This window comes from Coregonus clupeaformis, chromosome 18 (genome assembly GCF_020615455.1).
Source record: "Coregonus clupeaformis isolate EN_2021a chromosome 18, ASM2061545v1, whole genome shotgun sequence".
Lineage (NCBI taxonomy): Eukaryota > Metazoa > Chordata > Actinopteri > Salmoniformes > Salmonidae > Coregonus > Coregonus clupeaformis.
This window is the reverse complement of record NC_059209.1, coordinates 44,919,331-44,991,419: the sequence shown is the minus strand read 5'-3', so window position 1 is coordinate 44,991,419 and position 72,089 is coordinate 44,919,331. Positions and strand designations below refer to the sequence as shown.

At 42.7% G+C, this 72,089-nt stretch overlaps 2 protein-coding genes across 4 annotated transcripts; one reads left to right on the top strand and one right to left on the bottom strand.

Moving 5' to 3' along the window:
- Positions 1 to 28,624: 28,624 nt before the first annotated feature.
- On the bottom strand, positions 28,625 to 38,516 carry ido1 (indoleamine 2,3-dioxygenase 1). Its single transcript, XM_041836185.1, has 10 exons — positions 38,345 to 38,516; positions 37,241 to 37,336; positions 36,698 to 36,817; positions 32,471 to 32,589; positions 30,469 to 30,483; positions 30,160 to 30,259; positions 29,877 to 29,994; positions 29,733 to 29,784; positions 29,446 to 29,594; positions 28,625 to 29,138 (listed from the first exon to the last, which is right to left on the bottom strand). Exons 1-10 carry the CDS (start codon positions 38,435 to 38,437, stop codon positions 28,675 to 28,677), a joined length of 1,326 nt encoding a protein of 441 aa, XP_041692119.1. The 5' UTR covers positions 38,438 to 38,516; the 3' UTR covers positions 28,625 to 28,674.
- A 21,343-nt stretch (positions 38,517 to 59,859) lies between these two features.
- On the top strand, positions 59,860 to 69,477 carry LOC121587346 (rho-related BTB domain-containing protein 2-like). Of its 3 annotated transcripts, none has more exons than XM_041904247.2 (10): positions 59,860 to 60,128; positions 64,811 to 65,012; positions 65,348 to 65,451; positions 65,563 to 65,748; positions 65,935 to 66,878; positions 67,070 to 67,188; positions 67,394 to 67,544; positions 67,813 to 67,901; positions 68,081 to 68,186; positions 68,358 to 69,477. In XM_041904247.2, the coding sequence occupies exons 1-10, from the start codon at positions 60,064 to 60,066 to the stop codon at positions 68,561 to 68,563; spliced, it is 2,172 nt and encodes a 723-aa protein (XP_041760181.2). In that variant the 5' UTR covers positions 59,860 to 60,063; the 3' UTR covers positions 68,564 to 69,477. The 3 variants fall into 3 exon arrangements, with proteins under 3 accessions (XP_041760181.2, XP_045082958.1, XP_045082959.1); XM_045227023.1 differs by lacking the exon at positions 59,860 to 60,128 and adding an exon at positions 61,136 to 61,187; XM_045227024.1 differs by lacking the exon at positions 59,860 to 60,128 and adding an exon at positions 61,758 to 61,815.
- Positions 69,478 to 72,089: the final 2,612 nt, after the last annotated feature.

The window sequence follows — 72,089 nt, the reverse complement described above, 5'->3', positions numbered from 1 at the left end:
CTTATTGATGTCACTTGTTAAATCCACTTCAATACGTGTAGATGAAGGGGAGGAGACAGGTTAAAAAATGATTTTAAAGCCATGAGACAATTGAGACATGGATTGTGTATCTGTGCCATTCAGAGGGTGAATGAGCAAGACAAAAGATTGATGTGCCTTTAAACGGTGTATGGTAGTAGGTGCCAGGTGCACCGGTTTGAGTGTGTCAAGAACTGTAACACTGCTGGGTTTTTCATGCTTAACAGTTTCCCGTGTGTATCAAGAATGGTCCACCACCCAAACAACATCCAGCCAACTTGACACAACTGTGGGAATCATTGGAGTCAACATGGGCCAGCATCCCTGAGGAACGCTTTCGACACCTTGTAGAGTCCATGCCAAGACTTATTGAGGCTGTTCTGAAGGCAAAATGGAGTGCATCTCAATATTAGGAAGGTGTTCCTAATGTTTTGTACACTCAGTGTATATATAAAACACAGGAAAATCATGTTTTTGACTGCACTGGGTCTGTAAGTAAAGCCAAGCCTATGTCCAAGAAAAGCAGGAAATAGCCTGGAGTATAGAACTAACTATGCAAAAAAGCTTGTTCTTGGTAAAAATACAAAATAAAAGATTAAAGCCACTTAATTAGTTAGGAAATGTAATTTTACATAGAACTTCATTTCCTTTAATTTGGGGTTTTACTTTAGATTTTTCAGTGAAATGTGAATTATTTTAGAGGGCAGATTATATTGTGGTGCAGCGGTAGAGAATGGGTGTTTATAGCTGTATGTCTTTCATCACTAGCCCAGACAGTCAGATGAATGGTAGAGCTATTTCAGCTTGGCCTTCACTTTAGTGGTGGCCTCTGTGATTGCAGCTTTCATAAAGAAAAGTATAGAGAACATTTGGACTGGAGTCTGTTGATCCCATGAGAAGGCCACAGTCTTTCTGAAAGTGTGAATAACGCTCTTAAACCCTGTTGTCACTGTCAAAGCTTCATAAAATGAAGCAATGAAAAGTAAAGTTTGGATCAGAAATAAATGAAAACTATCCTTAATTGGTGCAATCTTTTTTGCACTCAAAACAATGAATGAATGATTTGTATTCATGTACTTTTTAAACATGCATTGTCAGATTTCTATTTAATTAAATGTTTTACATAAGAAAAACTGGAATATCTCAATTACATAATCTTAGCATTTAATACATTTAGCTACTGCATTATACTGGTTTGCTGCTGCTGGCACTAGCAGTGATAAAGGAGACACAATAGCTTGAAGGAAGTTTTAATTTAAAATGGCACAAATTTAAAACAGTGGTTTTATGTGGAAAAGGAGAGGTGTGCTTAAAGAAACAGACCCCTGCACTGGCCGGGACTTTATTTGGGGCAAATATCTTCCATTAAGAAAATCATGAGCTTGTAAACACCTCTGTTCTGGGAACTTGTTGTGTCTGGGATGATAACCAGTCTGTTTGGAGAGAAATATCACTCATTTTCTTTTAACTGACATACTTCTCCCATTGTGTCCCCAAAGGCTCTTGAACAGCTTCTACCCCAAAACCATAAGACTGCTGAACAGTTAATCAAATTGCTACGCGGACTATTTGCATTGACTCGCTTTTTTTTGCACTGACATTCCTGCACTGGCTCTTTGCACACTCACTGGACTCTCACACATGCTACATTGACACTCCAACACACACATAAACACACACACACACACACTCACACACTATATACGCTCACACACAAACACACACACACTATAAGCTCACACACACACAAAACACACACACACATACATATTGACACCACACACACTTACACTTAAAGCAAAGGTAATTTAACTAAATGACTATCGCCCCGGAGCACTCACTTCTGTCATCATGAAGTGCTTTGAGAGGCTAGTTAAGGATCATATCACCTCTACCTTACCTGACACCCTAGACCCACTTCAAATTTGCTTACCGCCCCAATAGATTCACAGATGATGCAATCGCCATTGCACTGCACACTGCCCTATCCCATCTGGACAAGAGGAATACCTATGTAAGAATGCTGTTCATTGACTATAGCTCAGCCTTCAGCACCATAGTACCCTCCAAGCTCATCATTAAGCTCAGGGCCCTGGGTCTGAACCACGCCCTGTGCAACTGGGTCCTGGACTTCCTGACGGGCCACCCCCAGGTGGTGAAGGTAGGAAACAACACCTCCACTTCGCTGATCCTCAACACAGGGGCCCCACAAGGGTGCGTGCTCAGCCCCCTCCTGTACTCCCTCTTCATCCACGACTGTGTGGCCACGCATGCCTCCAACTCAATCATCAAGTTTGCAGACGACACAACAGTAGTAGGCCTGATTACCAACAATGACGAGACAGCCTACAGGGAGGAGGTGAGGGTCCTGGCGGAGTGGTGCCAGGAAAATAACCTCTCCCTCAACGTCAACAAAATGAAGGAGCTGATCGTGGACTTCAGGAAACAGCAGAGGGAGAACGCCACTATACACATCGACGGGACCGCAGTGGAGAAGGTGAAAAGCCTCAAGTTCCTCGGTGTACACCACTGACAATCTGAAATGGTCCACCCACACAGACAATGTGGTGAAGAAGGCACAACAGTGCCTCTTCAACCTCAGGAGGCTGAATAAATTTGGCTTGGCCCCTAAGATCCTCACAAACTTTTACAGATGCACAATTGAGAGCATCCTGTCGGGCTGTATCACCGCCTGGTACGGCAACTGCACTGCCCGCAACTGCAGGGCTCTCCAGAGGGTGGTGCGGTCTGCCCAACGCATCACCGGGGGCACACTGCCTGCCCTCCAGGACACCTACAGCACCCAATGTCACAGGAAGGCCAAAAAGATCATCAAGGTCATCAACCAACCGAGTCACGGCCTGTTCACGCCGCTATCATCCAGCATCAAAGCTGGGACCGAGAGACTGAAAAACAGCTTCTACAGTGGGGGAAAAAAGTATTTAGTCAGCCACCAATTGTGCAAGTTCTCCCACTTAAAAAGATGAGAGAGGCCTGTAATTTTCATCATAGGTACACGTCAACTATGACAGACAAAATGAGAATTTTTTTCCCAGAAAATCACATTGTAGGATTTTTAATGAATTTATTTGCAAATTATGGTGGAAAATAAGTATTTGGTCAAAAACAAAAGTTTCTCAATACTTTGTTATATACCCTTTGTTGGCAATGACACAGGTCAAATGTTTTCTGTAAGTCTTCACAAGGTTTTCACACACTGTTGCTGGTATTTTGGCCCATTCCTCCATGCAGATCTCCTCTAGAGCAGTGATGTTTTGGGGCTGTCGCTGGGCAACACGGACTTTCAACTCCCTCCAAAGATTTTCTATGGGGTTGAGATCTGAAGACTGGCTAGGCCACTCCAGGACCTTGAAATGCTTCTTACGAAGCCACTCCTTCATTGCCCGGGCGGTGTGTTTGGGATCATTGTCATGCTGAAAGACCCAGCCACGTTTCATCTTCAATGCCCTTGCTGATGGAAGGAGGTTTTCACTCAAAATCTCACAATACATGGCCCCATTCATTCTTTCCTTTACACGGATCAGTCGTCCTGGTCCCTTTGCAGAAAAACAGCCCCAAAGCATGATGTTTCCACCCCCATGCTTCACAGTAGGTATGGTGTTCTTTGGATGCAACTCAGCATTCTTTGTCCTCCAAACACGACGAGTTGAGTTTTTACCAAAAGTTCTATTTTGGTTTCATCTGACCATATGACATTCTCCCAATCCTCTTCTGGATCATCCAAATGCACTCTAGCAAACTTCAGACGGGCCTGGACATGTACTGGCTTAAGCAGGGGGACACGTCTGACACTGCAGGATTTGAGTCCCTGGCGGCGTAGTGTGTTACTGATGGTAGGCTTTGTTACTTTGGTCCCAGCTCTCTGCAGGTCATTCACTAGGTCCCCCGTGTGGTTCTGGGATTTTTGCTCACCGTTCTTGTGATCATTTTGACCCCACGGGGTGAGATCTTGCGTGGAGCCCCAGATCGAGGGAGATTATCAGTGGTCTTGTATGTCTTCCATTTCCTAATAATTGCTCCCACAGTTGATTTCTTCAAACCAAGCTGCTTACCTATTGCAGATTCAGTCTTCCCAGCCTGGTGCAGGTCTACAATTTTGTTTCTGGTGTCCTTTGACAGCTCTTTGGTCTTGGCCATAGTGGAGTTTGGAGTGTGACTGTTTGAGGTTGTGGACAGGTGTCTTTTATACTGATAACAAGTTCCAACAGGTGCCATTAATACAGGTAACGAGTGGAGGACAGAGGAGCCTCTTAAAGAAGAAGTTACAGGTCTGTGAGAGCCAGAAATCTTGCTTGTTTGTAGGTGACCAAATACTTATTTTCCACCATCATTTGCAAATAAATTCATTAAAAATCCTACAATGTGATTTTCTGGAGAAAAAAAATCTCAATTTGTCTGTCATAGTTGACGTGTACCTATGATGAAAATTACAGGCCTCTCTCATCTTTTTAAGTGGGAGAACTTGCACAATTGGTGGCTGACTAAATACTTTTTTTCCCCACTGTATCTCAAGGCCATCCGACTGTTAAATAGCCATCACTAGCCGGCTACCACCGGGTTACTCAACCCTGCACCTTAGAGGCTGCTGCCCTATAAAAATAGACATGGAATCACTTTAATAATGGAACACTAGTCACTTTAATAATGTTTACATACTGCTTTACTCATTTCATATGTATTTACTGTATTCTATTTACAGTATTTTAGTCTACGCCACTACGACATTGCGCATCCTAATATTATATATTTCTTAATTCCATTCGTTTACTTTTAGATTTGTGTGTATTGTTGTGAATTGTTAGATACAACTGCACTGTTGGAGCTAGGAACACAAGCATTTCGCTACACCCACAATAACATCTGCTAAATATGTGTGTGACCAATCAAATTGTATTTTATTTTATTTTATTTTATTTGACATAGACACACTTTCACACTCTTCACATATGCTGCTGCTACTCTGTTTATTATCTATCCAGATTGCCTAGTCACTTTTACCCCACCTGCTTGTACACATTACCTCAATTACCTCAACGACCTTTTACCCCTGCACATTGACTCAGAACCAGAACTCCTTGTAGCCTCGTTATTGTTATTTTATTGTATTACTATTTCCTTTTCCCCCTTATTTGCCTATTTATTTATTATTTTTAACTCTGCATTGTTGGGAAAGGGCTCGTAAGTAAGCTAAAGTCTACACCTGTTGTATTTGGCGCATGTAACAAATGACATTTTATTTGATTTTGATTTAATTTGTGTTTGCTCAAGAACAGCTCCCAAGCCCCTACCTGTAAAAACCTACTACCCCTAGCCACAACCTTACCTCTACCCCTTTGCTAAACCCTAACCCCACATTCTGTTGTATTGTTACTCTTCTTGAAAAACTATACACTTGCCCTGAGCCCATTTCATTTAGCCTACCCAAGCAGGTACTAAGTTTGTAATTGGGGTTTGTAGTATGCTGGTGAGCACTTGGGTAGTGTTGGTCTTCAGGTGCATATGGGGCCCTTGTCTGGTAAGGATGACTCAATACAATGTCACTTGTCAGCTCTGCACTTTTATAGTGGATGTTTGCTAACTTTAAAGTGCCACCTGTGAGCACCCATACAGCTGCCATTGTGCCAATGAGTTGAGTCACACACTTTGACATACGGCTGGTTGCATTTACCAACATTAACTCTTATTTAACTATTTTCTGTGTTACTTTCATGTCTTCTCCCTTTCAAACTGAATTTAAAAAGCCTTGACTGGGGGTTTGCCTTTATTTGCAGACCACTATGCTCAATGTGATGTATTTTAATCAAAATGCCTTGAGTGAAGTTGTGTTACATTTTAGAGCTTGATTTTCTTGACTCTCTGCTATAATGTTTTACTGTATTTCAAAACGATGTTCTGATTTCTGTTTGGCGAGAAAGGTTGTCAAGTGTTTAGGTCTTTAATTTAAAACGAATCACAATGTGTTGTCCTAACTCTGTAATACTTTCATATTACAGAGTTTAAACAGAACATTATTTCTTCAGTTTACGGTATTCATTTCCTGTACCATGTTCCCTTTACAGGGTGCGAAAGTCTGGAATTAATTTTCTGTTCCCAATCAGAATGGTCCAATCCAAAGGTTATATAACTTCACCTTACTGGAAAGCGAAGTTTTTTTATGTATAAAATTGCCACATTATTATCTTTCAGCGAATGTCCTTGATTGTAAATATTAAGACCACAGTCATTTAATTATCTGTCTCAAACTGTATATGTCCTCTGGAAAATCTTAGGTTTGAGAAAGCTGGATTGTATTTTGTATAACATTACTCAGGTTGAATAATTAATCTACTCAGGTTAAATAATTGTTCTACTATGAAAATAAATACTTGAACTGAAAAACACATTTGAATTATTTAATACTGACATTTTTGTAATTAAAAAGATCAAATTTGCCTGGTTAACCTGAGTGCCTCACCCCTGATTGTAATAAGCAATGTGCAATGTGCGGCAATATCAAGATAGTTTTGAATATTAGCCTTGAACTCTGAACATTAGCTTTGCGTGTCTGAATGCATTAGGACTGGGAGTTATGTTTTCTGACTCATGACAATGTGTAGCCTCCTAGGCCTCCTTGCTTCTCGTTTTGTGAATCATTTACAGTAGAAACTGTATTGGGTACAGTCAATATTTAAATGGCTGTGCTAATAGCAAGAAACTACTCCTATGAACACCTGCCCTCTGGAGCACTCAGTCATCAACACTAATTATTCACAGCTTGCACAGGAAGCTACTGAACTTCCTGTTCACTTGACTTCATTTCCCCTCCTGTTGCTGCATTGTTTTCCCTTGTGTTTCTTCCTCCACATGCTTATTTTCTGTTCACACGCATATTTATTCTGTCTTATATGAGGCTGCTCTGCCCTCCTGATTGGAAATATTGATTGTGCAGCACAGTTTTAATGGCCAACCCCCTAATCTGTGTTAAATCGCTTTTCCCTTTCACACTTCACTAAATGGGTTCCCATGTGTTTGGAAAGCAGCTCAATCCTCACCTGCTCATATTTGGACCCATCAGAGGCTATTAGCATCCCAAAGGCTGTCTCTGTCTCCACTCTACCCAGGACATGCAGCTGCTTTCTGCGCTCCACTTGCTGGAAACACCATCTTCATGAAGATAACATTAGATTTAGCCCCTGTTTACTTAGTACTGAAAACAGGACTATTATATCTAGAACAGACAGGGTCCCTGGTGGCTCAGGGACAGTCTATAGATAGCATAGGAGGTTTAGGATTCCCTTAAGTAGATCATAGGGCAGTGGAGTGGTGTGAATATATGACTGTGGAGATACAATATAGGAGCCATATGTTGCGACTGCTGGCTTATCAGGTATATATGTAGCAGAAGTTCGATCATTGTGAAGTTTATCTGCGTAAAGATACTCACGGTAATGAATGATGAGTTGTGTTTGTTTGGCAGGAAATTGGGAGAAAAGTAATTACACATGCACTTTGACACAATGTCTCAGTAAAAGGTTTGGAGTGAGTAACCAATGTGTCAGAGGCTCGGAGAAAACAATAGCCTGGCTATCATCATCTGGCAAGTGTTCTGTATAGGAGAGCACATGTTCTGTATGATGACAACTGTTCTTACACACGTTAGAGGCTTTGGATTGAAACAGGAAAGGATAGGGGCTTACTGTACTTTATCTTGGCCAAACAGTGCTTCCGACAAAACTATGATGAGTAATTTGTAAATGGGAAAGATGCCAACCCTTCCCTGTGGTTCCTTTCATCACTTGTGACTCAACATCTCATTTGTTGCATTATGGTGGATGTGGGGGAAGGCTACATGGATGGGTGACTTCCTACGAGTCATGAGTGAGGATGTTTGGCAAGTGTAAGTGTGTTTAACAATACCTGTTCTCATTCAAATCTGCCAAACAAATCATTCTTAGATATTTGCAGCCACTCTACCACTGTGCAAAGCCTCACATAATTTACCCATTATATATTGTTTGTAGTACTTTCCTATCTGCTTTCTCTCAAACTTGGACTCAACTCAAGAATGTTGGTTCACCTCTAAGCTAAATTGGATTAATCCATGAGCTAAATATAGTAGACAACACAAACAGCAGCCTGAGATGTTTCCATTGTCTGTCGGTTTTCTAATGGAGTTCAGGGAACTTGAGCACATACAATGGTATTAATCTCTCTCTTTGTATTCCAAGGCCATGGAACTTCACTAAACTTCTGATATTTCTGAATGCTTCTTCTTATATTTCTGATAGTGAAGGGTTTCTGATAGAGAGGGGTCGATCAACTACAATAAGAACATGCATTTATTTAACACAGACCTGCAGATATCCTCAACAATGTATTCTCCTTTTTGGCAATCCTTACTCGCAAATCCCTTTCTAAGTAATACCCTCCATCAAATATGACTAGACACTGTTGTACCCAAATTAACAATATAATTTGTGGTCGCCGAGGAATTAAAAGCTACTTTTGTCATGTCTTTATTTTTTAATGAATTGAGGTAGTGTTCAGTGTTTTCTCTGTGGGGCAGTTCAGATCTACTTGATTCTAAGGATGCTATTAGCAGCATTAATAAAGGCCAGATTGTGGGAAAACTGGTTGTTAATGTGACCCGGCTGTGTCTCGCTGACAGACGTTTCCACCAGCGGTGAAGGACAGGGGCAGCTCCATTTTTCTTTCCGAAGGAAAAATGGCATCAGCTCTCACAGTGCTGCAGACTCTTTACCTGCACTATTTTTAATAGCCTCACTGTCTTGATATCAATGACAACTACATTCACAGGCTCCCAGAATGAACATGAGGCTTTGGATTTTCATTGGCTCTGCAGCATGTGACTCAGCAAATATGCATTAGTCGTCTGGCATAATGCACAAAGTCCATGTGTTGTGTGTCCACCTCTACTTTTACAGTAGTTCTCTGCACCCATAGAGTTTTTCCATGCTGCCTTTGATGGTTCCTGTCAGTGTAGGTGTGATATTTCCAAAACATCTCAGAAGTTGCAGGTATTAGCCTAATAAGATTTCCAGTTTGAAATGTAGATTAATGTGGGTTTCTGCTGTATATTTTCATTCTGTCGCTAATCCCAATTGGCACATCAAACAGAGAAGCCTGTGAGGGGAGCATCCTCTGAGGCTCCACAGTGGCCACTCTAACTCGTGCTGCATCTAGTTAGACAATTTCCACCTAAATTACATTTCAACCCTCTAATTAACATCCAGCTCTTTAGTTTAAAGCCCAAGACACAACAGGAATGCCTTCCTTGGAACATGCCAGCCTCCAACCCTCTCTAATGAAACAATCTTGTCTGCCGTGAGACCGTCTACTTCAAACTGCTACCGAGCTACTGCGTGACGGGCAATTTCTCCCGGGCCTGCTTGGTGCCAGAGCAGCGGGTGAGGAGTGGGAAAAGTGCAGCCTGGGCAGTGTGGGCACACAGCCGTAGCATCCTGCCCATTAGGATAAAAAGGCCTTGCCCCTCACCCCTGTGCCATGAAAAGCAACTCTCCCTCCAACCACTTTGCTAATGATTACTGTTTTATCCCTTTCGTCCATAGAACTCTCAAGAATCTTTATTTGAACCATATTTCAGCAGCACAGAATCCAGTGAGAGACGTATTATTTTATTCAATTTTATTAAATCCATTTGTGTCCCAGTGATTTTGAATGGCACCCTGCATGCTACATAGAAACGTAGCATGAGGCCTGAGTCTCTATCTAAGAGGGCATTTAGAAATGAGTTTGAACTGTCTGACCTTAACTGTCCTGCTTCCTTTGAAAGAAGCAACATTTCAAGAAAATCACAATGCAGTATACACTAAAATGTCAGGGAGCTAAATCCCAAGGGAATTTAAAATGCTTAGTCATGTTTCCAAGACGAATATAATGCACTCCCTTTCTCTAAAAGCAATAGTATTCATTTTTGATATCGCAGTACCGGGGGATATTTATTTACTGTACTGTAATTCCAAATGAATAGTTGTGTGTTTAGTAAGCATGTTTGACACCTTGTTAAATATTCTGGAAGGTAACATGTTACTACTCTTAAATCTCTTCTATGAAAGGATAGCTGCCTAATACCCCCACAAACACTCATGTCCCATGATCCACTGCCTTGGGAGTTCATAGTGTAGCTGAGGCGCTCATTAGAGCCAGCATCTCAGCAGGACAATGTACTTTAGCGTAATATCAACAAACGAGCATCTGCCTTTCACGCTGCTACATACTTGGCTACCTAGTTACAGTATGTGCAGGCCATGTGCTATAAATGGATCCATCATTTGAAATTGCTTTACTGGAATTCCAGAACAAATTGTTCTGTTGTTACTGCTGTTTTCACTCCAGTCGTTTTGTTAATCCCACGATAAATCTTCACAAATAATTTTCCATTGGAGTAAATTAGATAAATTGTCGGAAACTGATTTCTCCCGCATAGTGGATAAATTGAATTTGGGAGAGCTAGTTGAGTGTTGGATTTATTATGTAACAAAACATTTGAAAGTTGCACACAGGTCACAGTACACTGCCGTGTTACAATAATGTGTTCAGGGTAATTACATTTTATAGATATTTTTTGCTTGAAGACTGGGGTTGGAAAGTGAAGATTCTGGCCCATGCTGTGTGTGTGTGTGTGTGTGTGTGTGTGTGTGTGTGTGTGTGTGTGTGTGTGTGTGTGTGTGTGTGTGTGTGTGTGTGTGTGCGTGCGTGCGTGCGTGTGTGAGAGAGAGAGTTGGAGAGCGAGAGAAACAGGGAGAGGGAGGTGCAAATACCAAGCATGGTAACCTGTCTACTATTTTTACCATTAGTCCATTTAAATTAGTATGTAGGGTCTGGCCAGACACACTGTCTTAATATTACTGGACAATGGAGGATCATTTTAGAGAATTGTTTTAGGAAAATTGTCTCATTAAAATGAGAACAATAAACATGAAAGTATGGGCTGCAGAATATCAGGCAAGGAGAGTGGTGTGGTGTGGGATACACTGTGTGGAGGGCCAGAGTAAAACGCTGGAAGCCATAAATTAGGGACACTTTACTTGAAGGGAATACTTAATATTGAGTCTCTTTAAGGAGTAAATGAGAGTTCCCTTTCTGTACATCACAATTTATTTCATCATTGTGGGAATTCTTTCTGCTTCAGGGGTTTTTATGATATTTTATTAAGATCCCCATTAGCCAACGCCAATGGCCACAGCTAGTCTTCCTGGGGTCCGACACATAACGAAAAAGATACAGTGCCTTCAGAAAGTATTCATAACCCTTGCCTTGACTTATTCCACATTTTGTTGTGTTACAGCCTGAATTAAAAATTGATTAAATATATGTTTTTCTCACCCATCTACACACAATACCCCATAATAACAAAGTGAAAACATGTTTTTAGAAAGTTTTGCAAATTTATTGAAAACTAAATACAGAAATATCTCATTCACATAAGTATTCACACCCCTGAGTCAATACACGTTAGAATCACCTTTGGCAGTGAATACAGCTGTGAGTCTTTCTGGGTAAGTCTCTAAGAGCTTTGCACACCTGGATTGTACAATATTGTACACATTATTTTTTCAAGCTCTGTCAAGTTGGTTGTTGATCATTGCTAGACAGCCATTTTCAAGTCTCGCCATAGATTTCAAGAAGATAACTAGGCCACTCAGGAACATTCAATGCCGTCTTGGTAAGCAACTCCAGTGTAAATTTGGTATTGTGTTTTACGTTATTGTCCTGCTGAAAGGTGAATTTTTCTCACAGGTTTCCCTCTAGGATTTTGCCTGTTCTTAGCTCTATTCAGCTTTGCCACATTTTTTAGCAGTTTTACTTTAGTGCCTTATTGCAAACAGGATGCATGTTTTGGAATATTTGTATTCTGTACAGGCTTCCTTCTTTTCACTCTGTGATTTAGGTTAGTATTGTGGAGTATCTACAATGTTGTTGATCTAGCCTCAGTTTTGACCTATCACAGCCACTAAACTCTGTAACTGTTTTAAAGTCACCATTGGCCTGTCACCGATGTTCGATCGGGTTCAAGTCCGGGCTCTGGCTGGGCCACTCAAGGACATTCAGAGACTTGTCCTGAAGCCACTCCTGCGTTGTCTTGGCTGTGTGCTTAGGGTCATTGTCCTGTTGGAAGGTGAACCTTCACCCCAGTCTGAGGTCCTGAGCACTCTGGAGCAGGTTTTCATCAAGGATCTCTGTGTACTTTGCTCTGTTCATCTTTCCCTCTATCCTGACTAGTCTATATGAGATAAATAGCATCAGCCGTTTGCTGTCATTTGTTGGGTAGGCCTATGGTAAGCAATCACCTTTGTAACCTGCAATATAATATCCTGTTTATATTTTCCCTATAAACAAGACCTGACTTACTTCTAAAATTACCTTAATAAAGTTAAGCAACTTTTGTGAAGGTTTGGTGTGGTATGGCTATTATTAGGCTTAGCTACTGCAGGCCTATGAAGGCAGTACGCACTGGCACTCCGACTGACTGAAGTTTTAGGCCTACCAGAGTTACTCCTTTAATCTAACAATACAATGTTTATCTTTATAAAATATTTTCTGATAGAAAGTTAACGAATTAGCCTCCTTCTGTACGCCTATATCGTTATAGCAGTAGCAGCCTATCTGACAAGTATAAAGAAATACATGTCAATGTCGGGAACAGCGCACCAGCATATCTCTATCTTTCTCTCGGTATCTCTAGGGCTAGGCCTAAGCTTGTCTCCTTTAATATACACTACCAGTCAAAGGTTTGGACACACCTACTCATTCAAGGGTTTTTCATAATTTTTACTATTCTTTACATTATAGAATAATAGTGAAGACATCAAAACTATGAAATAACACATATGGAATCATGTAGTAACCAAAAAAGTGTTAAACAAATCAAAATATATTCCACCCTTTGCCTTGATGACAGCTTTGCACACTCTTGGGCATGTCCTTGAGTGGTCCAGCCAGAGCCCGGACTTGTAGCTGATCGAACATCTCTGGAGAGACCTGAAAATAGCTGTGCAGTGACTCTCCCCATCCAACCTGACAGAGCTTGAGGGGATCCGCAGAGAAGAATTGGATAAACTCCCCAAATACAGGTGTGCCAAGCTCGTAGCATCATACCCAAGAACATTTGAGGCTGTAATCGCTACCAAAGGTGCTTCAACAAAGTACTGAGTGAAGGGTCTGAATACGTATGTAAATGTAATATTTCCGTTTTTTATTTTTAATACCTAAAATGTCTAATAACCTGTTTTTGCTTTGTCATTATGGGGTATTGTGTGTAGATTGATGAGGGAAAAAACAATCAATTTTAGAATAAGGCTGTAACATAACAAAATGTGGAAGAAATCAAGGGGTCTGAATATTTTCCGAATCCACTGTATATAACAAGTTAACCACATTATGGCATTCACTTATTATAAACGATTTACGTTTATTCAAAAGCTTTAAAAACTAAATGACCCATAAATCAATCCAGGTCTTTTTGCCTAGGGTTATATTCAGATGAATAAAAACACACATTTACTCGATGTGATTCTTATGCTAACATCTCATCTGTTTTCTCCTTTTACAACAACTTAGGTCAATTAAAGTGTGGCGGAGGTGTGTCTACAGATACACTGTATTCTGACCTTGACTTAAGTCCCTCATAATTCCACCACCTTTATGCACGAGGAAACCATGAATAAGGTTGAGCAAACCTGCCAGTTTCAAGTGGAAAAAGCATCTACTTTATTTTCCCCACTGTAATTTGTAAATTGATAAGAGCTATTGATAAGAGCTAGGTAAATGAAGAATCCATTTGGAGAAGGTGGATTGTAAATACATATAGCAATTGTTTTAGATTATTTTTCCTTATGATCCCTGGAGACGAATGTGAAACCAGCCATATGGAAGCAAACTGAAAATCACTTTAACATGACATGTATTGCGGTCCCTTTTCCACAGTGAAATAGGATATAGAGTGCCTTGCAAAAGTATTCATCCCCCTTGGTGTTTTTCCTATTTTGTTGCATTACAACCTGTAATTTAAATAGATTTTTATTTGGATTTCATGTAATTGACATACTTAAAATAGTCCAAATTGGAGAAGTGAAATGAAAAAAATAACTTGTTTCAAAAAATTCTAAAAAATAAATAACGGAACAGTGGTGGGTGCATATGTATTCACCCCCTTTTCAATGAAGCCCCTAAATAAGATGTGGTGCAACCAATTACCTTCAGAAGTCACATAATTAGTTAAATAAAGTCCACCTGTGTGCAATCTGAATGTGTCACATGATCTCAGTATATATACACCTGTTCTGAAAGGCCCCAGAGTCTGCAAAACCACTAAGCAAGGGGCACCACCAAGAAAGCGGCACCATGAAGACCAAGGAGCTCTCCAAACAGGTCAAGTTGTGGAGAAGTACAGATCAGGGTTGGGTTACAAAAAAAATATCCGAAACTTTGAACATCCCACGGAGCACCATTAAACCCATTATAAAAAAATTGAAAGAATATGGCACCACAACAAACCTGCCAAGAGAGGGCCGCCCACCAAAACTCACGGACCAGGCAAGGAGGGAATTAATCAGAGGCAACAAAGAGACCAAAGATAACCCTGATGGAGCTGCAAAGCTCCACGGCGGCGATTAGAGTATCTGTCCATAGGACCACTTTAAGCCGTACACTCCACAGAGCTGGGCTTTATGGAAGAGTGGCCAGAAAAAAGCCATTGCTTAAAGAAAATAATAAGCAAACACGTTTGGTGTTCACCAAAAGGCATGTGGTAGACTCCCCAAACATATGGAAGAAGGTATTCTGGTCAGATGAGACTAAAATTGAGCTTTTTGGCCATCAAGGAAAACGCTTTGTCTGGCGCAAACCCAACACCTCTCATCACCCCGAGAACACCATCCTCACAGTGAAGCATGGTGGTGGCAGCATCATGCTGTGGGGATGTTTTTCATCAGCAGGGACTGGGAAAGTGGTCGGAATTGAAGGAATGATGGATGGCGCTAAATACAGGGAAATTCTTGAGGGAAACCTGTTTCAGTCTTCCAGAGATTTGAGACTGGGACGGAGGTTCACCTTCCAGCAGGACAATGACCCTAAGCATACTGCTAAAGCAACATTCGAGTGGTTTAAGGGGAAACATTTAAATATCTTGGAATGGCCTAGTCAAAGCCCAGACTTCAATCCAATTGAGAATCTGTGGTATGAATTTTTTTATTTGATAATTTTGTATATATTTTTTAGGGGGTAGATCAGCTTAATATTGCAGATAGATTGTAACTTCCATCAATGTAATTGTCTGCATCACTTGTATATACATATATACACACATACATACATACATACATACATATACATACATACACATACATACATACATACATACATACATACATACATACACATACATATCCTTTTTTAAAAATATATTCCCCTTTATTACTTTCCAACCCCACCACCCTTTCCCTAATTGGAGTGAACTAGTGAACAACAATGCTTAGGCTTCTACTTCCAGCTTATACTTACTATATACATTTTATGGACACAGTCAATTTTACAATAATTATATTTTGTTTGTTTTTTCTCCTGAACTTCTTCTACTCTCAACCTCTCCGATCATTTTCATGATGTCCATCCGGTTTGCTTCTATATGCCATATCTTTCTAACTGTGCTCTTTCACAAAAGCTCCCAACCTACAACCTACAGTGAGGGAAAAAAGTATTTGATCCCCTGCTGATTTTGTACGTTTGCCCACTGACAAAGAAATGATCAGTCTATAATTTTAATGGTAGGTTTATTTGAACAGTGAGAGACAGAATAACAACAAAAAAATCCAGAAAAACGCATGTCAAAAATGTTATAAATTGATTTGCATTTTAATGAGGGAAATAAGTATTTGACCCCCTCTCAATCAGAAAGATTTCTGGCTCCCACATGTCTTTTATACAGGTAACGAGCTGAGATTAGGAGTACACTCTTAAAGGGAGTGCTCCTAATCTCAGTTTGTTACCTGTATAAAAGACACCTGTCCACAGAAGCAATCAATCAATCAGATTCCAAACTCTCCACCATGGCCAAGACCAAAGAGCTCTCCAAGGATGTCAGGGACAAGATTGTAGACCTACACAAGGCTGGAATGGGCACAAGACCATCGCCAAGCAGCTTGGTGAGAAGGTGACAACAGTTGGTGCGATTATTCGCAAATGGAAGAAACACAAAATAACTGTCAATCTCCCTCGGCCTGGGGCTCCATGTAAGATCTCACCTCGTGGAGTTGCAATGATCATGAGAACGGTGAGGAATCAGCCCAGAACTACACGGGAGGATCTTGTCAATGATCTCAAGGCAGCTGGGACCATAGTCACCAAGAAAACAATTGGTAACACACTACGCCGTGAAGGACTGAAATCCTGCAGCGCCTGCAAGGTCCCCCTGCTCAAGAAAGCACATATACAGGCCCGTCTGAAGTTTGCCAATGAACATCTGAATGATTCAGAGGAGAACTGGGTGAAAGTGTTGTGGTCAGATGAGACCAAAATTGAGCTCTTTGGCATCAACTCAACTCGCCGTGTTTGGAGGAGGAGGAATGCTGCCTATGACCCCAAGAACACCATCCCCACCGTCAAACATGGAGGTGGAAACATTATGCTTTGGGGGTGTTTTTCTGCTAAGGGGGACAGGACAACTTCACCGAATCAAAGGGGACGATGGGACGGGGGCCATGTACCGTCAAATCTTGGGTGAGAACCTCCTTCCCTCAGCCAGGGCATTGAAAATGGGTCGTGGATGGGTATTCCAGCATGACAATGCCCCAAAACACACGGCCAAGGCAACAAAGGAGTGGCTCAAGAAGAAGCACATTAAGGTCCTGGAGTGGCCTATCCAGTCTCCAGACCTTAATCCCATAGAAAATCTGTGGAGTGAGCTGAAGGTTCGAGTTGCCAAACGTCAGCCTCGAAACCTTAATGACTTGGAGAAGATCTGCAAAGAGTAGTGGGACAAAATCCCTCCTGAGATGTGTGCAAACCTGGTGGCCAACTACAAGAAACGTCTGACCTCTGTGATTGCCAACAAGGGTTTTGCCACCAAGTACTAAGTCATGTTTTGCATAGGGGTCAAATACTTATTTCCCTCATTAAAATGGAAATCAATTTATAACATTTTTGACATGCGTTTTTCTGGATTTTTTTGTTGTTATTCTGTCTCTCACTGTTCAAATAAACCTACCATTAAAATTATAGACTGATCATGTATTTGTCAGTGGGCAAACGTACAAAATCAGTAGGGGATCAAATACTTTTTTCCCCTCACTGTATATACTTATTATGGACACAGTATGCTTACATTATTAGTTATCTTGTTATTAGTTGTTGTTAGTTGTTATTAGTCCCATCCTTCAACTCCATTCAACACCACCCATCTATCTCTTAACACCATCCATATAGGATTTATATTTGCCATATATTTTTCAATTGGACTGTGATGTTTTACAACAGTTCTGAACCTTTCTATTCTCATTGTTTCTACAGATTGTAAATTGAAAATAAACATTTTTGCTAAAAGTATTATTATATTATTGATCGATTGACTATGACTTTTCAGATCACCCAGTAATGCTATCTGCAAGGTTAGCTCCAGGTAAATATTGCAATCCTTTAGCCATTCCTGGACCTGTGTCTAAAAACAAGCTACAAATGGACAGTACCAAAACAAATGATCTGATGATTCTGTCTCTTCGCAGCAAAATCTGCAGAGCTGGGAAGATTGTATCCCCCATATAAATAACATTCTATTGGTAGCAAGAATTTTATATACTAATTTAAATTGATAGATTCTAAGTTTTGAAACCGGTGTCGTTTTGCGGATCAGTTCATAAACACTATGCCATGGGATCGGTACGTCAAAAATCTCTTCCCAACTATTTTGCAATCTATATGGGACGGCTGTCAATCATTTGGTCCTTAAATGAAACTGGTATACTTTTTTATTTATCACAGTTTTCTTTAACCAATTATGTTCTTTAATGCAAGGCCGACAGACAAGTTCCTTACTTTCTCCCCCTTCCACTTTCCTCTTCCATTTTTGCGGTAAGGCTGCAATTATTTGGTTGTACTTTTGCGTAGAGCAGACATTTCCATATGTTTTTGTTAGCTGCATGTGCAACATAACTCCACCAGTCCTACCGATGATATCATTTACGAAGATTATACCTTTTTTTTCTCAATTAGTATATTTGAGTTTAACCACAATATTTGTTGCATTATTTGTTCTGTCGTTTCTGGAGGATTAAATTGAAATTGCAACCAAATTTCTATGGCTTGTTTTAGAAATAGTGATATTTGGGAGATTATTTCCTTTTCCAATCACTGAAAGTGAGAGGTTGTAATCTGAATAAAGGGAAAAAGGCCATTCTTGAACATTGGATGAGACAATCTTACTAATTTGCTAGAGAACCAGTTCGGATTTAAGTATAACTTTTGTATGACTGAAGCTTTTTGTGATAGGTCTAATGCTTTAATATTTAATAATTTCTGTCCTCCGAATTCATATTCATTAAATAAATAGGCCCGTTTAATTTTGTCTGGCTTGCCATTCCAAATAAAATGGAATATCTTTTTCTCATATAATTAAAAAAACTGTACCCCAAGAGACTTGCAGCTGTAATTGCTGCAAAAGGTGGCTCTACAAAGTATTGACTTTAGGGGGATGAATAGTTATGCACGCTCAGGTTTCCTGTTTTTTTGTTTGTTTCACAATCTTCGAAGTGGTAGGCATGTTGTGTAAATCAAATGATACAAACCCCACAAAAATCAATTTGAATTCCAGGTTGTAAGACAACATAATAGGAAAAATGCCAAGGGGGATGAATACTTTCGCAAGCCACTATATATATAAAATATATCATCCATATAATTTCCGGGTGGGAAATCTCCAGGTCAATTTCAGAACAGGTCCAACTTTTTGGACCCGTGTAGAACTTTAGACACGATAACAGATAAAAACTATCTCGGAGATAGAAGGGTCGGCAAGATAATGGGTTGAGATTTCCACTGCGCTAGAGTCTGCATACCATCTGTTGTATATGAAGAGACATACCCCTCCACTTTTGGATTTCCCTGAATCCGATGTCCTGTCCGCTCGGTGAATGGAGACTCCATCGAGTTGGATAGCCATGAGAGGTATCTTGTCCAAAAGCCATGTTTCAGAAAAACAGAGAAGATTGCAATTACGAAAGTCCCATTGAGAGCAAATCATCCATCTTATTGTGAAGTGACTGTAAATTGGCCAATAGAATGGAGGAAAGTGGTGGCTGGTTTTCAATTCGCCTTAGTCTCGACAGGACGCCCAATCTTTTGCCTCTTTTTCGCCAGCGTTTCGTCTTGGGTAGCCCGAAGATTGGATCGGAGGTACAAAAAGAGCACAGGGCGGATGAGTCAAAGTAAAAGTTGAAGCCGAAATTGATGTTAGTAACTGTCGATCTAATGTTCAAACTAAGAAATTATAGCGGATATATTTTGTGCAAAGAAAATAAAGATAAACGCCAAAATAATCACAAAATTGCAGAAGTTGGGTCGGAGTTCTCAAGACAGCAGCCATACAGTATGGCGCCATCTTGACATAACTTCAGTGTTGAACTAGTATTTCAGTTGGATCTCTCATGCTCTCTTCTGCAAATAATTTGCAAGATCATTTCTGTAACGATTTTGTAATATGCTTATAACATCACTGTGGTAAGTCACAATATTTGGTTTCCAAATTCAGGGACTTGTATATTGCCTGGTATAATATTTGAGTTTGAGTTTTCATTTGGTTGTGTTTGGCCTGAGTGGAGGACATGTTTTGGCAGAATAGTAACTTAGAGTTTCCATGACCTTAGGAATCGTCCAGGGAGCCTCTGAAGGAACAGCAGAATTTTTTTACATGGGCAGTACATACTTCAAATATACTTAAGCTATGTAGGTTTACAAAGCATGGCTTGGTCTAATCAATGTACCAAGTACCAAGCTATTGTCACACTGTACTCATGAATATGTTCTTTGAATGCGAGTGTCCTTTTAGAGTTATAGAAAAGTGCATCAACAGATGTGCTCCACTCCTCAAGGGCTACAGTGTATCTGCAGTGCATTTCTCTAACATCCCCTTGTCCTGGTGTGTGCAGCCCATCCTCATCCTGCCGTGGCACGGCGGACGTCCTGATCCCCTGCGAGGAAGAGGAATGTTTTCCCAGGGAAGTTTGGGATTACAAGACCCATGCGGCATGTTCATACAATACCATTTCACTGTAGTTCCATTCTAAAGAACCCATCCCTTACATAAATAAGGCATCACTATGGATTAATGAGGTTTATCCCACGCAGAAAAGCTAACTGTACAGTGTGTCCTTACAGTGCACAATGTTCTTGACTGTGTGTGCACCACCATGGGTGCCTTTTCTCTGTCTGGAGTTAGAACCTCTACATCCCCTCTCTCTCCTATCCTAGGGTTTATTATCAAACTTTTTGTTGTGTATCATCAAGGGAATATATTACACTCAGCTATTCTTTCAGTGATTTGTAGATTTATATACACTCAACAAAAATATAAACGCAACACGTAACAATTTCAAACATTTTACTGAGTTACAGTTCACATAAGGAAATCAGTCAATTGAAATAAATTCATTTGGCCCTAATCTATGGATTTCACATGACTGGGAATATAGATATGCATCTGTTGGTCAGAAAACCAGTCAGTATCTGGTGTGACCACCATTTGCCTAATGCAGCGCGACACATCTCCTTCGCATAAGTCCCCTGTAGCTCAGATGGTAGAGCATGGCGCTTGCAACACCAGGGTTGTGGGTTTGTTTCCCACGGGGGGCTAGTATGAAAATGTATGCACTCACTAACTGTAAATCGCTCTGGATAAGAGCGTCTGCTAAATGACTAAAATATAAAAATGCATTACAGTTGATCAGGCTGTTGATTGTGGCCTGTGGAATGTTGTCCCACTCCTCTTCAATGGCTGTGCGAAGTTTGCAGGAACTGGGAAACGCTGTCGTACACATCAATCCAGAGCATCCCAAACACCTCGCGACATGGGGCTGTGCGTTATCATGCTGAAACATGAGGTGATGGCGGCGGATGAATGGCACGACAATGGGCCTCCGGATCTCATCACGGTATCTCTGTGCATTCACATTGCCATCGATAAAATGCAATTGTGTTCGTTGTCCGTAGTTTATGCCTGCCCATACCATAACCCCACCGCCACCATGGGGCACTCTGTTCACAACGTTGACATCAGCAAACCACTCGCCCACACAACGCTCACCTTCGATGCCATCTTCCCGATACAGTTGAAATCTTCAACCGTGTAGAGCACACTTCTCCAGCATGCCAGTGGCCATCGAAGGTGAGCATTTTGCCCACTGAAGTCGGTTAGGACGACGAGCACGCAGATGAGCTTACCTGAAAAGGTTTCTGACAGTTTGTGCAGACATTCTTCGGTTGTGCAAACCCACAGTTTCATCAGCTGTCTGGGTGGCTGGTGTCAGACGATCCCGCAGGTGAAGAAGCCAGATGTGGAGGTCCTGAGCTGGTGTGGTTACACGTGGTCTGCGGTTGTGAGGCAGGTTGAGCATACTGCCAAATTCTCTAAAACGACATTGGAGGCAGCTTATGATAGGAAATTAACATTCAATTCTTTGGCAACAGCTCTGGTGGACATTCCTGCAGACAGCATGCCAATTGCACGCTCCCTCAAAACTTGAGACATCTGTGGCATTGTGTTGTGTGACAAAACTGCACATTTTAGAGTGGCCTTTTATTGTCCCCAGCACAAGGTGCACCTGTGTAATGATCATGCTGTTTAATCAGCTTCTTGATATGCCACACCTGTCAGGTGGATGGAATATATTGGTAAAGGAGAAATGCTCACTAACAGGGATGTAAACAAATGTGTTTACAAAATTTGAGAGAAATACGTTTTTTGTGCATATGGAACATTTCAGGGATCTTTTATTTCAGCTCATGAAACATGGGACCAACACTTTAAATGTTGCTATATTTTTGTCCAGTACTTTCTGATCAGAGATATAAGCATATGCTCTATATGCATAGGGATGTATTTATTTTTATTTTTATTTATTTTTATAGCTAAGTCTTGTGTAAATGTGCCACAGCTGAGTTTAGCTTGGTTTGGAACAGGCAGGTGTTTGAACACAGCCAAAAGTTGATAGATATCTCTGGTTCCTGAGTGTTTGCAAATTCATTACCCCCATAGATAGATGATTGGTATTTATCTTCGATTACATGCTGTGTAATCTACCCAGTTTCTACCCTATCTCACAGTCATGCTCAAGCTATGCATCTTTTAGTGTCTCTGTGTGTACAATACTCGTAGGCGTGTGGGGGCGTGTGAGAGCGAGAGAGAGAACGAGAGAGATATTGGAGAGATGAACATTCCCTCTCAAAGCTGGAGAGCCCCCGGGAGCTTCCTGTACGTTTGTTAAAAACCTGGATGAGAAGCTGCCCATGGGGCGGCGCACAATTGGCCCAGCGTCGTCCAGGGTAGGGGAGGGAATGGACGGCAGGGATGTAGCTCAGTTGGTAGAGCATGGCGTTTGCAACGCCGGGGTTGTGGGTTCGATTCCCACGGGGGGCCAGTATGAAAAATTTAATTAAAATAATTTATGCACTCACTAACTGTAAGTCGCTCTGGAAAAGAGTGTCTGCTAAATGACTAACATGTCAAATGTAAATAATTGTGTGGACAGCCAGCAGGGAAGGTGACATTAGGTGCAACCTTCAGTGGAAGAGGAAGTCAATCAGTGGAGGGAGGTGGACAGGCAGCAGTAAAACGAGTGATGGGACAGAGGAGGAAGTTCAGTGGGGTTGCACATGGGAATCTCTGGCTATAGGTCAGACACAGGACCATGCAGGTAGTCACAGGTGTTATGACTAGAGAGTCATGTGACTGTGTGTGGTGTGGTGGGGTGGGGGGGGGGTAGTGTTTTCTCCCATCCTCATGGTAAAATGTGTAGAATATCAGGAAATTAGCTCAGTGATTCTTGAAAGTCGTGATAATACTTCATTTTGGAATTTTCAAAATACTTAACATTTTATTAATTTCTATGCCTGGAAATGCCCTTGTCCGGAGCAAATGTTCCCATTTTCAAACTATCAAAAAAATTTGCTAAAACAAATCTATGTCAATAATGGATATTAACTGAAATGTACTTTCTTGCAATAGTCCTCTGTGACTTTAAATAATATTTCTCTCAAAACTGTGATTCCTAAAAGATGTGTCCGGAGATTTGGTCAACGCCGTCAGATTAGTCTAAAATCCAAAATTAATATTAAGACAAATATTTGTAGGAAAAACAGGTGAGATTGTCCTGTCTTTCAAGAATACCTGAACTATAAAACAGCAAAAAAAAATCCCAGCCTCATGGCAAAATTTGTAAAATAGCATGATATATGAAACTGCGCTAGGCTACTGGTGTGTGTGTGTGTGTGTGTTCATAACTGTACGCGTGTGTGAGAATATTGGTACTGTCTTTATTCCACACCTGGCCAGTGAGTCACTAGTGGTGTCAGTGTGAGCCACTATGCTCGTCACTCTGGTCGTCACTCTGGTCGTCACTCTGGTCGTGGCTCTGTTAACCTTTCAGACAAAAGGCCCTGACGTGCTCAGGCTCCTACTTACCCTGTGAGGGGAGGCGCCTTGAATGCCATGTATTCTTCTCCCTTCCCAGGATGGCTCATTTTATAATGACTGGGAAAAACTCTGAAGGTGAATTGTGAAAGCATTTTTGTCTTCTTGTTTGTAATAAAACAGATTACGAAAGTTTCCTGGTTTTGTTAATGGAGGTGCAATACAGTATTCACTGTCTTGCAGTTTTTACTAATTTTATATTATCTTATGGAGGAAAGACTACTGTTAAAGGGATTTGTAGCAACAATACAGAATGAGGAGAGAAACCAGTGAAGCCCCCAGTCCTAGGTTGACTTCCATGGCCATAGGTTAAAAGTTTAAAATGTGGTTTCACCATTTAAGTTTTTTATCATTGTGATTACAAATGTTTTATAGCATGTATGACATCACAGTCAATACAATGGACTCACTTTCAATGAACAATGTAGGAAAGAATGAAGGGTGTGTGTATGTTTTTGTGTGTTTGTGTGTCACGTCCCCCGAAAACAGCCACTGTTGTAAGATCCTCTGAACCCTCTCCCACATGGCAGACAGGCCAAATAGACCCAATCACACAATGAACACATCCTTAGCGATGGCCAGTGTTTACTGGCGGGTTGTCAGGGACTCCTCTGCTCTGAGGTAATAAGGAAGGGGATTATTTTCTTTGGCTGCAGAAGAGGGCTCTAGAATCAGATCACTGCGACATGTTAGTGCAGTGTTTGTCCTTTTCACCACCCAGCGCTCTCCCTCCCTTCTTATTCTCTACTCTCCTATCCCTCCCTCGTCTGCCTCCCTGTCATGTTTTACACTCCGTTTCTCAGATGTAAAAGAGGTCTGCATGAGTAAGTACGGGAGTTCTCTCCTTCTCTGTTTGCTTGTTTAGTGAAAAAGAAATAGTTAGAATAAAGCCTCTAAAATCATGGCTTTTTGGGACAGACGGCTGAGATCAATTTCCTCACAATGACAATCTCTTGTTTTTGCATGTCCTCCCTATTCAGTATGAGGGAGAAGAGAGGGGGTAAGATAGATCGGTCAGGTTTGTGGAATTGGATTTCCATGGCAGATTGCCACACATCACCAGTCTTATCTGATGGCGCAAGTCTGTTATTGTAATGAAACGCCAATGGAGGCGAGCCAGGAAAGGTGAAGATGATACAGCACACAGGCCATTCATGGCACAATCAAGCTCTTTATTTCTCTGGGTTTTCCATGCTCTATCACTCCAGGAAGTGATAGCTAGGGCATGTAGGGGGTGTACGTGGGCAGGAGAAACGCTGGTCTGTAGGAGTGAAGAAATCTCTCTGATAACTGATGGAGCTTCAATGCACTGCATTGTGCATTGTGCTCTGAATAACTCTCTGATGGAGATAGCACACCTTTATATAGAAGACTGAAAATGGCAGTTTATATCCACTGTGCTAAAAAGGCCAGTGGCCTACTTGGACCTACATTGTATACACGATGACTACAGACATTTTAAGAATAAGCCTGTTTTTACATTCCTTTTTTACTTGAACTTAGGTGGGCACGTTCCATCCCATTATTCTAATACCTCTTTAACATGAGATGAAAACATAAACCAGTAAATGTATCAGGAGCACACGTGCCTCACCGGGACCATGTGGCAGATAATGGAAGGTGTGGACTGTCCATTTCCTCAGTTACCTATTATGTAAAATGTAAATGGCAAGTGGTGTCTCTCTCTCTGTCTCTGTGAGCCATGCTGTACGAGTCAGTGCCCTACTCTGGTGTCTGTGGGCACTGCAACTTTTTGTGGGACACCTGCTCTTTGCTGACAGTGGAGGTTGTATTGTAACTTGTTTATATTAGTCATCATGATGATGAACTGCAGGGACCTTCAATTACTTCTTTAGCAAAAACTTCCACACAGGACATTCCATTTACATTTACGTCATTTAGCAGACGCTCTTATCCAGAGCGACTTACAAATAGGTGCATTCACCTTATAGCCAGTGGGATAACCACTTTATTTTTTATTTTTCTTTATTTTTTTCTTTATTCTTTTTTTATTTTTTTAATATTTTTTTTTGGGGGGGGTTGGGGTAAGGGGGGTAGAAGGATTACTTTATCCTATCCCAGGTATTCCTTAAAGAGGTGGGGTTTCAAATGTCTCCGGAAGGTGGTGAGTGACTCCGCTGTCCTGGCGTCGTGAGGGAGCTTGTTCCACCATTGGGGTGCCAGAGCAGCGAACAGTTTTGACTGGGCTGAGCGGGAACTATGCTTCCGCAGAGGTAGGGGAGCCAGCAGGCCAGAGGTGGATGAACGCAATGCCCTCGTTTGGGTGTAGGGACTGATCAGAGCCTGAAGGTACGGAGGTGCCGTTCCCCTCACAGCTCCGTAGGCAAGCACCATGCTTGTAGGATAGGTAGCAATCGAATAAAATACAGAAGTAGGTTTACAACTAATTCAACAACAAACATACAACTGCCATCAGAAAAACCCTGACTATACTGTATGTGATGACCCTGGTTGTACGTATCAACTGTCTGGATCTCAGGTCATGATAAGCTAAACTTTCAAAACTTTCCTCAGTCTGATTTTTTTGCTGTATTGATCCCCCCCCCCCAAAGTGTCATCTAATATTCCAGGAATTCCTTAAATAATGTGTCTTTAATGTTCCAACATCCTAGTTTTGTTGTTTAATTTCTTATTTTTTAAGTAAAAAGAGTTTATGCATCGTTACCCCAAGTTTTCATATGTGGGTCAAATATGACCCGTATGTATGTCATATGGAATTCACTGCATTGCACTCGTCAAACGGACCTTTCTTTTTGCTACAACAATAAAATCAATGTAATTAACCAAGTATTTATTAAATATCTTGTTTGTAATGTTAATTAATCACCGTTTTCATTTCTCCTTTTTAACTCATTGAGTAAAAGGAATTTCATAAGGAGGCTCATAAGAATGTTGCCAGATATACAACCAAAATGGTTTTACAGATGCTGGATGAGGAAGCCATTGGTGCCTCTGACTCATAATCTGAGGTATCCAATTCAGATGACACAGACTGTGTGCCTGTGGGTCAAGTTGGAGTTGTGGATGCACCTGGTAGTCCAGCTGTCCTCGATGATTCTACAGATGGGGAGGACTCCTCTGAGGAGAGTGAAAACGGGTCTTACTGGAGTGAACATCCTCCCCCCCACTAAAGGCAGGACCAGAAGCCATAACATCCTGAGGAGCTGCCCAGGGCCTGTGCCGGGGTCAACAGTTGTGCCACCAAAAGATGCCTGGGAGCTGTTCATTAGTGACAACATAATTGAGGAGGTCCTAAAGTGTACAAATTAAGAAGGACGGAGAACAGCGACAGCAAAAGGGAAAGAGTGAAGAGAGGTCAACAAAGAGGAACTAAAGGCCTATATTGGTTTAACCCTCCTCGCTGGCGTGAAGAAAAGCTGGTCTGTCTCCACACGGGAGCTATTTTTGGATCCACTGCAGAATCCAATGTATAAATCCACCATGTCGGTCGGAAGATATGAGGATATCCGTCGCTACCTGAGGCTTGATGACAATAGGACCAGAGTGTTCAGAGAGGCAACGGACCACCTGGCAGCCTTCCGGTATGTGTGGGACCTTTTCCTAGCAAACTGTAGAGGAAGGTTCATCCCCAATGACTGCGTCACAGTAGATGAGCAGGTTTCCTCCAGACGTGACACTTGGCATTCCGGCCAAAGAGTTCAATCTTGGTTTCATCAGAGCAGAGAATCTTGTTTCTCATGGTTTGAGAGTCCTTTAGGTGCCTTTTGGCAAACTCCAAGCGGGCTGTCATGTGCCTTTTACTGAGGAGTGGCTTCCATCTGGCCACTCTACCATAAAGGCCTGATTGTTGGAGTGCTGCAGAGATGGTTGTCTTCTGGAAGGTTCTCCCATCCCCACAGAATAACTGAGGCAATGGAAAGGTGGGGTGATGAAAGCGTGCCATGCCACCACCACTCAGAGCAGCCAGGGCCAGAAGAGGAAGAGGTGCCAGCTCTGCCCAAGCACAAAGGATAGAAAGGTCAGCTGCTGGTGTTCTCAGTGCAACACACCCGTCTGCAAAGAGCACAGTCACATGCTTGTGGTTTGTAACAAATGCATGGACTAAGACAGCCTAAGTAAGCATGACATGCACACACGCACACACACTTTGTTCCTTTTAGTGTTTATGTTTTCTAAATTCCCAATTGTTAGTGTTGTCGTTTATATTGATGATGAACTTTGGATATTCAAATAAATGTTTTGAAATTTTGTAAAATATGCTTAAGGTGGTTTTATTTTGTTCTTCACACTTAAAGGTTGAATGTGAAACTTTGATTGTAAGATTGATTGTAAGACAAATATGCTAATATTTTCAATAGCCGTTCCGAATTTTCATAATACGTTATCATTGAAATGTGTATCAAACTGTTGAAGAGAGACTAAAAACATTTAAAACAATAAAATAATTATTGAAAGGTCCAAATCATCACTCAAAATAATTATGTTCCACAAAATTGATAACATTTTAGTCCCATATAAATAAAACACAGATATTACATTATCGGGTCATTTTGACCTGGCATATGCATTCTTGGGGCGTCATGTTTACTATGCATCCGAGGGTTAAACTGCCCTGGGGATCAGTGCGAGTTTTCTGACTATGACCAAATGCCATCCAGGAATTGGGGTTGTGGTATGAGCACAGTCTGGACTAGTCTGGACTAGTCATCCGATGCATATTTAACATTCTATTTTAGATTGAATAAAGAGATTAGTGGTTGCATTTATTGGAAACGAACACTGATGGTTTAAATTAAGGTTTGGACTGAAAGAATGGCATCTTTTATACAGACCATGTCAATAACACCAGGACTCGTTTAGTCAGACATCAAACCTTGATAGAGCAACAAGTCATGCACAAACCACTCATAATTTCCAGTCATTTCATTAATTTATTAAACAGATGTATAAAAGTGTCTCTAAAGTGTGTTAGATTGCAGATGTGTTTGTTGAGTTGCGTGATGTGTGTTTTGAGGTTGTGCTCCGTTTGGGCTCATCTGCAAGGCCTTGTTGTCCAGAGGCAGGGAGACGTCCCGTGTGCGGTCCCTCACAGTCTTTAGGAAGCTCATGATGCCCGAGCCGCCGGTGCCCGTCTCCTCCAGAGCCGTGGGCGCCCTGCTGACAGTCTCCTCCTGGGAACTGTTGCCCTGACTTCGGAGCTGGCGGGCACGGGCAGCGGGCACAGTGATGAAGCGGCTGACCACGTTGATGTGGTAGCTGCGGAGGGCCATTAGCTTGGTCACACAGAGCTGAAACGCTTTGGTCAGCAGCTCACTGGCCTGCTGCTGGACAAAGCCTCTCAGGGAGGGCTGCAGAGATATGTCCTGGATCAGATGCTTGTGGGAAGGGGGCATGTAGTTTCTCATACGGGTCAGAAAGGCACCTGTACAAGTAGATAGCATATTCACCCTCAGTGGAAATAACATCTTTAGGAGACCTTTGTGTAAAAAAAATATGTCTATGTAAATACAATGCCATGCCATTATGTTGTAGACGTGCAGCCACATCTGTATAACACGACTCCACCGTCCTAACTCTTTGTGGTTTTAAGTGAACATTTCCTTATTGCCAAAGAAAACACCTGTTAAGATGTACTTGTTAACACAGCCATACATATCTCTGCAAAACATTGATTAATTATTGTGTGGTAATATTGACTCCTCTGGACCTGTCTACCTTTGCTTTCTTACCACTCTTTTCCTCATGTTTGACTCCTAGCAGCTCATCAAAGCAGTGTAGCAGACTGCTCTGGGCAGCACTCCCACCAGAATACTCCATAGGCTCTGCCTGGATGCCCTCATACACCAACCCAGCCGGCATGGATGAGTTATCTTTCCACCTGATCCACACACATACAGCCATACATTATGAATACAATCATATATTATATGTATATGATATGTGTCATTCACTTTTGTCAGACAAATAAACTAATTTTTTGTATTGTCTAGGCCTACTAGGGGTGTTCAGTACTTACCCAGACAGATAGATCCTTATAATGCCATAGAATACTTCTGGCTCGACATATGCTGGAACAACATAAGAGACATCTATATGCTGAGAATGCAGGTGAACTGGACTGAATATCAACGCAGTAAAACATCTGTTTCAGTTGTAGTACCATGCATCAGTTTGAGTGCATCTGTCATGCCCTCCATGGCCTGGCTGATTTCCTCTAGTGCTCTTGTCACAGTCTCAGCATCACCACACTGGACACCATTAATAACCAGAGGAATACTCTGAAACACACCCACATTAACAATCAGAATGTCACTCAGAAACACATAAATGAACATCAATTTGAACAAAGCATCATAAAGCAAACTACATAATACAACACCATTGCGTGTGACCAATTTGGCATCTCATTTTACAGCTCTGTGTGTTTCAGAAGAGGCCTTCACCTTGATGGCTGGCACCGCAGCCAGCTCCACCAATAGAGTGACCATGAAGAACCCCCTCACACTGTCCCCACCAGGCAGAGTGACAAGCAGCTCCAAGTTCCTGGGAGAGCGATGAAAACAATAACTATCACCATGGCCACAATGACAGCTGGTAGAAGAAGTCAACGTTCCTGCAAACATTTCTGGAGATTTTTAGATTGCAATAGTATGATTTCAAATGTCAGCGAGAGCTAACGAGCAAAGACTATTGGAATGTGTGGAATCTACAAATACAGCTGGTTGTAATCAATTATTCAAGGCAATACTTACTCCATGTCAAACAGTCTGGTATGGGAGATGAGGAGGTGACATGAAAAAGAAACACACTTCCCTTAAATATCACTGAGAGACAAAAATAGAATAGTATAACAGAATCATTTGGTGGGTGCTTATACAGTGGGGAGAACAAGTATTTGATACACTGCCGATTTTACAGGTTTTCCTACTTACAAAGCATGTAGAGGTCTGACATTTTTATCATAGGTACACTTCAACTGTGAGAGGCGGAATGTAAAACAAAAATCCAGAAAATCACATTGTATGATTTTTAAGTAATTAATTTGCATTTTATTGCATGACATAAGTATTTGATACATCAGAAAAGCAGAACTTCATATTTGGTACAGAAACCTTTGTTTGCAATTACAGAGATCATATGTTTCCTGTAGGTCTTGACCAGGTTTGCACACACTGCAGCAGGGATTTTGGCCCACTCCTCCATACAGACCTTCTCCAGATCCTTCAGGTTTCGGGGCTGTCGTTTGGCAATACGGAGTTTCAGCTCCCTCCAAAGATTTTCTATTGGGTTCAGGTCTGGAGACTGGCTAGGCCACTCCAGGACCTTGAGATGCTTCTTACGGAGCCACTCCTTAGTTGCCCTGGCTGTGTGTTTCGGGTCGTTGTCATGCTGGAAGACCCAGCCACGACCCATCTTCAATGCTCTTACTGAGGGAAGGAGGTTGTTGGCCAAGATCTCGCGATACATGGCCCCATCCATCCTCCCCCTCAATACGGTGCAGTCGTCCTGTCCCCTTTGCAGAAAAGCATCCCCAAAGAATGATGTTTCCACCTCCATGCTTCACGGTTGGGATGGTGTTCTTGGGGTTGTACTCATCCTTCTTCTTCCTCCAAACACGGCGAGTGGAGTTTAGACCAAAAAGCTCTATTTTTGTCTCATCAGACCACATGACCTTCTCCCATTCCTCCTCTGGATCATCCAGATGGTCATTGGCAAACTTCAGACGGGCCTGGACATGCGCTGGCTTGAGCAGGGGGACCTTGCGTGCGCTGCAGGATTTTAATCCATGACGGCGTAGTGTGTTACTAATGGTTTTCTTTGAGACTGTGGTCCCAGCTCTCTTCAGGTCATTGACCAGATCCTGCCATGTAGTTCTGGGCTGATCCCTCACCTTCCTCATGATCATTGATGCCCCACGAGGTGAGATCTTGCATGAAGCTTCAGACCGAGGGTGATTGACCGTCATCTTGAACTTCTTCCATTTTCTAGTAATTGCGCCAACAGTTGTTGCCTTCTCACCAAGCTGCTTGCCTATTGTCCTGTAGCCCATCCCAGCCTTGTGCAGGTCTACAATTTTATCCCTGATGTCCTTACACAGCTCTCTGGTCTTGGCCATTGTGGAGAGGTTGGAGTCTGTTTAATTGAGTGTGTGGACAGGTGTCTTTTATACAGGTAACGAGTTCAAACAGGTGCAGTTAATACAGGTAATGAGTGGAGAACAGGAGGGCTTCTTAAAGAAAAACAAACATTTCTGTGAGAGCCGGAATTCTTACTGGTTGGTAGGTGATCAAATACTTATGTCATGCAATAAAATGCAAATGAATTACTTAAAAATCATACAATGTGATTTTCTGGATTTTTGTTTTAGATTCCGTCTCTCACAGTTGAAGTGTACCTGTGATATATATGACAGACCTCTACATGCTTTGTAAGTAGGAAAACCTGCAAAATCGGCAGTGTATCAAATACTTGTTCTCCCCACTGTATTTGTCCTATTTCACACGTAATATGTTTTTTGCACATCCCACTCTCCCTGAGACACCCTCGGAGAGTGGGGTCATGGACAGGGTCCGCCATTCAACGCGAACCTGTAGCAATTAGGGTTAAGTGCCTTGCTCAAGGGCACATTGACAGGTTTTTCACCTTGGGGATTCAAACCAGCAACCTTTCGGTTACTTGCCCAACTCTCTAACCGCTAGGCTACCTGCTGCCCCGGAGACCAGCTCCGGAGACTCTTGAGTATTCCAATCTTACCCATGTGGATCCCTCTTCTTCCAGTTAGCCAGTACTGCGTCTGCATGGGTAAGGATGGGAGGAAGGCCTAGACGCTGAGACACCTTCCAGTATGGAATGGCCAGGTTGCGGGGGAGCATCTTATGGGAGATAAGAGTTCATATCAGAGGGACTTGCTATTATTCTCCTGATGATACTCTCGGTGCATTGCATGATGACTGGGGTTATGTTTACAGATAGTCAATGTACATATAGTAAGTCCCTAATGTGTTTGGATCCAGTAACGATTTGTTGGTGTTCCATATCTAAAACCTGAAGGTGCCAAAGTTGCTGGATATTTTGACCTTTGATTTACAGTAGGACGATATTACAGTTTTTCTCAATCGCGTTTTTGATTTACAAAATGGAGTCCACAAGACACAGAACTCTGTGGCCTTTTATAAAACAGTAAATGCATTTTCAAAATGTAGTTATCTTCTAAAAACATAAATACATTCATCAAAACGATATTATACCGTCAAAATTGCAAAACATTAATGCAACGATACTTGTCTCTTGAGTCTATGCAGACAAAACAGAAGTTAGTCTGTCTTTAAAAAATCCCAGTAGATCAATACATTTTCTTTGCAGTCATTAAAACATGATGATCAAAATTTGAAATATAACTATCAAAAGGTGCAGAATTATGGGTAATTACTCTCCTCTTATGCATATTTCACCAAACACTTTCATACACGTTAAATAAAATAGGATTCCTAATCAAGAAGAAAATGGAAAACAAGCACATTGTGCGCAGGATTTATTCAAATAAAATCGAATTTGTCACATGCGTCGAATACAACAGGTGTAGACTGTGAAATATTTACTTACGAGCCCTTTCCCAGCAATGCAGACATAAAAAGTAAGAAAAATCAGCAAATAAAAAACAGGAAATAGTAACACAATAAAATAAATATAACGAGGCTATATACAAGGAGTACCGGTACAGAGTCAATGTGCAGGGGTACAAGGTAGTTGAGGTAATTGTGTTAATATGTACATGTACAGTGCCTTCAGAAAGTATTCATACCCCTTGACGTATTCTACATTTTGTTGTGTTACAGCCTGAATTTAAAATGGATTAAATATTTTTTTTCTCACCTATCTACACACAAAGTGAAAACATGTTTTTAGAAATGTTTGCAAATGTATTGAAAATTAAATACAGAAATATCTAATTTACATAAGTTTGTAAATGCATGGCAGGGAGCTCGGCCCCAGTGAAGTACTGGACCATAGGCACTACCCTCTGTAGCGCCTTATGGTCAGATGCCAAGAAGTTGCCATATCAAGCAGGGATGCAGCCGGTCAAGATGCCATCAATGCTGCAGCTGTAGAACCTTTTGAGGATCTGAGGGCCCATGCCAAATCTTTTCAGCCTCCTGAGGAGGAAGAGGCGTTGTAGTGCCCTCTTCACCACTGTGTTGGTGTGTTTGGACCATGATAGGTCCTTAGTGTTGTGGACACCGAGGAACTTGAAGCTCTCGACCTGCTCCACCACAGCCCCCTCGATATGAATGGGGGTGCGCTCGGCCCTCCGTTTCTTGTTGTCCACGATCAGCTCTTTTGTTTTGCTGACGTTGAGGAAGAGATTGTTGTCGTGGCACCACACTGCCATGTCTCTGACCTCCTCCCTATAGGCTGTCTCATCATCGTCTGTGATCAGGCCTACCACCGTTGTGTTGTCGGCAGACTTAATGATGGTGTTGGAGTTGTGCGCGGCCACGCAGTCGTGGGTAAACAGGGAGTACAGGAGGAGACTAAGCACGCACCCCTGAGGGCCCCCCATGTTGAGGGTCAGCATGGTGGATATGTTGATGCCTACCCTCAACCTGGGGAGGCCCGTCAAGATCCAGTTGCAGAGGGAGGTGTTCAGTCCCGGGGTCATTAGCTTAGTGATGAGCTTGGAGGGCACTATGGTGTTGAACGCTGAGCTGTAGTTGGAGTGGGTCCAGGGTGTCTGGGATGATGGTGCTGATGCCATGACCGGCCTTACAAAGCATTTCACGGCTACAGATGTGAGTGCTATGGGGCGATAGTCATTTCAACAGGTTACCTTGGCGTTCTTGGGCACAGGGACTATGGTGGTCTGCTTGAAGCATATAGGTATTACAGACTGGGTCAGGGAGAGGTTGAAAATGTCAGTGAAGACACTTGCCAACTGGCCCTGCGGCCTTGTGAATGTTAACCTGTTTAAAGGTCTTACTCATCGGCTATGGAGAGTGTGATCACACTAGTGATGGGAAGTTCAGCTCTTTACTGACTCAGATCTTTTCGACTTGTTCAGTCAAAATAATTAATATTTTGACTGATTTCGTTCATTGGAGTCAGTAATGCCCAGAGCAAGCAGGACCCCCTATCGGTGAACGATGAACTGAAAACTCAAAAGAGTCATGATTTTACAAGCCTCTCATTCACATCTCATTCGCCATAGGGAGCAGGCAGGACCACCTACCTGGCGAACCATGAACTAAAAACTCGAAAGAGTCGAGATTCCTCAAGCCTCTCGTTCACATGTCATTCACCATAGGGAGCTTATTTGAGCTGTCATTTGTGACTGAGACTTGTAAACGTGTGCTTTAAACAATGTACATTTGTTGATTGCTAGGCAAACAAATACGATTATTTCTTGATACTGTACATTTGAAACAAGGTCTAGTTGTGGCCGCAACCGGACTAGATTGTGAACGACTCTTGGCGGAATGCACTGCTTGACTGCCGTGAGGGTGATAAGCACAATGTCGTTCGCAAACTGCAGTCCCCCAAACGATTCGTTCTCGAGTTCGGGTCTGTTGAGCAGAGGCTGTGTATGTTTTGGTTCTACAAAGCTGTGTCCATCATAGCATTCAATAATCAATTTTTTGCATTCATTCTTGCACCATGCAATCAATTATCAGTTCTAAACATTGTCTCTGGAGCCGCTGAGCCCGAGGAGCATGTATTAATCCTGCTGTATGACTTATTGCGGCCAGCACTAGCAGGTCAAATGAATTACAAAAATGAATGAGTCACTCATAAAAACGAACCATGACTCTCGAGGTAGCAAAATGAGAATTGTTTGCGAACTGTAAATAACTAGATCACACAGTTATCCGGATCAGCTGGTGCTCTCATGCATGGTTCAGTGTTGCTTGCCTCGAAGCAAGCATAGAAGGCATTTAGCTCATCTGGTAGGCTCGCGTCACTGGGCAGCTCGCGGTTGGGTTTCCCTTTGTAATCCATGATAGTTTGCAGGCCCTGCCACATCCAACGAGTGTCAGAGTCGGTGTAGCAGGATTCGATCTTAGTCCTGTATTGATGCTTTGCCTGTTTGATGGCTCGTCGGATGGCTTGGCGGGATTTCTTATAAGCGTCCGGATTAGTGTCCCGCTCCTTGAAAGAGGCAGCTCTTGCCTTTAGCTCAGTAAGGATGTTGCCGGTAATCCATGGCTTCTGTTTGGGATATGTACGTACGGTCACTGTGGGGACAACGTCGTTGATGCACTTATTAAAGAAGCCAGTGACACGGATGTGGTAAACTCCTCAATGCCATCCCGGAATATATTCCAGTCTGTGCTAGCAAAACAGTCCTGTAGCTTAGCATCCGCTTCATCGGACAACTTCCATATGGAGCGCGTCACTGGTACTTCCTGTTTGAGTTTTTGCTTGTAAACAGGAATCAGGATGATAGAGTTATGGTCAGATTTGCAAAATGGAGGGCGAGGGAGAGCTTTGTGTACGTCTCTGTGTGTGGAGTAAAGGTGATCTAGAGTTTTTTGCCCCTAGTTGCACAGGTGACATGCTGGTAGAAAGTAGGTAAGACAGATTTTAGTTTTCCTGCATTAAAATCACTGGCAACTAGGAGCTACGTGTTGATATTCTGTGAACAAAACACTTTACAGTGAATTTTGATCACAATTGTATTTAAAGTTTTACGAATGTGGGTGTAAGATATGCAATCCAGCTACAAAGGCAAGAACATGATCAGACATTCTGCAAATGTATTTAAGCATTTGAACGTTGTTCTTCTGCTATAGGTACATTTAACCACAGTTTCAAAACATTTTTGTACGCGATTGAGAACAACTGTATTAGGAAATGTTCAGCTATTTTGTCACCTGCTGTGATACTGGAAGAAAGCCTTTACCCAAAACAATCTAAAAGTTACATCATTACTGTGTCTCACTTCACACTCCAGAACATTCATAATAAGAAGGGTTGGTGAAAAACCTTGACTGTGTCATGCTCCCCCTCCTGCCAAACGTAGCCCATGGTCATCACACTCAGGGCCAAATGGGCCAGACGCAGTTCTCTGTGGCTCTCCAGGAATTGGGTGTTCAGCAGGGGCATCTGAGTGAGTAAATGGAAGAATGGAGCTGACACTATCACGTACAAATGTTAATAATTATGAATACACTATGCTTGAAACATTGCAAATTACCCATTTTACTTGTTTTGATATTTGAACACTTCATGTGTATGTAATTAATCAATTAAATTAATATAAAATAATTATCTTCATGATCAAATCAGATGTATATTTTGTCTTCTCTGCGCAGGTGAAGTCACACATTGTTATTAACAGTTTAGATTGTTTATGTGGAACTGTCACCAAAAGCTGTGGAACGTATAAATCTATTTCATTTTCACTGTATAATGTCTTCCAAACCAAGTTGGTGGAATTCAACCAGGTGGTGGAATTCCAATCCATTCCCCCCTATTTGATCCCTGTTTACTGATCAGCTGAGTTTTACAGCATAGACAGAGCCTTACCTTGAGAATGTGGGAGCGCAGCGTGTGAGAGTAGATGAGCTCTGTAACATGCTGGGCAATGTCCATCCAGGGCTGGTAGTATGGCAGCAACTCTGTCTTTAGGGTATTGAGTCATATTGAAAAGTGTCAATGTATTGTCCCTCATTGAATCATTTTGTTGGATGCTCTGTCTCGTATCAGGTGCTGCATAGGTTATCTTTCAGGTTATGCAGAGTACGCCTAAACCACAAGCAACTGTGGAAAGTGTCAAACAAGCTTATGAAATCTATTCCACACATTTTATGTATTCCAAATGATGCATTGGACATATCAGTAGTTAGAAATCAATCTTGCTGTTTCATCATGACATCAATGCGTTGCTTTGTCAAGGATAAAGGATAAAGTTCACTTACAGGACAAACACAAAGGATGCCAATTGCAAGTTGTTGTGGAAAACTCAATCCAAAGATTAGGCAGAGACTAATTTTATGGTTTAATAGTGAATATTTTAATGCATACGAGCAGCTGCAAGGTAGATCCGTCTCTGATCGCAGTCAGGGAAGGAGCTCCAAGAGTAAATGATTACATGTCCCTTATATAGTGGGAGGTGATAATACAATCATATTGTTACACAACAGTTATTTTATGCAAGTAACAATTCCAGAACACAATGGCCTTGTGTTAGGGTGCAGACATAACAGGAGTCTATGAAATGCATAACATCAAAGTCCAACACAGAACAATAACATAACCCTTGAGAGGTGGCACCAGCTCACCCCAATTCTGCCACAACAAAGTGTAGCATGTATCAACCTTGCCTGGATTGGAATGCTCTCATCTGCACTCTGCACTCCAAATTCAAAAACACCAATACAGTCTAAACCACAGCTTGATTTGGGGGTATCAGGGAAGCTAATGTCACTGTCTGAGGCTGAGAAAGTTACAACCTGCTTACCACATATCAAAATATATCAATACTACTTACTTTCCACTTACTTTGATTTAACAAACAAGAAATAATGACTATAAGCAACAGCCATAATGATATTCAACAAATGCCAACTAATGACTGACGCTGATTACAAATGCAATGGGTATCCCATAAGATAAGGAGGCTGTACCTACCAGGGGTGCAGGGAGGATGAAGCCAAACTCCTCAGAGACATGGTAGGGGTCCAGAGAGAAAGGCTTCTGTGAGTCTGTGATAATAGTGGCCATGGGGGCTGAAAGAGGGTCCCTAATATGTGCAGTGATCGTCAGGCAGTTTGAATGATCTGGCAAGTATGCAAAGTGAGTCCAGCCAGACCTCAAACTGTCTGGACCCCAGCACAGAGTTCACTTGTAAACCCTGTCAACAAAGATCTGCTTACACAACTTTTATTTGTACCTTTAGCCACACTATTGCACAATGGTCTCATCACATTATGAGTTAGTACTTATAGGGTTGAGTTTGACTTGACCTAGTTTGACTTGTACTGTTATCAATCTATAAACATGTTTATGCGAGAAACATGTTACAGTAAGTTCCACATGGTTATTTTGATAACAAAATAGCAGCTTATATAGAAGTGAAGAAAATAGTAACGCAGCGGCCTCATCTAGTGGAATAGATAACACATTACAATGGTTAGAATCACATGATTCTAGGTGATTTAGATGACCAGAACTCTGTACTTATTCACTTAAGCAATGTCAATTAACACATGCATTGCCATTGTTTCAAGCAATGTTATGTTTAGGGTTACGGTAGCAAAAAAACACAGTAACACCAATGTGTTAATGGAAGTCAATAACTAATTAGTCCTTCCCAAGGGGGTTTACTGTTAACAATAGCTAAGCTTATTTAAAGATGAGAGTGTGCACAGATAAGGGTGCGATGCAGCCTATGGCACATTATTATTATCTAAAAACATTGTGTCAATGCAACTAATAAATGTATAGAAAATACATTACTAACTGTCATTACACAAATACATCATTTTGGCTAATCAAGTAGGCCTATTCTGGATTTTCTTTCCACACAAGGCCATTTAATTATAAAATACTGCACTGGGCAAGTTCGTAGAAACTTTAAACTCTAAAGGTTAAATGATTCTCCTGTCCTCTGAACAAAGTAAAAATATACCACAACATGTGATTTGTGTGTGTGTGTTTGTGTGTGTGTGTGTGCGTGCGTGTGTGTGTACAATCGAGCACAAAGTGAAGCGAAGAAGGCAGTCTCAGGACCAGCCTAAAAGAAAACAAAGGTTTCAATATACCTTACAACAAGGAGGCCAGAGACTGACTGTCTGCATTCATGTCAGTGTATCAACTGACAAACAGCCGTCTACAGGTATGATTAGGCTATGTATTTTGTCTACATTTCTTACTTAAATCAGAATATGCTGATCAGAAAACTCTCGGATCCCAATAACTTACATGTGAGCTGGATGTGGCTCTTCTGGCTACATTGGGTCCTCTGTATTTTCTTGCTATTCATATTAACTTAAGTTAATGTATGTGCTTTCAGAGCATTCACACTGGGCAGAAATATGTTCACAATGGGGCCCTGGCCACCTCTGGACTTCACATCACCTCACAGATGTGGCTCAAACTCTCAGGTACTTTACAAAAAATCAATTTCTGTCTCTCTTGCTGTCTGTTTGTCTTTTAGAGGGGTTTCCTAACCCCAGCGCACTGCTTTATACCAAAAGTGATGGTAGGGCATTTGGTTGAAAAACTAATTAGAATTGTATTGTAAATATTGTTTCTGCCGTCCTTTATAATTTCAGCTGATGATCCTTGGAACACACACACCTGCAGAGCCACAGCCAGTATGAGGGACGGAAGTCCTGGTCAGCCTCATTCACAAGCCACTAACCCAGGGCCTACGAGCCTCCTCTTCCAGTAAAGAAATAAAAATACAGAGATGACAATGCTGGACTACCTGCCAGCCGTTGCACATATTTTTTACGAGTCACTAGAATGTGAATCTTCCCCGGAAGAATAGGCAAGCCCAGGTTGTAGAATATTGTGTGCATGACAGAAACTAAAGCAGGAAGCACCAGTGACTCGGTTAATAAGGAAGTGGTCAGATGACGCAGATGCTAAGCTACAGGACTGTTTTGCTATCACAGACTGGAATATGTTCCAGGATTCTTCCGATGGCATTGAGGAGTACACCACATCAGTCGCTAGCTTCATCAATAAGTGCATCGATGACGTCGTCCCCACAGTGACCGTACGTACATACCCCAACCAGAATCCATGGATTACAGGCAATATCCGCACTGAGCTAAAGGGTAGAGCTGCCGCTTTCAAGGAGCGGGACTCTAACCCGGACGCTTATAAGAAATCCCGCTATGCCCTCCGACGAATCATCAAACAGGCAAAGACTCAATACAGGACTTAGATTGAATCGCACTATTACAGACTACTATTACAAGCTACAAAGGGAAGAACAACCGTGAGCTGCCCAGTGACACGAGCCTACCAGACAACCTAAATCACTTCTATGCTCGCTTCGAGGCAAGCAACACTGAAGCATGCATGAGAGCATCAGCTGTTCCGGATGACTATGTGATCACGCTCTCCGTAGCCGGTGTGAGTAAGACTTTTACGCAGGTCAACATTCACAAGGCTGCAGGGCCAGACGGATTACCAGGACATGTACTCCGAGCATGCGCTGACCAACTGGCAATTGTCTTCACTGACATTTTCAACATGTCCCTGACTGAGTCTGTAATACCAACATGTTTCAAGCAGACCACCATAGCCTCTGTGTCCAAGAACACTAAGATAACCTGCCTAAATGACTACCGTCTGTAGCCATGAAGTGCTTTGAAAGGCTGGTCATGGCTCACATCAACACCATTATCCCAGAAACCCTATACCCACTCCAATTTGCATACCGCTCCAACAGATGATGCAATCTCTATTGCACTACACACTGCCCTTTCTCACCTGGACAAGAGGAACACCTATGTGAGAATGCTATTCATTGACTACAGCTCAGCGTTCAACACCATAGTGCCCTCAAAGTTCATCACTAAGCTAAGGACCCTGGGACTAAACACCTCCCTCTGCAACTGGATCCTGGACTTCCTGACGGGCCACCCTCAGGTGGTAAGGGTAGGTAACAACACATCTGCCGCACTGATCCTCAACATGGGGGTCTCTCAGGGGTGCGTGCTCAGTCCCCTCATGTACTCCCTGTTCACCCATGACTGCATGGCCAGGCCCGACTCCAACACCATCATTAAGTTTGCCGACGACACAACAGTAGTAGCCCTGATCACCGACAACGATGAGACAGCCTATAGGGAGGAGGTCAGAGACCTGGCCGTGTGGGGCCAGGATAACAACCTCTCCCTCAACTTGATCAAGACAAAGGAGATGATTGTGGACTACAGGGAAAAAAAGAGGACTGAGCATGCCCCCATTCTCATCGATGGGGCTGTAGTAGAACAGGTTGAGAGTTCCTTAGTGTCCACATCACCAAAAAACTATCATGGTCCAAACACACCAAGACAGTCGTGAAGAGGGCACGACAAAGCCTATTCCCCCTCAGGAGACTGAAAATATTTGTCATGGGTCCTCAGATCTTCAAAAAGTTCTACAGCTGCACCATCGAGAGCATCCTGAATGGTTGCATCACCGCCTGGTATGGCAACTGCTCGGCCTCCGACCGCAAGGCACTACAGAGGGTGGTGCGTACGCCCCAGTACATCACTGGGGCCAAGCTTCCTGCCATCCAGGGCCTCTATACCAGGCGGTGTCAGAGGAAGGCCCTAAAAATTGTCAAAGACTTCAGCCACCCTGGTCATAGACTGTTCTCTCTGCTACCGCATGGCAAGCGGTACCGGAGCGCCAAAAGGCTTCTTAACAGCTTCTACCCCCAAGCCATAAGACTCCTGAACAGCTAATCATGGCTACCCGGACTATTTGCCACCTCTTGCATCCTAGGATGAGTAGCCAGATGAACCACAGCCCTTGCACCCGACTTTCTGTAGTCTTCACCCCGACCATCTAACCACTAACTCAGCGAGCCAGCATTGTCAGATGCAGATGAGAAGCAGATGTGATTGACGACCACATACCCTTCACCAGGAGCAACACCAGACGAACTGGGAGCTCGACTGGACCCGTCCTCGGCATTGGTGAGTCTGTGCAAACTGTGTGTGTGGTGGAAATGTGGAAGGCCGAGGTACCAGCTGTGAGAGAAGTACCAGCTATTAGAGACTTGGGTGGTGGTGGAGTTACTGACCTGTGTGTGTGTGTGTGTGTGTGTGTGTGTGTGTGTGTTAATTATGTGACTATGGCTGTTGCTGTGACATTATTACTGTCACACTGGCAGTCATGAGTCATGACTGCAGTAACATTCTACGTGACCAATGAGTCACATTAATCTCATTTTATGCACTCTGGACATATGTTAGTAGTACCCAACTCTCTATCGACCATCAGGCCGCTAATGGCCTCGTACTCAGTGCTCTATTGTCCCTCTAACCACTCTGACATCAATGCAAATGCAATCGAAAATCACATCAAACACATATGAGCAATATGACATGGAAGGGAGTTCCATGCAATAATGGCTCTATATAATACTGTACGCTTTCTTGAATTTGTTCAGGATTTGAGGACTGTGAAAAGACCCCTGGTGGCCAGTCTGGTGAAGTAAGTGTGTGTGTCAAAGCTGTGTGTAAATTGACTATTGTCACGAACCGGCTCAAAATTCGTAACAAAAAGGGAGACACCGTGGAGACAAGGAATACCAAAATATATGTTTATTAACTAAAGTAAACTAAATATAATTAACAATGGTGTGTGTAATCAGTAATCAGTAGTATAAGTGAGTGTTTTGCATGCATCAATGTAATAATGCAAAGTGTTGAAAGGTGCCAAAGCAAACAACCAAAAACCACAAAACTACCACAACAAAAATCAATCAAGGTGTCTGCATGGAGAGAGTCTCTCCAATGAATGTAGAAGAGGTCCATTTATCCTGGGACACACCCGGGCCCAGGTGTTTCCCATGTAGCTGACGACCCTCGCAACTCCGCCCTCCGGCATCCTAATAAGGAAACAAGAGCAAAGAGAGAGAATACGGCAGACAGAGTGGGAGGGTCGTCACACTATGCAAACAATTTGAAATTTCAAACACATTAATGTTTCTTATAAAAAGAAGTGATGCAGTCAGTCTCTCCTCAACTCTTAGCGAAGAGAGACTGGCATACATAGTATTTATATTAGACTTCTGATTACAATGAAGAGCAAGACGTGCCGCTGCAGTTTAACTAGGTTTTTCTTTGCAGCACTTGACCACATGACTGGACAATAATCAAGATATGACAAAGCGAGAGCCTGCAGGACTTGCTTTTTGGAGTGTGGTGTCAAAAAAGCAGAGTGCCTCTTTATTATGGACAGACCTCTCCCCATCTTTACAACCATAGAATCTATATTTTTTGACCATGACAGTTTACAGTCTAAGGTAACACCAAGTAATTCAGTCTTATCAACTTGTTCAACAGCCACACCATTCATTACCAGATTCAGCTGAGGTCTAGAGTTTAGGGAATGATTTGTACAAAATAGTTTATTACTGGCCACCAATTCCAAAACTGACTGCATCTTGTTTAGAGTTTCAGTGACTTCATCAGCATAAATGGACACACAGGCTTTGTTTAATGCCAGTGGCAGGTCATTGGTAAAAATAGAAAAGAGTAGAGGGCCTAGAGAGCTGCCCTGCGGTACACCACACCCTACATGTTTGACATTAGAGAGGATTCCATTAAAGAAACCCCTCTGAGTTATTTTACACTGAACAAAAATATGGGTGACATGTCTGGTGAGTATGCATGCCATGGAAGAACTGGGACATTTTCAGCTTCCAGGAATTGTGTACAGATCCTTGTGACATGGGGCTGTGCATTATCATGCTGAAACATGAGGTGATGGCGGCGGATGAATGGCACGACAATGGGCCTCAGGATCTCATCACGGTATCTCTGTGCATTCAAATTGCAATCGATAAAATGCAAGTGTGTTCATTGTCTTATGCCTGCCCATAACATAACCCCACTACCACCATTGGGCACTCTGTTCACAACGTTGACATCAGCAAACAGTTTGGCCGGTACAGTTGAAACCGGGATTCATCCATGAAGAGCACACTTCTCCAGCGTGCCAGTGGCCATCAAAGGTGAGCATTTGCCCACTGAAGTTGGTTACGACGCCAACTTGGAAGTTTGAAGTACTGCCAAATTCTCTAAAAAGACGTTGGAGGTGGCTTATGGTACAGAAATTAACATTCAATTCTCTGGCAATAGCTCTGGTGGACATTCCTGCAGTTAGCATGCCAATTGCACGCTCCCTCAAAACTTGAGACATCTGTGGCATTGTGTTGTGTGACAAAACTGCACATTTTAGAGTGCCGATTTATTGTCCCCAGCACAGGGTGCACCAATGTAATGATCAAGCTGTTTAATCAGCTTCTTGATATGCAACAGCTGTCAGGTGGATGGACTATCTTGGCAATGGAGATATGCTCACTAACAGGGAAGTAAACAAATGTGTGTACAAAATTTGAGAGAAATACGTTTTTTCTGTGTATGGAAAGTTTCTGGGATATTTTATTTCAGCTCATGAAACATGGGACCAACACTTTACATGTTGCATTTATATTTTTGTTCAGTGTAGATAGATAGCCCCTAATCCACTGTCACGCCCTGACTCAGGGGACTCGTATATGTTGAGTCAGGGTGTGTATATTCATTGTGGTGATGTTCTATGTTGTATTTTCTATGTTTAGATCTAGGATGTCTAGATCTATGTTGGCCGGTGTGGTTCCCAATCAGAGGCAGCTGTCGCTCGTTGTCTCTGATTGGGGCCCATACTTAGGCAGCCTATTGGCACTAGTGGGTTGTGGGATCTTGTTCCGTGTGAGGTATGTTCTTTGTCTACCTTGGACTTCACGTTTCGTTTCATTTGTTGTTTTGTCGTGGTGTTTATTCAATAAATAAACATGAATGCATATTACGCTGCGCCTTGGTCCATCCCGTCTATAAACGAACGTGACATCCACGATATGGCAAAGGTTGAAAAGCCATAAAACATACGTTTTCTCAACAAGAGGTTATGGTCAATAATATCAAAGGCTGCACTGAAATCTAACAGTACAACTACCACAATCTTCTTCTTATGAATTTCTTTCAACCAATAATCAGTCATTTGTGTCAGTGCAGTACATGTTGAGTGCCCTTCTTTATAAGCATGCTGAAAGTCTGTTGTCAATTTGTTTACAGAGAAATAGCATTGTATTCGGTCAAACATAATTTTTCCAACAGTTTGCTAAGAGCTGGCAACAAGCTGATAGGTCTGCTGTTAGAACCAGTAAAGAGAGTCAGCTACCATCCTCAGTAGCTTTCCATCTAAGTTGTCAATGACAGGGGATTTGTCGTTATTGATCGATAACAAAAAAAAATCCTCCTATCCCACATTAACTTTAAGTTAAGTTGCAAAGAAACAGCCACATCTCAGACTGGCCAATAAAAAGAAAAGATTAAGATGGGCAGTCTGAGATATGGCTTTTTCTTTGCAACTTTGCCTAGAAGGTCAGCATTCCGGAGACCCCTCTTCACTGTTGACAGTGTTTTGCGGGTACTATTTAATGAAGCTGCCAGTTGAGGACCTGTGAGGCGTCTGTTTCTCAAACTAGACACTCTAATGTATTTGTCCTCTTGCTCAGTTGTGCACCAGGGTCGCTCCAGATCTGCTGCAATGCATCATTAATTCTACAAATTAACCCCCCTTAACATGTCCTCTGCTGGACTAATGGCTTTTGGTAAAGAAACTAATTTGGCCATGGTAATGAATTGGGTTAGAAACACAAACAGTTCCGTTATTAAGTGAACTCAACTCCACCACTACTGACACTAGCTAACACACTGGTTAATGTACCAGACCCCACATAACCTCAGTCTGGAGATTCTCATTAGTGCTAACACCCTGTTACTCAACAGACGCCTCACAGATCCTCAACTGGCAGCTTCACCCGCAAAACACCAGTCTCAACGTCAACAGCGAAGAGGCGACTCCGGGATGCTGAGTCGCTCTTCACTGTTGACGTTGAGACTGGTGTTTTGCGGGTACTATTTAATGAAGCTGCCAGTTGAGGACCTGTGAGGCGTCTGTTTCTCAAACTAGACACTCTAATGTATGTCCTCTTGCTCAGTTGTGCACCGGGGCCTCCCACTCCTGTTTCTATTCTGGTTAGAGCCAGTTTGCGCTGTTCTGTGAAGGGAGTAGTACACAGCGTTGTACGAGATCTTCAGTTTCTTGGCAATTTCCTGCATGGAATAGCCTTCATTTCTCAGAACAAGAATAGACTGACGAGTTTCAGAAGAAAGTTATTTGTTTCTGGCCATTTTGAGCCTGTAATCGAACCCACAATTGCTGATGCTCCAGATACTCAACTAGTCTCAAGAAGGCCAGTTTTATTGCTTATTTAATCAGCACAACAGTTTTCAGCTGTGCTAACATAATTGCAAAAGGGTTTTCTAATTATCAATTAGCCTTTTAAAATGATAAAATTGGATTAGCAAACACAACGTGCCGTTGGAACACAGGACTGATGGTTGCTGATAATGGGCCTCTGTACGCCTATGTAGATATTCCATTAAAAATCTGCCATTTCCAGCTACAATAGCCATTTACAACATTAACAATGTCTTCACTGTATTTCTGAACAATTTGATGTTATTTTAATGGACAAAAAAAAATGCTTTTCTTTCGAAAACAGTGACCCCAAACTTTTTAACGGTAGTGTATATATATATATAGCAACACCTCCCCCATAAGCATTCCTGTCTCTTCTATATACAGTGGGGAGAACAAGTATTTGATACACTGCCGATTTTGCAGGTTTTCCTACTTACAAAGCATGTAGAGGTCTGTAATTTTATCATAGGTACACTTCAACTGTGAGAGACGGAATCTAAAACAAAAATCCAGAAAATCACATTGTATGATTTTTAAGTAATGAATTAGCATTTTATTGCATGACATAAGTATTTGATACATCAGAAAAGCAGAACTTAATATTTGGTACAGAAACCTTTGTTTGCAATTACAGAGATCATATGTTTCCTGTAGGTCTTGACCAGGTTTGCACACACCATACAGACCTTCTCCAGATCCTTCAGGTTTCGGGGCTGTCGCTGGGCAATACGGACTTTCAGCTCCCTCCAAAGATTTTCTATTGGGTTCAGGTCTGGAGACTGGCTAGGACACTCCAGGACCTTGAGATGCTTCTTACGGAGTCACTCCTTAGTTGCCCTGGCTGTGTGTTTCGGGTCGTTTTCATGCTGGAAGACCCAGCCACGACCCATCTTCAATGCTCTTACTGAGGGAAGGAGGTTGTTGGCCAAGATCTCGCGATACATGGCCCCATCCATCCTCCCCTCAATACGGTGCAGTCGTCCTGTCCCCTTTGCAGAAAAGCATCCCCAAAGAATGATGTTTCCATGTTCTTGGGGTTGTACTCATCCTTCTTCTTCCTCCAAACACGGCGAGTGGAGTTTAGACCAAAAAGCTCTATTTTTGTCTCATCAGACCACATGACCTTCTCCCATTCCTCCTCTGGATCATCCAGATGGTAATTGGCAAACTTCAGACGGGCCTGGACATGCACTGGCTTGAGCAGGGGGACCTTGCATGCGCTGCAGGATTTTAATCCATGACGTATGTTAGTGTGTTACTAATGGTTTTCTTTGAGACTGTGGTCCCAGCTCTCTTCAGGTCATTGACCAGGTCCTGCCGTGTAGTTCTGGGCTGATCCCTCACCTTCCTCATGATCATTGATGCCCCACGAGGTGAGATCTTGCATGGAGCCCCAGACCGATGGTGATTGACCGTTATCTTGAACTTCTTCCATTTTCTAATAATTGCGCCAACAGTTGTTGCCTTCTCACCAAGCTGCTTGCCTATTGTCCTGTAGCCCATCCCAGCCTTGTGCAGGTCTACAATTTTATCCCTGATGTCCTTACACAGCTCTCTGGTCTTGGCCATTGTGGAGAGGTTGGAGTCTGTTTGATTGAGTGTGTGGACAGGTGTATTTTATACAGGTAACGAGTTCAAACAGGTGCAGTTAATACAGGTAATGAGTGGAGAACAGGAGGGCTTCTTAAAGAAAAACTAACAGGTCTGTGAGAGTCGGAATTCTTACTGGTTGGTAGGTGATCAAATACTTATGTCATGCAATAAAATGCAAATTAATTACTTAAAAATCATACAATGTGATTTTCTGGATTTTTTATTTAGATTCGGTCTCTCACAGTTGATGTGTACCTATGATAAAAATTACAGACCTCTACATGCTTTGTAAGTAGGAAAACCTGCAAAATCGGCAGTGTATCAAATACTTGTTCTCCCCACTGTATGTTATATCCTTGTATTGCTACTGCTGTATCATCAAAGGAATTATCTAAGTGAGTCTCAGAAATGGCTAATATATGAATGTTACTGTATCTGATGTAAGCAAGTTATATGATTTCATGAACCTTATTTCTACGGCTACATATATTAATGTGGGCTATTTTCAGCCCTTTCCTGGGTTGCTTCTCAGAGATAGACATAATATGGAAAATAACAAACAAAGCAAGAGAGAAAAAACATTCAGCATTCCATTAAGTGTGTGTAAGTGTGTGTGTGTGCTGCAGGATTGAAGCTTCGAACCCAAAGGCTCTCTCATCCCTTCCAGGCTTTTGGGAGGGAGGGAGGACAATGAGCCTGGCATAGCGGATGTAAGCAATGTCCCCACGCGCTCTGGTAGCTTTCATGGCCGGGATAAGTTATTTTCTCTTCTGGCGCACAGCTTCAGGATAGTAGTCGTTGAGGAAGATGTACATTCCTCTCAGGTTCTTGGCTCTTTCCAGAATAGCTACATTGTCCTTCAACCTCAAGAACATGACCACTATCGGTCTGGGCCAGTCACCTGGGCCGGTGGTGGGTTTTCTAGTCCTGTGGGCGCTCTCCACCGCAATCTTCCTGTGGTCCCACACCCGTCGCTATGGGCGGGCCATAGGGGGCCGGGCCCGCCCCCAAAAATGCTTGTGCCCCCCCACTTGAGGGAATTTATTATTAAATATATGTACTGTAGGCTAATAACAATTGTGCCCTGCCCTCCCATGCATTTCATATGCCCCCCTTAAGACTGAGGTCTGGCGACGGGTCTGTGTGGTCCATCTTCAGTTTCTCTGAGATCATTTCCCTCACTTTGTCCTCAGACTCAGTCCAGGTCTCGTGGAGATTCTGCAATTCCGTCCACAACAATGTTGTTTCCGCCTTGATTGTCCCTCGAGATAATCTGATTTCTCCCCCATTGTTATCATGGATTCACATACAGAACTGATATCATCTCTCAATGACTTACAGATTGCTGTCATCTTGCCCTTTTCCTGTTTAACCTCTTAAGGATCGGATCCTTTTTTTCAATTTTCCCCTAAAATGACATACCCAAATATATTCTTGATACCATTTGAAAGGAAACACTTCGAAGTTTGTGGAAATGTGAAATTAATGTAGGAGAATATAACACATTAGATCTGGTAAAAGATAATATTTATTATAGATCTATTTCTTTTTTTGTTCCATCATCTTTGAAATGCAAGAGAAAGGCCACAATATGATCGATAAAAGCGTCTGCTAAATGGCATATTATTATTATATTATTATTATGATATTGCACCCCCCCCCATAATACCCCATCATGACAAAGCAAAAATAGGTTTTTAGAAATGTTTTCACATTTATTAAAAATAAAAATGGAAATATCACATTTACATAAGTATTCCGACCCTTTACCCAATACTTTGTTGAAGCACCTTTGGCAGCGATCACATTCTCGAGTATTTTGTGTATGACGCTACAAGCTTGGCACACCTGTATTTGGGAAGTTTCTCCCATTCTTCTCTGTAGATCCTCTCAAGCTCTGTTAGGTTGGATGGGGAGCGTTGCTGCAAAGCTATTTTCAGGTCTCTCCAGAGATGTTCGATCGGGCTCAAGTCCGGGCTCTGGCTGGGCCACTCAAGGACATTAAGAGACTTGTCCCGAAGCCACTCCTGTGTTGTCTTGGCTGTGTGCTTAGGGTTGTTGTCCTGTTGGAAGATGAACCTTTGCCCCAGTCTGAGGTCCTGAGCGCTCTGGAGCAGGTTTTCATCAAGGATCTCTCTGTACTTTGCTCCATTCATCTTTTCCTCGATCCTGACTAGTCTCCCAGTCCCTGCCGCTGAAAAACATCCCCACAGTATGATGCTGCCACCACCATGCTTCCCTGTAGGGATGGTGCCAGGTTTCCTCCAGATGTGACGCTTGGCATTCAGGCCAAAGAGTTCAATGTTCATTTCATCAGAGCAGAGAATCTTGTTTCTCATGGTCTGAGTGTCTTTAGGTGCCTTTTGGCAAACTCCAAGCGGGCTGTCATGTGCCTTTTATTGAGGAGTGGCTTCAGTCTGGCCACTCTACCGTAAAGGCCTGATTGGTGGAGTGCTGCACAGATGGTTGTCCTTCTAGAAGGTTCTCCCATCCACACAGAGGAACTCTGGAGTGACCATCGGATTCTTGGTCACCTTCCTGACCAAGGCCCTTCTCCCCCGATTGCTCAGTTTGGCCGGGCGGTCAGCTGTAGTCTTCGTGGTTCCAAACTTCTTCCATTTAAGAATGATGGAGGCCACTGTGTTCTTGGAGACCTTCAATGCTGCAGACATTTTTTGGTACCCTTCCCCAGATCTGTGCCTCGACAATCCTGTCTCGGAGCTCTAGGGACAATTCCTTCGACCTCATGGCTTGATTTTTGTTCTAACATGCACTGTCAACTGTGGGACGTTATATAGACAGGTGTTTGCCTTTTCAAATCATGTCCAATCAATTGAATTTACCACAGGTGGACTCCAATCAAGTTTTAGAAACAGCTCAAGGATGATCAGTGTAAACAGGATGCACCTGAGCTCAATTTCGAGTCTCATAGCAAAGGGTATGAATACTTATGTAAATAAGGTTTTTCTGTTTTTTTATTTTTAATATGTTTGCAAAAAAATCATTATGGAGTATTGTTTGTAGATTGATGAGGAACTGTTTTATTTAATCCATTTTAGAATAAGGCTTTTACGTAACAAAATGTGGAAAAAGTCAAGAGGTCTGTATACTTTCCGAAGGCACTGTATGTGTGTGAATGTGTGCATGAGTGAGTGCATGTGTGCTAATGTGTGGAGAATCAGAGCAGGTGGTCAGTCCAGTTCACATGTTCAGCAGTCTGATGGCTTGTAGATATAAACTGTCTCTGAGCATGTTGGTTTCAGACCTCATGCTCCGATGTCCTGGATGGGTGAGAGCATAGTCCCATTGATGTACTGGGCCGTCTTCACCACCCACTGGAGGGCCTTGCAGTCGTGGACGGCGCAATTCCCGTACCAGGCCGTGATGCAACCGGTCAGGACGCTTTCGATTGTGCAGCGGTACTATTTGGAGAGGACCCAGGGCGGCATGCCAAATTTATTCAGCTGCCTTAGGAAGTAGAGACGCTGTTACGCCCTCTTGACAAGAGTGGTGGTGTTGTTGGTCCATGAAAAGTCCTCGGTGATGTGGACACCAAGGAACTTAAAATTCCTGTGTTTCCCTGTGTTAAGAGTCAGTGTGGAGGAGGTGTTGTTGCCCATCCTCACAGTCTGTGGTCTGCCCGTCAGGACGTCCAGGATCCAGTTGCAGAGGGTGGTGTCCAGACCCAGGTCTCTGAGCTTGGTGTCGAGCTTGGAGGAATCAATAGTGTTGAATGCTGAACTGTGGTCAATGAACAGCATTCTCACATAGGTGTTCATCTTGTCCAGATGTGTTACGGCCGTGTGAATAGCGTGCTGCCTCAGAACATGCCCCTTGTTGTACCACCATGCTTTTTGATTAGTAAAGTTCCCCAAAAATGGAGCTCCCCTCACCTGTCAATGTATTATTAGTTATTCTATAGGTGATAAGACCAACATTTATGGAAAGCAAACATTAACCCAAAAGTATTGGGCACAAAATAAATAATATTGCAAGGAAATAATTTTGAAAGGCAAGAACAAATTAATTGTAAATGAATGCAAATAAATTGCTTCCCTCTTTGCCTGCAATTTTTCTATCTTCGGTTACGTTGCCCTGCCCTTCGCTTTTGCTGCCTTTTCTTGCATTTGCAAAGTTTTGGCACATTCATTCCATGTAGGTGGGGTTTAGAGGGAGGCGTAGATGATGTGTCACTATTGATCAACCATTTTGGAGTGACTGTTCATTATAATATTTCTATATCCCAGCTAACAGCATAACACGATGGCCAGTACAGCTATGTTAGATAGATAGCTAGCTAGCTAGCTAGCTGGCAATGCCGAGAAGCAACAGTTTTATGCTAAATAGCCAGCTAGTGTATAAAAAATATTTATTTTTAAAGTTTTTAAAGTTTTCCATTTTGGATTAAAAAAAGCTCTCGTGGCTGGGAATGACTAGCCAGCTAATGTTACCTTTACAACAAGGAGGACATTGGGAAACACACTTAGGTAAGTGTCTTTTGTGTCTTGTAATTTCACATTTAGAAGATGCATTGAAACAATTAGCTAGCTAGCTACCTAGCATGGTTATATAATTTCTATCACAGCCAGCAAGCAAGATATGATGCATTGAAGTTACTCTAGTGGTATGTCGCAACTCAAGAACAAAGGCACTACTAGCTAGCGCTGAGCAATTAACCTACACTTCTGTTATTTTTAGTTTTTTAAACAGCTAATTGACCAACGTCGAGTGGCGCAGTGGTCTAAGGCACTGCATCTCAGTGCTTGAGGTGTCACTACAGACCCCCTGGTTCGATTCCAGGCTGTATCACAACCGGCCGTGACTGTGAGTCCCATAGGGCGGCGCACAATTGGCCCAGCGTCGTCCGGGTTTGGCCGGTGTAGGCCGTCATTGTAAATAAGAATTGGTTCTTAACTGACTTGCCTAGTTAAATAAAGGTAAAAATAAAATTATTTGCATTTCATTCAGGTTTTTTCAGTGTATGAGCACATTGCACAGTTTCTCTAGAGATAAATCAGATCAAGCCCGAACTGTGCAATGTAGTAGGGAGTTGTAGTTTCCAACAGGCCAATATTCTACATAGTTTAGCGCAGAAAATGTGTTCATTAACTACAATGACCATAATCCATTGTGCACCTACTTATCTGGTCTGTGTGTTTCTTTTACGCCTGCTATGTTAGGTTAGTGTGGGGAAGACATGAAGGCTATGTTTACACAGGCAGCCCAATACTGATATTTATTCCACTAATTGGTCTTTTGACCAATCACATCAGCTCTTTTCACATCAGATCTTTTTCATAGTTGATCTCATTGGTCAAAAGACCAATTAGTGAAAAAAATATCAGAATTGGGCTGCCTGTGTAAATGCAGCCAGAGAGAGAGAGAGAAGAGACAGAAGAATGCGGGATCAAGAGGGATACAGAGCAGTTGCTTCGCGAGGTATCTCTACCTGAAAATACATGATCTAAGTGATTGATAGTTGGTATTCAGCCATCATAAAAGTATGCCTTATTTACTTTGAAGAACTACTAAAATATTGATTTTGTCAGACAGCATAGGCAGCAGCTCTAAAGAGATGAAATAGTGACTTGGAATGAAATAATGAAGTCATGAAATAAAACAAATGTAATATACACAACAACTGAAATGTTTTATTAAAAGTAAAGTTATGTGAATAAATTATGGTTAATAAGTGATAAGCAGTAATGGGCAGTCACTACCATCATGGGACTTGTATGAATTGTTTTATTCTGTGTTGTTACAGCATTTTACCCACATAGTGCATTTAATGTTTAAAAAAATAATCGAAACCGAAATCGAAAAACCGTGATCATTTTTTTATAATAAAACCGAAACCGAAACAACTTTTTAAAAAACGAATCGCTCAGCACTACTACTAGCCCTTCTCATGACTCCAGTGCTAATTGCTCAGCAATACTACTAGCCCTTCTCATGACTCTAGTGCTAATCGCTCAGCAATACTACTAGCCCTTCTCATGACTCCAGTGCTAATCGCTCAGCAATACTACTAGCCTTTCTCATGACTCCAGTGCTAATCGCTCAGCAATACTACTAGCCCTTCTCATGACTCCAGTGCTAATCGCTCAGCAATACTACTAGCCCTTCTCATGACTCCAGTGCTGTATTGCCTTGGGTTCTCAAGAGCTAGGGCACTACTATCTGAAAGCTTTTCATTAGAGTACACTATACAGTGTTTTGTTTTGCATTTGTTTCTTTTTTTGTGGCCTGGCTCTCACATTGGCTGTGTGTGTGTGTGTGTGTGTGTGTGTGTGTGTGTGTGTGTGTGTGTGTGTGTGTGTGTGTGTGTGTGTGTGTGTGTGTGTGTGTGTGTGTGTGTGTGTGTGTGTCCATCTGTATTAAAATAAAAACAGAAATACCTTATTTACATAAGTATTTAGACCCTTTGCTATGAGACTCGAAATTTAGCTCAGGTGCACCCTGTTTCCATTGATCATCCTTGAGATGTTTCTACAACTTAATTGGAGTCCAATTGTGGTAAATTCAATTGATTGGACATGATTTGGAAAGGCACACACCTGTCTATATAAGGTCCAACAGTTGACAGTGCATGTCAGAGCAAAAACCAACCCATGAGGTCGAAGGAATTGTCCGTAGAGCTCCGAGACAGGATTGTGCTGAGGCACAGATCTGGGGAAGGGTACCAAAACATTTCTGCATCATTGAAGGTCCCCAAGAACACAGTGACCTCCATCATTCTTAAATGGAAGACGTTTGGAACCACCAAGACTCTTCCTAGAGCTGGCCAGCCGGCCAAACTGAGCAATTGGGGGAGAAGGGCCTTGGTCAGGGAGGTGACCAAGAACCCGATGGTAACTCTGACAGAGCTCTAGAGTTCCTCTGTGGAGATGGGAGAACCTTCCAGAAGGACAACCATCTCTGCAGCACTCCACCAATCAGGCCTTTATGGTAGGGTGGCCAGACAGAAGCCACTCCTCAGTAAAAGGCACATGACAGCCTGCTTGGAGTTTGACAAAAGGCACCTAAAGACTCTCAGACCATGAGAAACAAGATTCTCTGGTCTGATGAAACCAAGATTGAACTCTTTGGCCTGAATGCCAAGTGTCACATCTGGAGGAAACCTGGCACCATCCCTACCGTGAAGCATGGTGGTGGCAGCATCATGCTGTGGGGATGTTTTTCAGCGGCAGGGACTGGGAGACTAGTCAGGATCGAGGGAAAGATTAACGGATTAAAGTACAGAGAGATCCTTGATAAAAACCTGCTCCAGAGCGCTCAGGACCTCAGACTGGGGCAAAGGTTCACCTTCCAACAGGACAACGACCATAAGCACACAGCCAAGACAATGCAGGAGTGGCTTCAGGGCAAGTCTCTGAATGTCCTTGAGTGGCCCAGCCAGAGCCAGGACTTGAACCTGATCAAACATCTCTGGAGAGACCTGAAAATAGCTTTGCAGCAACACTCCCCATCCAACCTGACAGAGCTTGAGAGGATCTACAGAGAAGAATGGGAGAAACTCCCCAAATACAGGTGTGCCAAGCTTGTAGCGTCGTACCCAAGAAGACTCGAGGCTGTAATCACTGCCAAAGATGCTTCAACAAAGTACTGAGTAAAGGGTCTGAATCCTGTAAATGTGATATTTCAGTTTTGTATTTTTAATAAATTAGCAAACATTTCTAAAACACTGTTTTTGCTTTGTCATTATGGGGTAATGTGTGTGGATTGATGAGGAAAAAACAGATTTAATCAATCTTAGAATAAGGCTGTAACCTAACAATATGTGGAAAAAGTCAAGGGGTCTGAATACTTTCCGAAGGTAGGTATCCTATATTAGGTAGGCCAATTACTACATGGATAGATAGGTGGAGGTTGCAAGCATAGAGGTAGATGTCTACAGTATCTAAATATATGGTTGCAAGTCATTACAAGTCATTACTTGGCACTGATTCTCCTCATAGGCAGTCCCAATATGAGTTTTACCTAAAAGTCATGTTCTAGTATTACGATTCTTCACCCTTCTCCCAAAGTGTGCACTTGCACACTTTCTTTCATGGATTTAGCCATGCTGGAAACTCCCTCCTGCCAATGCTTATACACCTATCCTTTTAAATCCATGAAGAGGAGTGTGCAAGTGCACACTTCAGGAGAAGGGTGGAGAAGTGGGACGTAGCTCTTGTGTGCTCTCGCAACCATCTCTACGCCTAGCCATGTAACTGAAGTCTACTGCAATATTCTGATTGAAGTGCTACTATCTACGGCATGGTAGTGTTCACAGTAGAGTTAAAATTGAATTATATTCTTATTGTAATCCCATCCTCCACCACTGAGTTCTTGTGAGTTATTGTAAGTGACATTTTGTTTGTTTCTGTTTGCATACAGTAGTAAATATTGTCAATTGTCAACGCTACAGTCGTTTTATTATAACTGCACGGGACAGTACCAGAGACTCTGTAAGGGGGCTGATTATTATATGGAGTTCCTGTTGTCTGACTCTGAAAGGTACAACAATTATTTTTTGGAGGAAAAGCCTTTTCTATATTAGCTTATTTGCTCCAGTCCAGACCTGACATTGTGCCTTTCAACTAATCTATTTTGTGTTCCAACCCTTAGGAAACGATGATAAGGGAGTGGTTCAGCTGACTAACGTCATTGCTGTGTGCAGGCAACCCCAGCAGCTCCTCCAGCAGATGGCCTGCTCCTGTCTTCCAGATGCTGCTGACCAAGCTGCCCTCCCATGGGAAGCTAGGGCTGAAAAATGACTTGGTGCCCTAAACCCCCTTCTTCCAATGATCTGCACTTGTTAACCCCCCTTCCTGGATTTAAGGCAATGGATTGCTACCACCATGGTTGGGGGGATTTCTGCCATATTCCTTACACCACCAGTTCATTCCTTTTTAAGCCCATGAGGAGGATTGTATGAATGCATACTTCGGTTTAGGGGTAGTGGGTCGGCTTGTTTCCTGATTCTTTACCTTTCCTCCCAAAGTGTGCACTAGTTCAGTGATCCTCATTCTTGGTCCTGAAGGGCAGCAGTGTGTAAATTGTCATCCCTACCTGTGCTATAACAAACACCTAATTGAACTACAATAAGACCATACTTGGGTCAATTTTGTGAATTGTGACAACATGCATTAAACCGGAGCATTCAGTTATTGTGAACAATAAAAAAAACAGTCATTGAATTGCGACAATTGCTCTTATCGGTAGTTCTACATTGATAATCTGTGTTAGGTTTCCACCCATGTTAACCTTTTTGCATAATTTGTGCTCCTTTTTCATTGGTGGTTCTGGCTGATGACCTGTCTCCATAGCTGAGAGAAGCCAATGAGGAATATCACTTCATCCCCAATAATACTACTAAAATGTGTAACTGTACCGATGAGAAAGAGGAGGGCAGACTTATCCATTGTCACTGAACTGTGTTCAGTCAAGTTTACAGTGCCAATTTGTTACCAGGAACTAGTCACATGTTTAATAAGGTATTCTGAAAATAGAATTACAATGCAGAAATGTTCTTACTCTTTAGTGAAGTTCTGCCAATCTTATGTTGGAAACCATTATCAAGGAAAACGAGTTGAACACTTTGTGGACATTGTAACCTGTTTCTTGAACACCAGTTATTCTAAGGACAATAATAACTGTTACCTGTAGGACAATTTCTCTATGACAGGTCTCCAAGTGTACAGTAAGTGTTTATCCTTAATTAAATAATTTGTGATGGCTAATTGTGCATTGCTATGACATGGACATGACAAATCAATGAATTAATTAAACACTTATCTGCTTTATGCCTCTGATTTTCAAGTCGACATTTGCAACAAAAAACTCTATATACAATAATGTCCATGTCTTGCAGCTTTAACAGTATTGATTGTGATGCCAGAATAACAACCTCTCCATCAACGTCAGCAAGACAAAGGGGCTGATTGTGGACTACAGGAAACAGAGGGCCGAGCACGCCCCCATTCACATCGACGGGGGTGTAGTGAAGTGGGTCGAGAGCTTCAAGTTACTCTGTGTCATTAAGGATCTATCATGGTCCACACACACCAACACAGTCATGAAGACGGCACGACAACACCTCTTCACCCTCAGGATTCTGCAAATATTTGGCATGGGCCCTCAGATCCTCAAAACATTCTACAGCTGCACCATTGAGAGCATCTTGACTGGCTGCATCACCACTTGGTATGGCAACTGCTTGGCATCCGACCGCAAGGCGCTACATAGGGTAGTGCGTATGGCCTAGTACATCACTGGGTCCGAGCTCCCTGCCATCCAGCACCTCTATACCAGGCGGTGTCAGAGGAAGGCCCTAAAAATGGTCAAAGACTCTAGCCACCAAAGTCATAGACTCTTCTCTCTGCTACCACACAGCAAGCATTACCGATGCTCCAAGTCGGGAACCAACAAGACCCCAAACAGCTTCTACCCCCAAGCCATAAGACTGCTAAATAGTTAGTTAAATAGTTAACCAAATAGCTACCCAGACTATCTGCATTTACCCTTTTTGCACTAACTTTTTTGACTCGTCAATTTTGTTTTATATTGGATATTCCGTGGATATTTGGTTTTCTCTCGGCAATAGCTATTGAACCAAGCATGCCATGACTATAACGATGGTATATTCTGAATCAGGGGTGAATGGAGAAAAATCCCCACTTTAAAAAAATATATATAATAAGATTTGGGATTTCAATCTTCAATAGCTCTTACACAAAGCGTGCCATGACTAGTATAACGACCGCTTAAAATTGTAGGCTATTGCAATAATAATAATAAAAAGCTGTGGATTTTTGTCCATCCTCCCCAGATTCTGAATATATCATTTTCATGGTCATGGCATGCTTGGTTCAATAGCTATTGACGAGAGAAAACCGAATATACAATATAAAACTAATTTTACCTCGGTACAATACTTTTGTTTTTGCCTTTCAAAATTATTTCCTTGCAATATTATTTATTTTGCTCTCAATACTTTTGCGTTATTAATGTTTTGCTTTCAATATCATTATTTTTGTTTGCAATACTAAGAATGTTGTTCTTAAATTCAAAATGTTTGATTAATATTAAAGGCACAAAAGTAATTCCATACAGTGAGCTCTATGTTTGGTCAACTCCTGAGTCCAGGTTGCAGCGAGTGATCATAAAATCTAATTAAAATTCCAGCACCAGAACCATATTCACTCACAGTGCCACACCATGGCAGTCATGGCAACTTGTAATTGGTAAGTTCAGACATCACATTATGTTGGCAATAGCCTACAATTCTATGAGGTAGTTATACTAGTTTATTACTTATTTTAGACATGACCTTTGGAGTTTGGACATAACCTTAATAATTACCTGTCACATAGGCCTACAGTAGCCTAGCTGAGACTGAATTATTTACAGTAGAATGTGAACCAAAAGTTACAACAGCTAAATCGGCTAGCCTATGTTTGGAATTTTCGGGAGATTTGGGGTGGACCGCAGTTTTGTAATGAATGGGTTTTTTGTTGGTGCGCGTGCCTCTATAATAAGCTACGTAGGTGACTGAAGGTGGTTCTTTGACGCTGCTTGGCGGAGGCTGGAGCTGCTTTTGACGGTGAAGACAGACTCAAAGACCACCAGTGTTCTCGGACACACGGTGATGATACGCTTATTATTTTTACCAAGTGGACTTTTCTGGTGACTTTAGCCGCTGGTCGCCTATATTTAATCTCCTATATTTAACCTTGCTGCGAAGATGAAGTTCAAACCAGGCAACGGTCAGGTGCAAGCCGCATCCCATGGAGCCCTCTACTTCTCGGTCTCAAACGTCGGTCAATCCGATGCACCACTTCCTTGTGTTGCGGTAAGGATAGGCCAATGGGTTAGTAGCCTATAATTATAGGCTATAATAATCGAATACTTTGTCATGCACCTCAATAACACAAAATGGCACAATAAGGAACCACTGGGTGTTACATAACGTAATGCAGTGGATCCGAATGACCAGTGACTCGGCTTGTTGGAAAACGCTTTCGTAGCAAGCTGGGTGAATGTTATTAGCTAAGCCCTTCTTAAATTGAACGTATGGTGAGTTCTTGGAGCGGATATATCCTATTGTAAAGACTCTATCAAATGATCTGTATGGCTATGTTATCCAATGAACGGAATCCTCTGAAATAATGTGGATTTGGGGCTATGATCTATCAAACTTAGGCTACTAGTTATGTCAGTCTAGTTTGCATCTAAAGCTACCTAACTAAATGGTCATAGTCTCATGAGAATCTATACTAAATCCATAGTATAACGAAATAACTACGGCATTCTTCATTGCAGACAAGATAGGCTAGTGCTTGCATATTTTATGACACAGCCTGACAGACAGTTGGTTGCCCCGGCATTAGACAGCGAGATGTCTGAACTGCAGCTAAGGTGCCTAGGTCAGGTCTTGCTGATTGATGAAGGGACTACTGGTATTTGCTAAGCGCAGTCTGCTTCAGACCGTGGCCAAATAGCCAACATGACCAACGAGAGAGAATGGCATTAGACTGAGGAATTTATTCTGTCAAAACAGTAGCATGATCTTCAGTGATCTGGTAAACTGGCAATCCACCCTGCCGTCCAAGATCCCCGCCTTCTCCCATTCTGTAACTTAATATTGGAGCTATTTCATATGAATTGGCGTGCATTTTGAGATAGCCACTGTTAGAGGATCCAATAATAGCCCTACATTGGAACTCAACCCACAGTGACCAAAAATACCTACCTAGCAGTATACACTCGAATTTCGTCGAAACCCAACGTCATCAGTTTCGCGTGCTCATTTTGAAAAACAGTTACATTGTTGCAACTCGTCGTTCCGGAGGTTGACTGAGGGTGGGCCATTTATGAATGAATATCACGAGGCAGATAGGAAGAAAAACTGGTATGTTTTAATAATTGGCTTTCATTCACATGTGAAATTCTAATTTCCCACGGTATAGTGGCTGGCATGGTATGCTATTCTATTTTGTTGCCTCATGGTGCAGTCTGGCTCGAGTCTGGACACATTGTTTACATTTTTGCGCGTGGCTGTCAGTCTACCAGGGTTCCCCAATCCGTAGCCTGCGGACCAAATTCGATTTTATGAGCATTAAAAAAAAAATCTATAGCCTACTAAATATATATGTAAAACATTATTCCCACCCATAAATAGAGCGACATATGTGATCGTATCGCAATGTGATCAAAGTTAGAAATTATTCTGGATTTGTCAAATACTATAGGCTATCTGTTTGGGATTGCAGTGTAGCCTACACATAATAACTATGTTCCGGCCCCCCGAACATCCGCTCAAGAAAAAATCGGCCCTCGGCTGAATGTAATTGGGGACTCCTGGTAAAGCTCATTCAGTTGCCATACCCCCGTTGGAGTATAACGGGTTTATGATAGGTCTATATTCTGTCAATCTAGAGCTCATTGCATGGGTGGTAGCAGGGTATGACACAGAAGCAAATCTGGTTCCCTTGGAAACCGAATAACGAGATCAGCAACCTCCATTTTCGAGACGTGAGGTGAGGAAAAGTAGCCTGCCTATGTTTACCCATTCGCTCAATTTTATTTAATCAATGCAGCCTTATTTGTAGATGGAGGATGTCCGTCTGTCAACTTATGTTCTCCACCACAATTTTATTGGATCCTACACTGATCTACGGTTAGATAGTTTTCTAGGCTTGCTAAGAAGCTCTTAGACACTGCAAGGGAGGAATGCTTATATATGATTGATGGTGTAAATTAATCAAAAGAGATGTTTTTGTGAGTATTTTTGTTCAAAAGAACACTGTGTTATTCTGCATTGCCAGGCCTATTGGTAAGACCATGGCTGAATTTACTGAAATACTTTCTTTGGTTTCAAGTGTTTTATACAGGACTGTGATTTCAGCTGGATCCTTGCATAATGGCACTCCCTGTGGTCTGTTTTATTTGATCAAAGATGTATCTCATGGGGTAACAATGTGAATCATATGAAACTTTGTTATGTTGAAATTGGTTTATGTTGGAGAGAGATTGTGATGCTATTACACCTTGTTCAGGGAAATGGAATGTCCTCTCCTGTCAGTAAAACTCTGCATAAAACATATGGAAACACAAAATGACAATACGCAGATCCTGCCTGAGTATAACTAAGATGCTGGACAAATTGAGTTAGCAGAGTGTGCTTAATTTCAGGAACACATCCTACTTCACTTCCAGAACTCTGAAATCCCCAGGACGTCTCTTAAAATAGAAGAGTAAGGACCGTCAGGGACCTTCTGAATTGGCACAGGCACTTAGCCAGGCAGCCACAGTTTGAAGGCAGTCACTTGACCGACCATTGATAGCACTGTAGACAGTGTGAGCAATGCAGATGAAGCAGAGTCAGAGGGCTTATTGCAATATTGATCTATTGATCCCTCATGCTGTAGTGGTCAGGTGAATAATTCACTGATGGGATCAGAGGGGTTGTGATGAAGAGCAATGTTTTGAGCAAGCTCCTCAATACATCTGTGATATTTGATCTCCAGTTGATTGATTGATTGTTTTTGCATTGTCGAGATGTGAACCTGTAAGTAAGCATTTCGATGCACTGTGTACTCCACCTATATAATGTGTATATGACTAATAAACAAACTTTAGACGAGCTAAACCACTTCTATGCTCGCTTCGAGGCAAGCAACACTGAAGCATGCACGAGAGCACCAGCTGTTCCGGATGACTATGTGATCACGCTCTCCATAGCCGATGTGAGTAAGACTTTTAAGCAGGTCAACATTCACAAGGCCGCAGGGCCAGACGGATTACCAGGACGTGTACTCCGAGCATGTGCTGACCAACTGGCAAGTGTCTTCACTGACATTTTCAACATGTCCCTGACTGAGTCTGTAATACCAACATGTTTCAAGCAGACCACCATAGTCCCCGTGCCCAAGGACTTTAAGATAACCTGCCTAAATGACTACCGACCCGTAGCACTGACGTCTGTAGCCATGAAGTGCTTTGAAAGGCAGGTCATGGCTCACATCAACACCATTATCCCAGAAACCCTAGACCCACTCCAATTTCCATACCGCCCCAACAGATCCACAGATGATGCAATCTCTATTGCACTCCACACTGCCCTTTCCCACCTGGACAAGAGGAACACCTACGTGAGAATGCTATTCATTGACTACAGCTCAGCATTCAACACCATAGTGCCCTCAAAGCTCATCACTAAGCTAAGGATCCTGGGACTAAACACCTCCCTCTGCAACTGGATCCTGGACTTCCTGACGGGCCGCCCCCAGGTGGTAAGGGTAGGTAACAACACATCTGCCACACTGATCCTCAACACGGGGGCCCCTCAGGGGTGCGTGCTCAGTCCCCTCCTGTACTCCCTGTTCACCCATGACTGCATGGCCAGGCACGACTCCAACACCATCATTAAGTTTGCTGACGACACAACAGTGGTAGGCCTGATCACCGACAACGATGAGACAGCCTATAGGGAGGAGGTCAGAGACCTGGCCGTGTGGTGCCAGGATAACAACCTCTCCCTCAACGTGACCAAGACAAAGGAGATGATTGTGGACTACAGGAAAAAAAAGAGGACTGAGCACGCCCCCATTCTCATCGACGGGGCTGTAGTGGAACAGGTTGAGAGCTTCAAGTTCCTTGGTGTCCACATCACCAACGAACTATCATGGTCCAAACACACCAAGACAGTCGTGAAGAGGGCACGACAAAGCCTATTCCCCCTCAGGAGATTTGGCATGGGTCCTCAGATCCTCAAAAAATTCTACAGCTGCACCATCGAGAGCATCCTGACTGGTTGCATCACCGCCTGGTATGGCAACTGCTTGGCCTCCGACTGCAAGGCACTACAGAGGGTAGTGCGTACAGCCCAGTACATCACTGGGGCCAAGCTTCCTGCCATCCAGGACCTCTATACCAGGCGGTGTCAGAGGAAGACCCTCAAAATTGTCAAAGACTCCAGCCACCCTAGTCATAGACTGTTCTCTCTGCTACCGCACGGCAAGCGGTACCGGAGTGCCAAGTCTAGGTCCAAAAGACTTCTCAACAGCTTCTACCCCCAAGCCATAAGACTCCTGAATAGCTAATCATGTCTACCCAGACTATTTGCACTGCCCCCCCACCCCATCTTTTTACGCTGCTGCTACTCTGTTAATTATTTATGCATAGTCACTTTAACTCTACCCACATATTACTTCAACTACCTCAACTAGCCGGTGCCCCCGCACATTGACTCTCCACCGGTACCCCCCTCTATATAGAGCCTCCCTACTGTTATTTTATTTTACTTCTGCTCTTTTTTTCTCAACACTTTCTTTGTTGTTTTATTCTACTTTTTTATAAAAAATAAATGCACTGTTGGTTAAGGGCTGTACGTAAGCATTTCACTGTAATGTCTGCACCTGTTGTATTAGGCGCATGTGGCCAATAAAATTTGATTTGATTTGATAAACAAACTTGAACTTGAACTTCATCCTTTGGCATTTTATCAAACACTGCTTTTCTCTGCCCTGACAGGCCCCAGTTGATGGATTCTGACATGGACTATGAGAGGCCAAACGTTGAGACTATCAAGTGTGTGGTTGTAGGGGACAACGCTGTTGGGAAGACCCGCCTTATCTGTGCCCGGGCCTGTAATGCCACACTGACTCAGTACCAATTGCTTGCTACGCATGTACCCACTGTCTGGGCCATAGACCAGTACAGAGTTTGCCAGGAAGTGAGTGGTGGAGTAACCTTTTATGATTGTTATTTACTGAAAAGCTTTATCTATTTGTCTGTTTTCTATTGTGTCTACGTTTTAGATAATGAACTTTCTGAGGAAAGGTGCAGCTGCATAGAGTCTGAAATTAAGCGTTTGATCCACCAGCCAACTTGACAGTGAAGGAAAACAATACTGAAATCCAGTTGTGCAAAACCTTGTTGCACTTTGATTAACCTTCAACACACAATGTTTACCTTGGGCTTAGCACATTAGGCTGGTGGTCAGGTGTTAGTTTCACACCCTGCAATTGGTAATGTACATTGATGTGATGGGTGTGTCTCTCCGGTCAGGTTCTGGAGCGTTCTAGGGATGTGGTGGATGAGGTCAGCGTGTCGTTGCGACTCTGGGACACGTTCGGGGACCATCACAAGGACCGACGCTTTGCATATGGAAGGTGAGATCAGCTGACCTCCTTGTTCACTCATACGAATCATGGGACTGGTGCAGTGTAAACTTAGTGGACATTTCCTTACTGTCCCTCCCGTAACCCCACTCATCACTGCAGGTCGGATGTGGTGGTTCTATGTTTCTCCATCGCCAACCCCAACTCCCTGTACCATGTGAAGACCATGTGGTACCCTGAGATCAAGCACTTCTGCCCCCGGGCTCCAGTCATCTTGGTGGGCTGCCAGCTGGACCTGCGCTATGCTGACCTGGAGGCAGTCAACAGGGCACGACGGCCACTAGCAAGGTGCCCTACAACTACTAAGTCCAGTGCTTTCAATCTCAAGCAGTGCTTTTCAACTCATGCATCTCAATTTAAAGTTGATAGCCTGTGATTGATATATTGATTGTGTCACCAATAGAAATGATACACTGTTATTTACCCTCATGTTGATGCTGCTCTGAATCTTGTTAATCTTTAATCATCTTTCAGACCGATTAAATCCAATGAGATTTTGCCTCCAGAGAAGGGCCATGAGGTGGCCAAAGAGCTGGGAGTGCCATACTACGAGACCAGTGTTGTGGCTCAGTTTGGAGTAAAGGACGTATTTGATAACGCCATCCGGGCCGCCCTAATCTCACGGCGCCACCTGCAGTTCTGGAAGTCTCACCTGCGCAATGTGCAGCGGCCCCTCCTCCAGGCCCCCTTCCTACCTCCCAAACCCCCCCCTCCCATCATCACTGTACCACCTCCCCCCACCACCACTGAGGAGCATCCTGGCCGTCTTCTAGAGGACCCCCTGTGTTCCGATGTCATCCTGGTCCTACAGGAGAAGCAGAGAATCTTCGCCCACAAGATCTACTTGGCCACGTCCTCCTCCAAGTTCTATGACCTCTTCATCCTGGACGCCCGACCTGAGGAGACTGAGCGGCCCACACGCGCCACCGCTCTGTCTGGCCGCGAGATGCTGATGCGTGCTGCAAGCTTCGATGTGTGTGACAGCCCTGACGAGGGCGACAGGGCCAACCTGCGGGCCTGCACCAGTGATGGCACACTGAGGGACTCTGAGGGGGGCCGGAGGGGCAGACTGCTGTCTACCTTGAGCAGAGCTTTTGTCAGCATCCAGGAGGAGCTAGTGGATGACCCGGTGACCTACAGCCCCAGGCCTATGACCGTGGTGTACATGGACCAGTCCATGCAGCTGGGGCCCTTCCGCGCTGTGCTGCGCTACCTGTACACAGGCCAGCTGGACGAGCACGAGAAGGAGCTGATGCACATCGCACACATTGCTGAGCTACTGGAGGTCTTTGACCTGCGCATGATGGTGGCCAACATTCTTAACAACGAGTCCTTCATGAACCAGGAAATCACCAAAGCCTTCCATGTACGGCGCACCAACAGAGTCAAAGAGTGCTTGGCCAAAGGCACCTTCTCTGGTGAGAGCACATCATGTAATTCTGAGGGCTTTTGTACACTCTGTCCTAAGTGTTTCCGCTTTGGGATACAGAGGTCTGGGGATGGGAAAGAACATGCTGTTAAAAAACAGGATCTACCTTTGACAGGACTTAATAAATAATAGAGGAAGAAGTAGAAGGTAATGGCAGTATGATTTATCTTTGTTTTCCAGATGTAGTGTTCAAGCTGGATGATGGAACGATCATGGCCCATAAGCCCCTGCTCATCTCCAGCTGTGACTGGATGGCAGCTATGTTTGGGGGGCCCTTTGTGGAGAGCTGCACCAAAGAGGTAAGTCGATCCTTTTCACCCTCTCACTAGAACTACAGTGTGTTCCACCTTTCTTTTCTTAAACCTTGGTCTTGATCATGTGCACAATTACAAGACCTACTGCAAGTCACCTAAATAACCAGATAAACACACAACATCACAATAAAATGCACTAGTGAATAGGGAAGGAAAACATGATGTTGATCTGTGCCTGTTGTTGTCTCAGGTGCTGTTTCCCAACACGACTCGCAGCTGTATGAGGGCTGTGCTGGAGTACCTGTACACTGGGCGCTTCTGTTCCCGCACTGACCTGGATGCCATGGAGCTCATTGTTCTCGCCAACCGTCTTTGCCTCCCACACCTGGTTGCACTTACAGGTCTCTAGTTGCTTTTGAGCACACCCTCATACACAAAGCCACATCTGTTTGCAAGACCTGCACTCATATTGTAGACACTCATAGTATAACATGCACTTCCTCTCTTTTTTTTCTCTTCAAATAGTGTCTATTAGGCTAGTATGTGTGTTCAGAGAGCTGTCTGTTTCTAATGTTTCTGTTACTTGGTATAATTCTGTTGTGAGATAGAGTTGGCAATATAATTCTGTTGATCTTGGATGATATCCTGCGTGTTATGCCTCTGTTTCAGAACTCTACACAGTGACAGTATTGATGGAGGCTGCTATGATGGGGGCTGATATTGATGGAGATGTGCTGGTGTACCTGGAGATGGCTCAGGTAAGATGGAGCCCTTGTTCATATTTCATTTCCGTAGGTGTATATATACTTTATACTGTTTTTCTCCAATCTCACATGATTTTCTAATGCTAATTTGTTTTACAAGTGTTGCACTTTTAAATGTAAACTGTTATCACGTGCGGAATAAGGTCTTCTATAATGTCTTGTATCTCTGGAAGTTCCACTGTGCCCAACAGCTAAGTGGTTGGTGCCTTCACCACATCTGCACCAACTATAATAGTGTGTGCCGCAAGTTTCCTCGAGACATGAAGGCCAAGTCTACAGGTAACGCAAATACTAACTAAAGATATGTGCATGAAACTACAACTTTCATTTAAATCTCCCATTTACATCAATGCAGGATTTTTTGAGAAGTTATCATTATCTTAATCATTGGTGTCTGCATATCTGTCTGCATTTAATCTTGCTAAAGTTGTTGAGCCATGCCTCTTGCAGACAACCAGGACTACTTTGAGAAGCACCGATGGCCACCAGTGTGGTTCCTGAAGGAGGACGACCACTACCAAAGAGCACGGAAGGAGCGGGACAAGGAGGACTTCCTGTACCAGAGGAGGCAGTGTAAACGCAAGTGGCTCTTCTGGAACCTTCCCTCTTCTCCCTCCGCCAACTCTTCCTCTTCTGGTTCCAATGCTGTCATCTGATTGTCTCTCAGGGTACAGGCAAGGCCCACTGTGGGGATGACTTGGGAAAGTGGAGCATCAGCACTGTTGGCCAGACACTAGGCCCACTCATTAAGGCCCTTCCGCCCGCCCTCCTTCATTTCTGTTTTGCATCTGCCGCCAAGCTACACTCTCCCGAGTTTGCAGGGTCAGCTAAATCGAATAATGAACGAAATTAGGCTCTTTCGTTTTTTATGTTAGCATATCCTGTCTCATTGCAATGCAGAGACCATGAAGCTAAAACCTTAAAGATCAGTGACTTAAACCGTAAGAACAAGGCAAGGTAAATGCTGGTGCAGGTGACTGCTCAATATGGTGTTGATATTCCTGCATACACCACCAGGAGGAGAACTGAGGAAGTTATGTTGGAGATTTGCATCAAGGTACAGAACTGTGATCCTAAGCTCATGCATGATAACTATTGACTGACTTGCATTGACAACCAAGTGCTTATCAGCTGCAACAGACAAATAGCAAAGACCAATGACCAGCAAACCAACACAGAAATCAAGTCTCAGTGATACAACACTTTGCCCTTAAGTGTTTGTACAATCTACCAAACCAGGATGTGTACAGTACAATTATAACCACTCCTCAACCAGAAATATGAATAAAATGCATTAGGTCTACATTACGATTAATCTATGAATGTCATGTAGGACATCGTCTTAGACCATCTGCCTATTGGAAACCACTTTCTGTACAGAATTACGTTTTAAATGAAAATAGTAGAGGTTTGACAAATTGCATATTTGAATGTTTATATACAACTTGCACAGCTGACGTTGATATGAGTGTATACACAACCCCGGTGTTCTTGTGATGCAGGGCTTAAAGTGCTGCGTCACTGCGACGGGTTTCCGTCATATGGATGAAGCATGCGGTTTGATAAAAAAAAATATATATATATATACAGTACCAGTCAAAATTTTGGACACACTTACTCATTCAAGGGTTTTTCTTTATTTTTTTACTATTTTCTACATTGTAGAATAATAGTGAAGACATCAAAACTATGAAATAACACATATGGAATCATGTAGTGACCCATAAAAAAAAAAAAAGTCAAAATATATTTTATATTTTAGATACTTCAAAGTTGCCACCCTTTACCTTGATGACAGTTTTGCACACTCTTGGCATTCTCTCAACCAGCTTCATGAGGAATGCTTTTCCAACAGTCTTGAAGGAGTTCCCACATATGCTGAGCACTTGTTGGCTGCTTTTCCTTCACTCTGCGGTCCAACTCATCCCAAACCATCTCAATTGGGTTGAGGTCGGGTGATTGTGGAGGCCAGGTCATCTGATGCAGCACTCCATCACTCTCCTTCTTGGTCAAATAGCCCTTACTCAGCCCTGGAGGTGTGTTGGGTCATTGTCCTGTTGAAAAACAAATGATAGTCCCACTAAACGCAAACCAGATGGGATGGCGTATCAATGCAGAATGCTGTGGTAGCCATGCTGGTTAAGTGTGCCTTGAATTCTAAATAAATCACTGTCAGTGTCACCAGCAAGCACCCCCACACCATCACACCTCCTCCTCCATGCGTCACGGTGGGAACCACACATGCGGCGATCATCCGTTCACCTACTCTGCGTCTCACAAAGACACAGCGGTTGGAACCAAAAATCTCAAATTTTGACTCATCAGACCAAGGACAGATTTCCACCGGTCTAATGTCCATTGCTCGTGTTTCTTGGCCCAAGCAAGTCTCTTCTTCTTATTAGTGTCCTTTAGTAGTGGTTTCTTTGCAGCAAATCGATCATGAAGGCCTGATTCACGCAGTCTCCTCTAAACAGTTGATGTTGAGATGTGTCTGTTACTTGAACTCTGTGCAGCATTTATTTGGGCTGCAATCTGAGGTGCAGTTAATTCTAATGAACTTATCCTCTGCAGCAGAGGTAACTCTGTGTCTTCCTTTCCTGTGGCGGTCCTCATGAGAGCCAGTTTCATCATAGCGCTTGATGGTTTTTGCGACTGCACTTGAAGAAACATTCAAAGTTCTTGAAATTTTCCAGATTGACTGACCTTCATGTCTTAAAGTAATGACGGACTGTTGTTTCTCTTTGCTTATTTGAGCTGTTCTTGCCATAATATGAACATGGTGTTTTACCAAATAGGGCTATCTTCTGTATACCACCCAACCTTGTCACAATACAGCTGATTGGCTCGAACGCATTAAGAAGGAAAGAAATTCCACAAATTAACTTTTAAGAAGGCACACCTGTTAATTGAAATGCATTCCAGGTGACTACCTCATGAAGCTGGTTGAGAGAATGCCAAGAGTGTGCAAAGCTGTCATCAAGGCAAAGGGTGGCAACTGAAGAATCTCAAATTTAAAATATATTTTGATTTGTTTATCACTTTTTTGGTTACTACATGATTCCATATGAGTTATTTCATAGTTTGATGTCTTCACTATTATTCTACAATGTAGAAAATAGTAAAAATAAAGAAAAACCCTTGAATGAGTAGGTGTGTCCAAACTTTTGACTGGTACTGTATATATATATGTTTTTTGGGCAGGGGGGAAATTAATATTTGGGGGAAAAAAAAAACACTTCAGGCCACACTAGAATGTGTAAAACTAGATAGAAATCATGTAGAAATTATAATGGACCTATATATTTTCAAATAACTGCCCTTTTTCTGGCCTGCAAATTGATTTTGACTAACAAATTGATTATTGAAAAAATGGTGCAGCCCTCTTGAATTTCAAAATCCCGATGTGGCCCTCGGGCCAAAACGTTTTCCAGCCAATCTGAGATCAACTTAAGTTTCAGTCATGGGATTTTTTGTTGTTGCTTTAACCCATGTGTGATGTGCTCTTGTGACGTGTGGCTACTTGCCAGAAAAGGGCATTCTTTTACCCAGCCACATTCAACGTCTTTTGACAAGACGCAAGAGAACCTGAATCACAGAGTATCGTTCAGAATTTACTTTTGGAAACGCCATCAAACACAAACAAAGCTCACCATTACCTACCTATGTGTTGCAACAATGGAATGGCTTTGTACTACCAAGTTTTCAGCTTCCTGATGAGAAGAGCACCGAGGCCACTACAGTACTCTACACAGGTGTCTGACATATGCTGCAAACAATCTAAATGTGATTGGAGAAATCATAGGATGAGAATAATAACAGCACTACAAGACAAGTTTGATAGGTAGATTAGTTGAAATTCTTAGAGCAGGGGTGTCAAACATACAGCCTGCGAGGGAGTCCAATCCAACCCAGGGCAAAATGAGTTTGACACACCTGCCGAAAGTATTCACCCCCCTTGGCATTTTTCCTATTTTGTTGCCTTACAACCTGGAATTAAAATGGATTTTTGGGGTGTTTGAATCATTTGATTTACACAACATGCCTACCACTTTGAAGATGCAAAATAAATTTTTTCGTGAAACAAACAAGAAATAAGACAAAAAAACAGAACCTGAGCGTGCATAACTATTCACCCCCCCCCTCCCCCAAAGTCAATACTTTGTAGAGCCACCTTTTGCAGCA

Coding starts and splice junctions, on each gene's coding strand:
- ido1 (XM_041836185.1), bottom strand. CDS start 38,437: ATGGCCACTATTATCACAGACTCACAGAAGCCTTTCTCTCTGGACCCC. Junction 36,818..37,240: donor TGCGCTCCCACATTCTCAAG/GTAAGGCTCTGT, acceptor TTACTCACTCAG/ATGCCCCTGCTGAACACCCA. Junction 29,595..29,732: donor ATAAGGATCTATCTGTCTGG/GTAAGTACTGAA, acceptor TGTGTGGATCAG/GTGGAAAGATAACTCATCCA.
- LOC121587346 (XM_041904247.2), top strand. CDS start 60,064: ATGGAGCCCTCTACTTCTCGGTCTCAAACGTCGGTCAATCCGATGCAC. Junction 66,879..67,069: donor GGCCAAAGGCACCTTCTCTG/GTGAGAGCACAT, acceptor TTTGTTTTCCAG/ATGTAGTGTTCAAGCTGGAT. Junction 67,902..68,080: donor TGTACCTGGAGATGGCTCAG/GTAAGATGGAGC, acceptor TATCTCTGGAAG/TTCCACTGTGCCCAACAGCT.